Genomic DNA, 60,948 nt, shown 5'->3' with positions numbered 1-60,948 from the left:
CAGTGTTCATTGAGCTGGATCGACTAAAACTATCCCTGTTGTGCCCAAGCTGTATTTAAGCCAAACCCGTAAACTCTGGTTAGTTTAACACTGATACTAGTTTGACGTGCAAGTGTTTGTCAGTTTAACTGGTTAATATCAAGAGATTAACAATGTCACGCGCCATCCATGCGGTACATCGTGGGTCCGTGTAAAGTTTTTGCTTTCCTCTTTCCAGTGTATAGTACGCATGCGCGAAGCTACGCCGGGTGAAACATGTCAACTTCCGTCAGCAGCTACAAACCTGTGAGCCATGTCATTTTCGACATGGATGGATTATTGCTCGGTAATTCATCTGTTCATCTGTTGTTTTACTTTAAGCAGCGTCATCTGAGCCGAACTTCAGCTCGTTCACTCTGTCTGCAGCCGTGAAAACCATAACTAACGAACGCCATAGGAAAATATACCCAGTCGTGGCGTTTGCGCGCATAATTAACGTAACACATCATATTAAACACGAAGACAAGAATATTTTTGTCTTTTGAGAACGACAATTAATTCGGCTTATTTTTCATAAATCAATTGGCGCTATAAAGTATAAAAATCTCTGTTTGATGTTTAGGGAAGCTGGCCAACCTTTGAACAGCTCAATCTGAACTACACCTTAATAAATGAAAATCTAATTGAGCAATAATTTTAGTCCAGTCAATAAATTAATTCTTTGAAACCCGCTTATATTTAGTGATATGGTTAGTTTATTATGTCTTACAAACACTTGCGGAGGTGTACTGTACTAAGTTAGTGAGTGTTTGTCTATGACTCTAAGTATTGTAAGTATCTGGCATCAACACTTGGTCTGATTTCTTTTAGCATGAAAAATGCATCAGTGCAGCATGACATGGAGCTGATGATTGTTGGTTCCGGTGTCTATCATCTTAATCTTTACAACAAGCTCATAGATCCTCTTTGCTCGCGTTCTCACTAAAACCAGGAAGATAGAGCACATAACACCAGGTCTAAAGTTCCTCCACTGGCTCCCTGTAGCTCAAAGAATAGACTTTAAAATACTGTTGTTAGTTTACAAATCACTGAACGACTCAGCATCACAAGGCATTCAGGATCTGTTGTTGTATCAACCTTCCAGACCTCTCAGGTCTTCTGGTTCTGGTTCTGCTCTGCATCCTCAGAACCAGAACCAAACAAGGAGAAACAGCATTCAGCTTCTATGCACCACAAATCTGGAACAAACCTTCCTCCACTCAACTTTCATATTGAGTGATGCATATTACATCACTCTGCAAGCAACCGGCTTCTCTATCAATGACCTTTTTTGGCTTGTTTTGTTTGTGGAAGTAAACAATTTATTTTATTTTAGGAGAAATGTACTTTTGGGTTTTCATGAATTGCAAGCTGAAATCATCAAAATGACCTGAACTGAAATGCTTAAAAGATATCACAGTGATCATAGTGAGTCTATATATAAAATCTGTTTTACTTTCTAAACCAAGTTACTGAAATTTAATGAGGTGCAGCTCTTTGAACTGCCTTGTTGCTGAAAAAGTGCTATAGAAATAAAACTTCTTCTTCTCCTCCTATTTCTACGGTGGTCCAGAGGTCAAAAAATAAACAAGTTTATCTATTACTATAAATGTTTGAAAAACCTCCTTCAGCTTGACTGGTCTGTTCCAATCAAACAACAGTAAGCCAAATTCTGGAGGCAAAATTCTCTGTTGAAATAGTTTTGTTTCATACTTTGCATCATGTGCCTTGTAGCTTTATCACAGCATGACAGCCTGATTCCTAAGGAGCACTACAACATGGACTAAATTAATGCAGCTAGTTTCTCCAAAAGAAAGAAAAGGGGTCAGAAGAAGCAGTAAACTTTTTATGACACACATTTATGACATAGGAACAATTATTTAAGGCTAGGTATGGACTTTAATGCCTCAAGGTGAGGTTATGAAAAAATTAGCCATTTTTACTGTTAAGACTTTGTGTGGTGAAATCTCGTCAGACTCCTGTAATCAGTGTTGACCATTTCAGTCCAGGTTTGACCTGCTCTAAATCTTAAGGCACCACAGATCTGATTTAGTCCTTGTACTACAAAAGCAGTGAAATAGCCCTTTACTGATGTACCAAATTGGAAGCTGACAGTCAGATGCTAATCTTCACCTTGTGTGAAGCTTTCCCCTGCTAGCTACCAACAAAGACTAACTGAGTGGTTTTAATCAGGTGCCAGATAAAGCTCTGAAGTGATCCGGTTTTAGTCTGGCCGTATGGAGCTGATACCGAATTAGATCCGTCTTTGAAGATGGAGCTCAGAGCTGGGATGACATCATTCCCCAGCTGTTAAAAAGTAGTGGGGTGTTCATTTTGTTTCTCTGCAACTACAGGCTAGCACCAATTTTTCTATAACAAAAACTGGTTAAAAAAGACTTATTTTACAGCATAATATGCTTTGAGTTTAATGAAACAAAATTTTAAGAAGAGCAAATAAAAAGCTGATGCCTCCACTACATTCAAACTGGTCAGCAGCCAGTTTGGTTAAAAAACTTAGAACTCCTTAGCAAACTTTCCCAGTCTGAATTCAGACCTTAAAGCGCATTCTTGGTGTTTTTGTTATATAAAGATGACAATGCATATTAATCAACATGAATACATAATAGTTAAGTCAGAGAGGCTGATTTTCATCTGTAGACTGCATAAAAACAGACATGACTTAAGCTTTAAGACAGATTTATAGATAAAAAATAGTGTAATTTACAGTGAACATTTTAATAAAAATAAAACAAGTCACAACCATAAGAAAGAAAGAAAATATGAGAGCAGTTAATTTAAAAATTAATTGGTAAAGACCCCCCAAATATTAAGTAGTAAATATTGTAGATAAAATATTTAAAAATGTACATTTGTTGTGATCATCTGACTTCAGATTTTTTCTTAAAATTTAATTTTAAATGTTTAATTTAAACAGTTTTCTTACAATGTTTATATTGTAATATAAACATTACAAAATATAATATAAACAATATTTAAACATTAAAACTAGAATATAAATAATATTCTAGTTTTAATGTAGTAAATGTATGCTAGTTTAAATCATGAAAAATATTTGTTTTCTATTCTATTTTTCAGATTTGCCCATGTTTTAATTTTTTTTTTTTAGTTTATCTCAAAATTTCTGCAATTTTTAGAATGTTTATTTTATTTTATTTTTATTTTTTTCGGCTAAAATTTACTCCCCCACAGTAAATCTTTTACCTTCAAAAGCACTAATATTCTGTTGCAGTGTTGGATAGTCATGGCGTGGAAACTAAAATTACTCCATTACGTTAGCGCTTTTTGTCTTGAAGCATTAGCATGTCTTCAGAGCAGCTGATTTTCAGACCAGATGAAAGAGATTTTTCACGATGAGCAGAACTATTACATTATTGGGCATAATGAACATTTTAAAAGTGCAGCTAAATTTCACAGAATGTTCTTTTTTATTTTTACTATCAAAATCCAGTTTACAGCTAAATGCTGCTTTTCAGTACCAAGTATTTTTTTTTTAACAATGTCATTGCTTTAGTTGCAGCAGAAATAATTGTTGCCTTAAATCATATTGTCAATGTTATTGTTGATTTTTATGTGAATATTATGTTACATAGGGTTATGAGAATTTCCCACTGTCTTCAAATCATATATAGGTTTAACTTTAAGAAAATATTTGGTTTAATATCCATTTTGTTTCCCAAGTTAAAGTTTCTGGTTTGTTTCTTGTATATGAACACCTTTAGATCTGTTTGTATTATAGCCATTTCCCTGAAGCTAGTCTGTGGCATCAAACCAAATGTCTGTTTTATAGCAAACCCTAAGCAGCACTTTAGATGAGATCTTTTCTCTCTTTTTGTCTTCTTATTTTAGACACAGAACGACTTTACACGGTGTCTTTCCAGGAAATATGCGACCGCTTCGGGAAGCAGTACACCTGGGATGTGAAGTCGTCTGTGATGGGGAAAAAGGCTCTGAATGCTGCCCAGATTATCCGGGATTCCTTGGATCTTCCCATGACAGCTGAGGAGCTGCTGAAGGAAAGCAGGCAAATACAGGAGAGGATCTTTTCGTCGGCCAAACTTCTGCCAGGTTTGTCTTATTTACCATTCCCATTCTCCATGTTTTAAACATTTCAATAGATAATTGTAGGATCAACACACTTTTCCACCTATACGTCTACACAAAGCCTTTGCATGCTTACATTTTGGTACATTGGCATGTTTCCGTTAAACAAATTTATTTTCAAAATGTCAAATTGGGTAATTATATGGTCAATGGAAATGTATCTAAAGTTATTCTGTATTGGAAGCAAATTATGAAATGTATACTGCACTTACTCCCATGAAGAGTGGACAGAAACACCTGACCAGAACTGGAAACATTTAGAGAAGGTTTGTGTGCTTTTCTGTAACCAGCCCTATTTGACCTGATCTGTCATTTTGCTGCTCATGAACCAGGCGTGGAGAAACTTGTAAACCATCTGAAGAAGCACCACATCCCCATCGCTGTGGCAACCAGCTCAGCTGATGTGACCTTCAAGCTGAAGACCAGTGCACACACAAACTTTTTTGCTCTGTTTGATCACATTGTTCTGGGCGACGATCCCGACGTAAAGAACGGCAAACCTGAGCCCGACTCCTTCCTGGTGTGTGCCAGCAGATTCAGCCCCCCAGCCTCCCCAGAGAAGGTAGGAACTCCAGATTACAGATACAATCGGTGTCAGAGTTTCTTTTCATGCTCTACTGAGAAACAAACACAATTATTTCAGAGTGAAACAGATATCTGTGCGCCTAAAAAAGGTTGTTGAGAGCAGTGGGAAAAGTTTTAAAGCTACAGTCAGTCAGGGAATGTAAGCTGCTGATTCTGTGTGTTGAAGATAACTACTAATGTAGGCCAACCTTCTTCCTGTGTTGGTGTGGTGTGATATGCATTTCCATCAAATGCATTTTCTATAGAAGACTTCAGGTGTTTTATGAGTTTGTTTTTAAGAAACGCCTCATGTAAAGCTTTCCGCAAAAAGCTTTTCATTACTTTTGTGAACCGAGGTTACCAAATTCATAAGGGCTTTTTGCAAAGGGAGAATAAGATTTTTTGTGTGGGTGATGAACTTTGAAATTGCTGTTGGGCTTTTGTTTCCTGTTCTGTTATTAAAAGCAACAACCTGAGGGACGTCTGGGGTTCTGGTGTCAACACATCAGTGACATTTCTCTATGAGCCTTTCACCAAATTCAAGATGGGATTTTTTTTTTTTTTACATCAATCTTTACTGCTTCAGTTCCAGACATTCTCTGATTCCTGACTCACAATTTTTTTTTTAAATCCTAATATCGTCAGAATTTTTTCATTTTGTTACAATTTTTTAGCCAATCTTTGCATTTGATGATGACTTAAAGTTAGTGGTTCCTTAAAACAAGTGAGAAAATTGGAGGACAAAACAAATATCAGGGCTAAAAACCTGAAATCTTAAAAATGACTTTATTGGTGCTGGAATGTTATTTTATGCATGTCAAATAGTTTCCCCCGCCCTCCAAAGATCACATTTAAATTCAGCAAACTACAGTGGACCCCGTTTCTATTCATGGTTTAGTATTTGCAGATTTTTCTGTGGAACGCAGCTCCAAATTATTTGACAATTTTTCTTACAGCATATCTAAAATATATAAAAAAACACCTTGTAAAGCTGGAGTACCTCAGCGCAATGCTACTTCATATGCTATCGACTGGCCAATCCAGTAGTGCCATGCATTTTCCTTGCTGTTGTTTCTTCCTTTAAACATGTCAGAAAACTGAACATGATGAAAAATGATTCGATAACCAGCAGTAGCGCTACATCTATTTTTAGTGCATAGAAGATTCTGAGGTAAGTATCATCATTCTCTGCTCTGTGGACCTTCTGCGCACTCAGGTGGGAAACAGAGATTAAAAATACATATAAACAGATATACCTTCACCTAACCTGACTATCAGTGAATCGAATAGATCTGGAACTACATGTCAGTATGTGTCCAAAAATATCTGGTCTGTTTTAATTGAGTTTAGCAGCCCGTGCGTCACCCTGCACCTTTTTAGATTTGCATCTAATTTGTTCCATTTGCAGCATTGCAGGCAGGACGTTATGTCACTGACACACATCCACTTAACATCCAGCACTTTGATCAAAACTGTGAAGCTTTCTGGGTTCGGATGCTTTTTGAGACGCGTGTTCAGACTGTCAGCAACCTTTTGCTCTGTTGAGTCAGGCTAAAATAGCTGCCAAATATTTTCCTGGAAGAACCAAATAACTGTGAGGACGACCTAGTTTAGGGGGAAATGCTCACTGTAGACAGCAGTCAGAAATGACAGTCTGATGTTAATTTGAACAAATCGCTTTATTAAAAACCCAGAATATTGATTAAATATTCAATAAAAAGGCTGCTGGATTAGTGGTGGTGTCACTGGCGTTCAGTTCTAAAAGAAGAGCAGCATTTGTTGAATAGATAACAATATGAGAGTTTGCATATATAAATCCATGAGATATTCATTAAACAGTCCTGTATTTTAACTTTTTTCTTCATTTAAATATTTCACATTATCACACAACTTTAATAATCAGACAAAGCCTAACCTAAGGAAACACAAATCATTGTTTTTAAAAGATTATTATATACATATATTGAGGAAAAATTTAGCTGACCCTAATTTCATTAAATCTTAATTACCAGTCATTAATCATAAAACAAGTGATCAACAAACCAGAAACACTTGGCCTGATTACTGCCAGACCATTAAAGTCAAGAAACTAAAATAGAACCAGCATCTTGAAGGATATTACCCAAGATTCTTCTTAGAGTTATTGTAGATGCTGATGGTTGTGGGCAGAAAGGATCTCCTATAGAGGTCTGTACTACAGCAGGTCTGAAGAAGCTTCTGACTGAAGATATTCTTATGTAGAGGATGCTCAGTCCATAATGTTCTTGTATTTTATAAAGAATCATTCTTTGTACTATAATCAAATGTTCCACAGTAGCTCCCAGAACAAGATGATTGATCCCACCATCTGTCTGTACTAAGCTTCTCAGATACACCCGACCACTACAGTCATCAGAGTGAGTCTGGAGTCACTCTGTGTGACTTGTGCTGTATGCTATAGTGGTATAGAATGAAAAGGAATAGTGAGAGTACAGTTCCCTGTGGTGCTCCTGTGCTTCTGGTTAGTCTCACAAACTGTGGTATGTTTATCATTTAGTTATTAATCCAGGAGATTGTTGAGGCCTCCATCTGTGTTTTCTGGAGTTTTTGAGAAAGCAGATCAGGCTGAGTTATGTTAAATGCACTGGAGCAATCAAAGAATATGACCCTCAGAGTCCAAATGGCAATGGGTTTGTTGAGCCATCAACTCCAACTCCATGTCAATAAGCAACAGTTCATAGTCGTTGATGATTGAAGGATGAGTTTTTTTTGGTACTGGACCAAAGCAGGATATCTTCCACAACTGAGCCTTCTCTTGGGTCAAGCTAAGTTTGATGAGGTGCCAAAGAATTTCACTTAGCTGTTCTGCAGAGGGCTTCAGGACTCTAGGGATAACACCAACCTGCTCCAGTTCAGCCTCTCTAACTTCTTTTGAGAAGAGCAGCAGCATTTTCTGATTTGGTTGGTGACAAACTTGTTGAACAGAGGAACCCAGAGCAATACATAAAGCTCTGCAGGTCGGTGCCTCGTTAAGGTTAGAGTTCATGATTCAACACAGAGAAAGAGAGACCAGGCAAAATGACCTCCATGGGAGAGTTCTGAGGCCAGAACCACTGCTGACTCAAAGGTAAACAAAGACCCTCTTCATATTTTATGGTGGTCAAGACCTCCATCACTTTTTGAACTTAACCTCAAGGTTTCCTGGGGTGAAGAAGAGTTTAAAGAGGCAAACCCCCCAAAACTTGTGAAGGCCTGGAAAGGCATCACAAAAAAAGCAAAAGTTTGGAAGTGTCATTGTTTCACAGATTTGATGTAGTTGTTGCAGCTACATAATAATCAGTGTTCACTTGAATCTGTGAGTCTATATGTTCCAACTCTTTATCCAACCTAAAAGTTTGTCTGAGTTGCGTTTTAGATTTACGTGTCTCTGGTCTGAGAACACCTTGGGTTTCTCTGAAGGAACTGGCCCAGGTGGCTGACTATAATATTTACATTTTGGAAAAAAAAACTCCACAGTTTTCATTAGATCAGTCCAACTATGGAACCAAATATCTCGTATGAAATGAACATGTATAAACATTAGATGAGAAAACAATTAAACAAGTGCAGTTGAACTAAAGGTTTAGTAATGTATTGTAATAATGATCGCTGCAGAACACATCCATTTATCACCAAACACGGACAGTAAACCTAGGGGACCTACTGTATGCATCTGTTTTAGAAAAATAGATCAAAGCTGATAACAGCTCTTGATAACTGAGAATAAATACACATAGGAAGGCAGCAATGATTTAAACAGACTGGTTGTACTTTAAAACCTTGGGATGGTGTGTGAAGGGAGAAAAAGATGATTAGTTTATCCTTTTATCCTAAGCAGTAAAAGCTACAAGCTACAGGGTATATTAATAATTTTCTTTACGGACTGCCAACATCATTAAGGCGTCTTTTAAGTTTTTCTCAGATCTACACTGACACTCTGATTTTGTTGTAATTTCTTACTTTTTTACACTGTATCGTCAATGGTTGAGTGAATATGTCAAGATTCCTTCAAATGTACAGTTGAATGCAGGTATTTACTTGCTCTAGATTAAAAGACTCAACCTTTGCTTCTCGTTTTATGATATTAAATGCGACTGACTTTTTACTGTTTTAGGTCAGTTAGGATGATCAGCTCTGATTATATATGCTGAATATGAGAGATTTCTGCTAGAGGATTTCCAGATGTCTGAAGGCTTTTTCATCCATCTGTTCAGTTACAATCAAATATAACAAGCATAGGAACGTCTAGCCATCCTGACATTAACAAAGAAGATTGATTCTGTGACCCGGAAGTGAATGGGTTTTGTTGTAAAATGTGAACATTTACATCAGAACAAAAGTTAAAGACTGTATTAAGCAACTGGTGGAACTGCGAGAGAGGAGAGAAATGTCATAAGTCCTGTAGCAACATGGACTCAGAGATGAAGAAGCCATTAATTACTCCAACAGAAATAGAAAAGGGAAATTTGCTTTTTGACCTCACTTTTAGAGACGTTCTCTGGTCAGATGTAACTGAAATGAAGTGCTTGGTCATAATGACCATCAGTACATTATGATCAGCATTTGAACACCATCCTGAACACCATGCAAAGTAAGTCATGTTGTGGGGTTGTTTTACTGACAGAGTGACTAAATAGATCACGTGTTAGACAGAACGTGTAAATATTGAAGCAAGATTTCAGACATTAGACATTCAGTCATTTTTAATGTAGCTTTTCAACATATTTTTGTTATTTTTCATCTTATCTCAGTCCCAGAGAACATTAGAGGGAAGAAATGCAAAAGTGTGTGAGCAAAGAGGCCTACAAAGTTCTACCAGGTCTGTCTGGAAGAATTGACCAAATTACCAGCATTTAACTCTAAATCAAACCATTTAAATGTAACTCTACCAAACAGAAAAAAAGATGCATGAAAATGTCTGACTTTGAAGAAAATGAAAAGTTCTGTCCCTCTTTATTTTGTCATGTAACAAATGTAAATGATGTTGATAATCCTGAGTTTTAACAAGATAACTTTAGTCTGATTTTATGACAGTGAAATTTCCCTTGATGATGACATAAAGGAGTATATTTGTGACTTACAAACATAGTCATATTGCAGTTATTTAATCTTTCAGGTTTTGAGCATTTATACAAAGAGACCCTTGGCTTCTGGCTGATATATTCATGCTAAGACCTCTTGCATGAAACGCTTTTGCTGCAAACGGGTCCAGCTTGTGGCATGATGCACCTGATTTTTTTTCTTCAATCTGCAGCCAACCATAGTAAGAACTGGCATTTTTCTTGATGAGATATGAAACTGCAGCTCAGAGGGGGGATTGACGCAGCGTTTAGTGGAATAACAGATGAAGCGTCACCCTCTGACTTCCACTTTGTGGCAAAGGAGAGAATAAAGCACGAGCGACAAGAGATGGGGAGGAGGTGGAGGGAAAGAAAAGGAGAGCAAGCAGTGGAAAAACTGCTAGCAGAAGAATGGATAGAAGGATATTAAAAGAAAAAGCAGTCATGAAGTGGTAACATACAGCATAAAGAATAATCAGGTTCTCTGATTCAACTCTGATGAAAAGTCAATTATCACTGGAAGCCACAGGAGATATGATGAGGTAGAGAAAACTGAACAACAGTCATGTTTACAAATGGAGACATTCTGGAAAATTCATTTAATTTTAGGTAAACACAAAATACTAACCTTGTTTTAGTGATTAAAATCAATGTTAGGAAACCCTACAATGTTAGGAAACCCTACTACGTCCTCGCTGGCAGTCCTTCCTTCTTTGGAAGATGTTTCTTGTCTCCATCTACCAGCTCTAATAGTTTGCCCCACTCCTCTCTTAACTTGGAGATGTTTGAAGGGTATCTTGTATGTTCAGATTACTTCAACTTCACACAGCATTTTCAGTGAGAACATGTGGGCTTTGACTAGCACTACAGCTTTCCATTTCTTAATTCTTGGCCAGTGTTTAGTGAATTTACTGGTGTACTTTAGGTTGTTGCCATGTTGAAAGGTCCAGTTCGGATTTAGTTCAGCTGTTTTTACAATTGGCCTCATAATTTCCTGAAACACCTTATGATACACAGTAGAATTAATGTTGGATTCAGTAACAGTGAGCTGATCAGGTCTTGCTGCAGCAAAACATTCCCAAATCATAACACTTCCACTTCTATACTTCACAGATGGCATGGGCTACTTTTGCTGGAAAGCTTTACTTGGTCTAGGCCCAGTGTGTCCTCTGCTCTGCTGTCCTAATAATTTAGTTTTAGACTCATCTGTACAGTCAAGTGTTGAAATGGTCCAGTCAAAGGACAGTCCTAAGTCCAATTCACAGTCTGTGGCAATAGGTGAAAGTTGCTTTTCTTCTGTATGCATTTATCTTGTCAGTTTCAACTAAAAGGAAAGGTGATGAATAATGATTGTAATTATACATCATAATGTAGTTATATTGCCAAGCATATTAATGGAAGTCCAGGTCCTTTAGCTTCTGATGTCTAGGTTGATTGAAAAGTAAATGTCTTTCAAATTGTTCCAAAGCCGTTAGTGAGACAAATTATTTTTCTATAGCTTTGCTCTGAGGCTGGACTAAGATTAATGAAAAATGAAAGTGAACTAGTTTGTGCTCAGACTGATGAAGAGAGCGAAAAGGAACCAGTTGGTTGTCTGTCATTAATCATACAGAGCATTGCACCTGGGGATGTCTTGATGATCCAGATATTTAAATCAGGTGTAATTAGGAAATGGACTTTACAGTTTCAGCACTGAATTGACTATTTCTTGTTTTGATAAACCTTCCCAGTAGTTATCCCTCAGCAGGCTGCGGACATTCGATGAATTCCTTTCACAATGCTCACAATAGTAATCACTCATTCTGACAACACATTATTACAAATTCTAGGCTCAATTATTAAATTACTGAGCAAAAAAAGAATGACTTAGTTGTTTAGGTAACATCTACCATACATTAGTTGCTGTATTAGCTTTGACTCATCATTACCAGTGTAAGTTTAAATGTCTAAAGGAAGTTAGATGTTGCTGTCTATCAACTTCAGTTCTTTAGCACACATTTTACTAGCTAGCTAAAACAGCTGGCAGCACGTACTGTACATCTTTTTCTCTATTCCTTGCAGTTAAGGATCGATTCTGAGACGGTTGTTTCTGACTGCACTAGAAATGTTTCTAAACTTTTTCAATATTGTGTAGTATTTTTTATTCAATCCAGATTTGGGCATAGCTTTTTGCTGAACAACAACACGTCTCCACCACTGTTGGCTCATTTGCTAGCGTTATAAGATGTGGGGTCACAAGTCATTACTGCTCCAGTCCAAGTCAAGTCTAAAGTTCTCATTTGAGTCCTGAACTTTTAGTGGCTAATCCATTGTTGGGTTAAGTTCTAGTTTTTTGTTAAAATTCTTTTCCCTTTTTTTCCAAAAGCACTAGATAATATAAGCTAGTTTCAGGGAAGCTAATACTGAGACACTTAACTGAGAACCAAAAAGTGTCAAATTAATGTTGTTTTGATGCTTTATTTTATGTGAATGTTCAGCATAAAAAAATTATTTGCCTGAAATGTATGGAATATATTTGTTGTGTTAGGCAACTTTTTGAATTAGTTGTTCAATCTTCATCGTATAAAGTCTGAAGCATCAACTGAATGCTCTTAATAGAGCAACTCTTTTTCACTATACTTTGAAATTCCACATCCTTTACTCTGCCATATAGTTTCTTAGGCCTAATTATGATTTATGATTTAATTATGATATGTTTTGTAGTTCTGGAATTTGCCTTGTTAACCCTTTCACAGGTGAGTTCTAAGGAAGTTGGTATTTCCTCCCCAAATTTCTCTCTTGTGCTTTCAGACACTAGCTCTTCCAAGCACTCAGAACTTCAGATATTCATACTGATTTCTACTTAGATTTAAGTACAATTGACCTCTCTGAAACTAATTAAGTGTTCCTGGGGCTGTGTGTTATAATCATATTATGATTCTTTTACAGAGTGTCGTACAATTTTTCTGGTTATTCTTTTGACTCTACAACTTATTTTGTTAAAGTATCATAAGATACAATACAGTATGAAAAGTTATTCCACATAAGAGTAAAAATGTGACCAATATCTCCAAAAAGTGGTCCATGTGGTTTCAAGTTCACCTTAATAGAAAGAGTCACAGCTGTAGGTGATCAGACTCTTGTCATCAAGGAGTTTAAATTAATATTGATTATTGTTTACTGTCTATAGTGATGGATGTATTTACATCTCAAACCTTATCTGTTCATATAGTTTCCAAATGTAAAAAATATTTAGTGAATTTCCAGGCAAGCAGTTCACCTCTGACTGTAAATGACAGGTAAGAAAGTCATAATTATCACACTGACTCTTAATCACAGCATAATGATTTTCAAATTAACGTACATCTTACCGGTCTGTGTGAAAGTAATGTCATACAACTTCCATTAAAAGGCAATTTCCCCAGGCGCGACCTCATGAAGGAGAAGTGATTTACAAATCGCTTACACTGAATGATAGTAAAGCAGGAGAAGGTTTTCACACAGAGTGGAAAGAGACGGAGAATTCCCATCTGGCCATAAGAGCTTGAGATGTACAGATAGTGATGCTGCAACAATGCAGCAACTATTATTCTGGGCCCGCCCTAACCTTGTGCGTATGTATGCTTTCATCCTCCTTTAACCATCAGGGGTTGAGAAGGTTTCATGTAATAAAGGATTGACAACTGTAATCTGCAAAGAAGGAAGAAACGTTTATGATTTTCAGGAGACTCTCTGGATCCCAGACACTTGCTTATGACTGCATTCGTTTTATTGAAATTCGTCAAAATAAAATGGGAAAGGTGTTGTCGTAAAGTTTTAATTGTATGGAATCACAGTTCCTAGATTAATGTTTGCTAATTTTCTCCATTCCAGGCAGCAGTCTGTACATTATCACCAGATGGAGGAGATATCTGTATATCGATTTTATTTAAAATCAATTAAAATACTACTACTAAATACTGACTTGAGGTTGGATTTACTAAAATAAAATGTATTAAGAATCAGTGATTTTCTATTCCCTACCAACTAACTAAACTAAAAGAAGCCGAACAAACATAAGGACTAATTCTAATCCATTCACTCTGTGAAGTAGAAATGTCACCTGGACAGAAACTAGAAACAGTTTATTGAATTCTCAGAGGCTACAAAGGATTTTTGTGGCATTTTGTAAATGCTAACAGCAAAATGTAATTTAAAGGGTCATTATTATCTATTTTCAAGTTGGCATTATATAGCACAACCAGTTAACTATGAAACTTTTGCTTGTTATAAAAATGCTGTATCTATCAAATATGACTTAAAAGATATTTTGCTTTGTAATTTAATGCCTTGAAATTGGACCCCCGCCTCTTTAAAATGTCCTGCTCTTTTTGAAAATCCACCTTCAGGAAGTCATCACAACATGGCTCCATTAACCCTTTAACAACGTTTTTGCACTTTTTCACTGAGAAGTAGCTTGTGAAACGAGCTCAGCAGATCCGCAGTACCACCAGGTGTTTTGGCTAGTCTGAAGGAGCTGAGTGGGGGAGTCATCAGTTTTTTGGAAGCTGCAAGAGGAGCTGCTTCTCAAAGGCGGCGTTAGGTCCACACAGATGTTTTGCAGAGCTGAATGGTTGCCATTCAGCTACCATGAATTCTCAAATATGCATGAAATAATCAAAGTAACACTCCGGCATGTTTTTGATGGAATAACTTACAACATGATGTAAAGCTCAAAAACGTTGATTTCACATAATACTGCCCCTTTAAGAGATGTAAACCAGACAGCAGCGGAAAGAAAAAAGCACCTTGCTTGAAGGTCCAGATCATGTTTGACCATCCCAGCTGATCACTGATTTATCACAAGCACTTTTCCATATGTTGGAAGGCAGTGCAGTTATTTCTGGCTTCAGTTGTTGTTGGACATGTTGATGGTCACAATTATAATTATGGAACCAGTCTTCAATGAACAAACATCAGATTAGTAATTCTAAACACATACTTTCTCCTTTAGTTGCATATTTATTTCCTCATAAACAGTTTGACAATAGCAATTATTTTTGTCTGTGGTTGTACAAAGCTGACTGAATGATACTAATGAATGAATTACAGTACATACCAGACAGATAATAATTATTAAGAAGTTGTGAAACTCAAGGACAGGCTCCCCATAACACTAAAACTGATTAGGATGGAAGTTTTCAGTTATGACATTTAGTGAGTCGTTAATAACTTCCATGCCTTTGACTTTACTTACTTTTACTTGAAAAAAAAAACGTCACCCTGTCCTTGCATTTTGTGTATCACTCAGACTTTAAATGAGTGGGTAAATCCGGCTGCAGGGTCAGACATGATCATGAGCCCAGCAGAGGAAGCTGGGTGGCGCTGAGATTTCCCAGACACTCATTTTAGCTCAATTATGATATTTGATGAATACCCAGGGCTGTCTGAGGGATTTACTCCCAACCATATGCTTTCTGTTTAAACTCGGCTCACTGGCACATTATCTTCTAATTAAAATATGTTTGCTGTTTATTGCAGTTACTTAGTGAATTCAGATGAAGCTCAAACTGGGGCTGAAATTTAAATATCCAGCAATTTTCCATAATGAATTCAATGTTGCTTTACTTTGCATGGAAACCTTAGAACCAAATCCCATTTCCTAGAGTTACAACTATATTATCCCATCTGATATGAACTGTGATTTTTATTGTGATATCTTTTCATACTGTTGTAATAACAATAAAAAGATAAAAAATATGTATTACTTTTATAGTAGCAGCAATCATAGTCCCACAAACACAAATACTGTTCTTGAAAAACATTCCCATTTGAAACTGGCTTAAAGAAGTGTGATTTATATAAACTACACATAGTTACTGTATTTAATCATATTTTTGATTTTACTGATATTTATTCATACTTTCATAGAACAAATAATGGGGAAAATAATAACAATAAAATTTAAATATTTATCTTAATAGAACCAATAAAGGTTATATTTTTATCACAGTTATGCAATGCATCAAAATTACGTAAAAGAGTAATAACAAAAACCCTCCCAGCTGCACATCATTCAAAACCAGAGGCAATACTAATATGGTCAATGCAATATTATTTAACATGAATCCAAGGAGCAAGAGATGCTTTTTAAGTTGTCAACAACTTGCAATCTTTAAAGATCTTTCCTGATAAACTGTTTGTTTCTTCTTTCAATACATGTGATGCTCTGTAATGATCACTTTCTCTGAGCTGAGAACTCAACAAGCTTCAGAAATCATCCATAATTAATTTGTGATAGGTTTCAAGCTTTATAGGCAGAATTTTTGAAATGATCCCAAATACATTCCTGGCTGTCTGACCTTGAGTTAGATTGCTGCTTCCAGCCAGGCAGACGTCTCCTCTGGTTCTGATTAGGAACTGTCTCCTTAATACGGTGGCCCTGAGGTGCAAACCACTTCAACAAAATCAAAACACAACATTAACGAAGCACTACTACATTAGCAAAACGGAAAGGGTATGTCCCCGTTGGAGACCTGAGAAATCGCTGATTGGACAATAGGTATGAATAGGACCACATAATGTGGCCAATAGGACCACATTATCCGTGAAAAGCAGAGACGTGATCTTAAGGCCACCAAATCGGATCCCCTCAACACCTTGGCTGCGCCTAGAAATTCTGTCCATGAAAGTAATGAACAGAATCGGTGACAAAGGGCAACTCTGGTGGAGTCCAACTCTCACCGGAAACGAGCCCGACTTACTGCCGGCAATGCGGACCAGACTCTGACACCAGTCATACAGGGACCTGACAGCTCGTATCAAAGGGCCCGGTACCCCATACTCCTGGAGAACCCCCCACAGGGCTCCCCAAGGGACACGGTCGAACGCCTTCTCCAAGTCCACAAAACACATGTAGACCGGTTGGGTGAACTCCCATGCACCCTCCAGGACCCTGCAGAGGGTGTAGAGCTGGTCCAGTGTTCCACGACCAGGACGAAAACCATACTGCTCTTCCTGAATCCAAGGTTCGACTGTCGGACGGACCCTCCTCTCCAGGACCCCTGAATAGACCTTGCCAGGGAGGCTTAAGAGTGTGACCCCCCTGTAATTGGAACACACCCTCTGGTCCCCGTTTTTGAACAGGTGGACCACCACCCAGTCTGCCAATCCAGGGGAACTGCCCCCGATGTTCATGCGATATTGCAGAGTCGCGTCAGCCAACACAACCCTGAAACATCCAGAGCTTTAAAGAACTCCGGGCGAATCTCATCCACCCCAGGGGCCCTGCCAACGAGGAGCTTTTTAACTACCTTGGCGACCTCGTCCCCAGAGATTGGAGAGCCCAACCCAGAGTCCCCAGGCTCAGCTTCCTCAATGGTTGGCATGTTGGTGGGATTGAGGAGGCCTTCGAAGTATTCTGCCCACCGGCCCTCAACGTCCCGAGTTGAGGTCAGCAGCACACCATCCCCACTATAAACAGTGTTGGTGCTGTACTGCTTCCCCCTCCTGAGATGCCGGATGGTGGACCAGAATCGCCTCGAAGCAGTGTGGAAGTCTTTCTCCATGGCCTCTCCAAACTCCTCCCACACCCGAATTTTTGCCTCAGCAACCACCTGAGCCGAATGCTGCTTCGCCCACCGGAAACTATCAGCTGCTTCCTGAGTCCCACAGGCCAAAAAGGCCCGATAGGACTCCTTCTTCAGCCTGACAGCATTCCTCACCGAAGGTGTCCACCAACAGGTTCGAGGGTTGCTGCCTCGAGAGGCACTGACAACCTTGCGGCCACAGCTCCGATAAGCCGCCTCGACAATGTAGGCACGGAACATGGTCCACTCAGACTCCATGTCCCCCACCTCCCCCGGAACATGTTCAAAGTTCTGCCGGAGATGGGAGTTAAAGCTCCATCTCACAGGGTATTCTGCCAGACGTTCCCAGCAGATCCTCACAACAGGTTTGGGCCTGCCAGGTCTGACCGGCATCCTCCCCCACCACTGGAGCCAGCTCACCACCAGGTAGTGGTCAGTGGACAGCTCTGCACTTCTCTTCACCCGAATGTCCAAGACATACAGCTGCAGATCCGATGAAACAATGACAAAGTCGATCATCGAGCTGCGGCCTAGGGTCTCCTGATGCCAAATGCACATATGGACACCCTTATGCCTGAACATGGTGTTCGTTATGGACAATTACGTTATGACGAGCACAGAAGTCCAACAACAGAACACCACTCGAGTTCAGATCGACCACACATTCCTCCCAACCACACCCCTCCAGGTCTCACTGTCATTGCCCACGTGAGCGTTGAAGTCCCCCAGCAGAACAAGGGAGTCCCCAGGAGGGGCACTCTCCACTACCCCCTCTAAGGACTCCAAGAAGGGTGGGTAATCTGAACTGTTGTTTGGCCCGTAATCACAAACAGTGATATGCTCCACTCATGGTTCTGCGATGCTGTATTGATTCTTTTAAAGCTCACAGTGTGGAATGTTACTGGTTCAATTTGTGGTTCAGGGATGATCAGAGGAATCTCGGAAAATTGATCATCTTTATGGTTTTATGATGGAAATGTTTTTTTGAAAGAGCAGAAAAAGCTCTAACACTTAATGTAATGGATTTAACCATAAGGATAGAAAATTGCTACATCTTAGTGTTTTTCCAATGTAAAAAAATTACTTCATGAAATATTATCAACTTGTAATAGTCTTTTGACTTTTAACCCTCTAAAAGCCTGTATGTTTGCTTAACTTCTAAAATAATTTCCATCAAAAACTATGAGTATTTGATTTTATACATTTTAATCCTTAGGCCAACATTATTTATTTATTCTTTTATTTTTACAGTGCAACATTTTTAAACCTTCCCTTTCTCAAAATCTGCTGTAAAAATGTTATACTTGTTCTGAGGCAGTATTAGATTCAATGTGGTTCAAAGAAAAAAAAACACAATGTGGCCACAGAGGAGAACATTTTTGCCAAAAAAGCACAGAAATATCCAGATTATTTTCAAATATTGACAATAAAAAAATCTGAGTTTAATCTTTACATTTTTGGTGGAAATTCACTCCTTTTTTCTACAATGTCCTTTAAACCCAGTCATAATATTCTGACACTGTAAAGTCAGAATAGTTTTTCAAGACAGTATAGATGATTGATGTGTGTCGTCTAATAATCAGTGAAGTTTGTAAATATCAGTCATGTCATTTCCTGCTTCTATTTGGCTATATTTTCTTTTTTTTCTTGGCTATCTATATTTTTCAATCTAGTTTATGTTGTCAGACTGACTTAGTCTGAATTAACAGCAATCATTGTACTATGTCACATCTATATTTGCTGCAGCAAACATTAAAACTGGGCTGGATGAGGGCAAAACCTTCTGACTCCACCTGGATGCTCCTGTCCATCATCCATACTCAGTTTTTTTGTGTTCTTTACAACATCATTAAAGGAATGTTACACATTCTTCACTCACTCTACCCCAGGCTCTGGGATCATTTAAAAAATGTAATAAGCAATCTGTCACTGTCATTTATTTACTGCTGCTGCTTGCAGATCATAAACACGTAAACACACCTTGTCATCTATAATTATAGAGTGTTCTGTGTGAGACGAATGTATACGGGTTCGTTTTACATCATGTATCAGTCATGCATTTCGGCTGTAGTGACAATGGTGATTATGGCTGCTGTCTTTCTTTAGCATCTATCAGTAGAAACAATATATTTGATTTGTATTCCATGCATGTGTGTCTTCATGATGCAGCTACTGCACTCCCTGAACTTTATCTTGTTTAGTCACAAATCAAGCACAGACTCCAGTGTATTTAGTTTCTGACAGACGAACACAATGTTGTGGATAATTGGAAACTGGAAGAAAAAGATGGATGGTTTTCATGTTCCCTTTTTTCCAAAAATGTGTTGTTTGTTTGTATCCAACCCCTGAATCAAAACTTTGTAAGATCTACCTTGACTGCAGTTCCAGCTGTAGGTCTTTGGATAATGACTGGAGCAGCTTAGTACAAGTTTCTGCTCTTTCAGATTCAATCATATTGTATGGAAACATCAGTTTTCTAGTGTTGCCACAGATGCTGAACACGGAAAGGATGATTTTATTTTTAATTCAAGAAAAATCCTTTTTGAAGTGTATTTTTTTTCTCTCAAATTATATTGAGAAAAAAAGACAATTTGATTTGTCTGTTTATGGGGCCCTAGCTGCTATGGGTGGCAGTATCATGGTCAGAGCATGGCTTGACCCATAGGTTTATGGGTTTATGGAGACCTAGGTTATAAGTCCCCATAAAACTATATTATAGGTTTATGGGGACCTGTACGCTAAATCTAGAGGTAACCAACCCAAATCCATTTGAAATGGCCAGAAAATGAGCTGCTGCAATCCACTTTAATCAAAAAGTTGCTTTGCATCGTATGCACAAAGTGCGCAGACACGGTAATATTAAGGACATAACCTGTAGAACAAGGATTCTCTGTAGTTTTTGCTTGATAGCTAACAGCGTGTCAAGTATCACGGCACCAGGTATCTCATCTTCTCACTCCGGATTCTTTTGAACTGAAAAAAATCCATCAGTAGGCACATTTTAAAGTTGGAGTTACATTCCACAGAAACATCTGCTAAAAGTGAACCACAAACAAAAGAGGGTCAACTGTATTACTGTATCAGCCTCATCCATCTTTCCATTAGCTTTGACCATAATACTGCCACCACCATGTTTCACAGTGGGATGGAGCTTTGAGGGTGTTTGTCTTCAATCTCAAGTAATATTTTCCACATTAGACTGAAAAATGTACATTTCGGTCTCATCTGGCCAGAGCCCCTTCTTCCATATGTTTGCTGTTTCCCGTACATGACTTGTAGAGCTTTCTTTCTCAATGCTGGTGTAAGGATTTGTTTTTTTTCTGTGTATTCATTTAGGTTTCTGTGTCTATTGAGTCTATTGACAGTGTTGTCTTGTCTACCCCTTGATTGTTCCCAGCTGTGTCTCGTTTCCCTGATTACCCTCTGTGTATTTAATCCCACCTGTGTTCCTTGCTTCCTGTCAGGTTCTTGTCTAGTCGTTTTGTCTTGGCCTGTCTCCTGTCAAGTCTGCTTTCAGTTATTTGATTGTGACCAGTTGCTACCAGTTTTGAGCCTTAACCTTCTGCTCATTCTGTGCTGCCTGGACTTGGATTATTGTTTTTTTCATTATTAAATTCATCACTTCATTCTCAACAATCTGGGTCCACAGCGTCTCCCTTACTACCTCTCACTGCATATCATGACAGCTGGTTGATTTTCAGTCGTGAAAATGCTAAACTGATTGTGTGGATCTGGCTATAACACCCCAATAAAATGGGATTTGGGTTAATAAATGTTTGTTGTTTGAGTGTGACAGAATGTGAAAACGTTTTGGTGGTATTAATACTTTTCTAAGGCACTCTGTTGTGTCCAGTATTGTGAGGATTATAAGGTCTTCCCTGTAGAATCAGATCAGTTACATGTAAATACCTTATAATTGTGCATGCTCATTAGCAAAGCGCTTGGTGAAGGGGAGGAAAAGTGATTAGTGAGGGGAGGTCATTTCCATGGCATTGTGACATGACCATGACACCTCAGAAGGGTTCCTAGTGATGCTATATAGCAGTGGTTCCCAAAGTGTGGGGCACGCCCCCTAGAGGGGGCACAGTGCCGTTGCAGAGGTGGCGCGGGAAGCAATATGGATGAATGAAAAAAAAAAAACAGTGTTTCTCTGTAAAGAGGGTTTGCAGTGTCTTTTGTTGCAACCTGAAGTGTGAAATAAACTTCAGTGAAGTTTGAAAACAAAGTATGTATATAGGTTTATGTCTGGTTGAACGATGTGTGTGTCTAGTTGATTTTATTTTCTTTTTTGGGGGGCATTTTATTGTAATCCATATGGGGGCCCAGAAAATCTTTGTCAACCACTGCTATATAGCGTTCTGATTAATTCATAGGTCTAAATTGAGGAATAATGCATGTATACTGAGATCAGTGAGGTGCTATTTATTGATCTACTGCATCATGACTGTTTGCATTGTACATCAGTAATATCAATGTTAACTGTTTTTATTGCTAGGGATTAAGAAATGCTATTTTTGTATGAAAGTAACAAATTTATATGATCTAAAATTCTGTCATAAAGAGAAATCAGCAGTCACAAAGACAGAACAAAAATTTAAGCAGGAATAAAAAGATGAAAGAACAAATAGTCTGCTATTATAGTAGTATCTTATTTTCTATTAATAGTATGTTATTTTAATTAATAGTATGTTAATTAAATTGATGTGATCAATGCTGTCAGAGACTGCTGAAAGGTCCAACTGCACTAACTAGACAAAAACAGGAAATTCTCCACTGCCTGCTGCATTACAGAATAAATACCAACACAGATTGGTATTTATCAAAAGTTTGAATTCAAAGGTCATTTACAAACTGGTCTGTAATTATCCAAGCTGAGTTTGTTGAGATCAGGTTCTGCAACACTTTGTTTAAAAGCGGAAGAGGACAGATTAACAGTGTCCACTAAGAAATTTGGGTGAAAAACGTACAGAAATATCTGCAAGATTTAAAGAGTATTTCATGTTTTTTAGTATGATGACGATGTGATCAAGCATGAGACGAAGATTGATAATCTGTAGAACAAGAGTGCTTAGACAACTTATCTTATTTTTTGCGTCAAACTGCTTTTCACTCTTCACATTTAAAACTAATGTATAAAAATCATTTGCTAAACAATCACAGTACGGTTTGATTGTGTTTTCTTTTACGAGTGGAGAAATGTTTTAGAATAATATACAGGAAAGATTCTGCCGCTTTGATTTGGATGACACTTCATGAATAAGAAAGTGAAGGTAGAATACGTTTTTTTTCAACCAACACTTTGTGTTGACAGGAGATTAAATATTGTTTGTTTTTGTACTAGTTTTGTCTTATTTTGTTTGCAGCATTGTTTTTTCTTTTTTGTCTAAAAATGACCAAAAATAGATTAATATGTAGTATGTAAACTAAACATTTGATTGGTTATGTGAATATAATCAATTTCCACAGTTTTTGTATCATCTTTTTTAATGATATTAGAAATTTGTTGGGTGCAACTCATGACCTTTGAGCTTAGCTACTGTACTTAGACTGACTGGACCAGGACGTTGATCAAATATAATACAGTAAAATACAATTTACAAATTCCACCAGGATCTGACAGGCGTGGTGTGGAAAACACAGAGCAATTTGGTGGATATATTTTATTAAAATGTACAACATTCCTCTGCTTCTGCCTCGTTTTAGAGTCAAAAACTGTCAAAAAGTTCATTTAAGGTGAAGGTTTAGAAACACAACAGAATCATCATCATCATCTTTATCCATCAGTTCCAATACGTCTAAATTGAAACAATGCAGTTTTTCATAAATACATAGACTGTTGTGTGTGTGTGTGTGTGTCTGCTTGTGTGTGTGAGACATTTTACGAGGCTCTCCAGTCTCTTAACTGTCCTGCAGTCTAAACAAAGACAATGTAGTGAGTTAACAGGGAGCAGACCTTAAAATCTCCATTAAATGGATGTTCCACCCAGCAGAGGTAAACATTAAGTCTCAGAGGAATGCTGAGGTAAACTAACTGAGATGGAAATAGTGCTCCCTATTATTGTTTCATCTGCAGTCCGGGAAGACTTAATGAGCTCTGTCGCTTCTCTTTCTCTCAGTGCCTGGTGTTTGAAGATGCCCCCAACGGCGTAAAGGCTGCGCTAGCTGCAGGGATGCAGGTGGTGATGATTCCCGACGACAACCTGCCCCCCAACCTCACCCAGGGGGCCACGCTGCGCCTGAGGAGCATGGAGGAGTTTGACCCGCAGCTCTTTGGCCTGCCTACGTACAGCTAAACTCAGGGCTGCTCCTGCCTCTGTGTTTCAGTTCATTGACATCCTTTCAAAGAAACAATTATGTATATTAATTTGCTGAGGAAAAATTGTACTGATTGTTTTCAGAGTCAGCCTCAGCCTTTGGGCAATAAAGGATTACGTGTTTTATTTTACATTTTACTGCCATCTTAATATTAACCTCAGGGCTTTATGGAAGCTCTGCAGTTAATGGGACGATGAGTTGACTTCTGAAATGTATATCAAACTGTTTCTGTGGAAATCAAACATTCTTTGGCAGCTTTTGTAAACTTGTCCTACTTATGATTTTTAAAGATGATTAAAGTAAATTTAAATTGATTTTACTGTACACCACAGTTTCAGTTTTTTACAATTGTGTTATAACAATGTTTGTGATTATTGTGATTTTGGAGGACAGGTGGCCAAGTGGGACAAAAAGGTGGCATCTTGTGCCACATAGAACCGCCGGCTGCTTTAGTGTGAGATTTATTACAGGCCATCATGAATATTTAAATCAATTGCCATATGTAGTCTGATGCAGATGTTTAATTATGTTATCTAACAATCAGATTACCAACAGCAAAACAGAATATGACAATTTTTGGGGGGAAAATTAACATTTTTTAATTTTTTTATTTTATTTTAGTGGCTGAAATCCTATCCAGAAATTCAGCCACTGTTAAAAAGAATAGAAAAAGATTTTAGAAGGGCATTTTTTCAATTCAGAAAAAAGTGCAGGCACCTTAGCACCTCCTAGTGTTAATCTGTGGACATCCCGGCCTTCAGAGACACTTAAAGCTCATTTCTTCTCCATCCTGTTACTCAAGTTGAACTTCAGAAAGTTGTCTTAACATTTAGATATGTAAACGCATTAATAAGAATGTGCCTAATTTGCTGTTTATGTGAAGAACCAATTGATCTGATGCTTGTAAAACAGACCATAATGTATTCATACATTTTAGCATCTGTACATATTTTGACCTTGTGTTGATTATAGAAACTCCCCAATTTAAAGTGCCGCCTCTAATTCTGCTTTGAGGTGATGAGTCCATTAAAGCTTTGTGTTTCATAAAGAACAGCTCAGGTTCCTGAGTAGATGAAAACTCTGATGTATGATGTAGATGAATTCTTGGATTTCACTCCAGGGTTTCCTGCTTTTCAGTGCAGCTTCCTGGAAAGTATAAATATGTTTGCCAATCCCTTGTCATCTGTTTGAAGAGATAAACGCCACACTGACCAAAGATGTAAGTGATGGATAACATGAGTCAGATTGTACCATAGATTTCTTCTTGGATAAGTTCTAAGATATGATCAGCTTAATCTGTTGTCAGAAGTCTCTCAGGTCTAACACACAGGCAGAACCTATTGAGATGTTCGACTAGGCATCGTTTGAAAATCCAAAGTTGGGTCTCTCGGGGAATTAGATTAATTTAAAGTGGAGGAGGAAGCTGCTGCATGCACAAATGGTTCAGGTAACATCTGGAACAATCTTCAAAGACACCACTCCTCTGCTTGCTGTTTAATCTGCTTTAAGTTGTCCACACACTTTAATCTCTGCTCATATCTGCTCTATCGCTTGCCATAGTTTGTATGCATTGCACTGTTACAGAAACGACGGGGGGGCCGAGCTGACTGAGTATGATACCGTGGCTTTGCAAGGCCTCTCAGATCCGATTCTGATGTACTCTTATCCATTTCCTCGAGGAACCGACAATCTGCAGCAGATTTTTGCTTTTCCTCTTGCATAAAATGTGCATTTTCCTGCTTTTACTTAGCATTCTTTGGATTGATTGTTTGCCATATCTTACAGAATTAAAGTTTATATTTTTTTCTTGTGATTAAAACACAGATATCAGTTTGATGAGACATAAAGCATCATCATGAGTGACACACAGAACAGACGACCACGCACAAACACTCATACCTAAAGGTAAATTAGACAAACCAATTAACATGCATGTTTTGAACTGTGGGTGTGAAGGAGATGCAGAAACAGCTCATCTCCAAACAAAGACACTTCTTCAGTTTATTCTTACATGTGAGAAAAGAGACAATTCAAAAATGTCAGCTAACCCACACTACTTCCCACTGAACCCAAAACAGGTGTGATCTGATCTACTAATGTAACTAATTACATTTACTCACGTTACTGTAATTAAGTATAATTTGTATCTATTTTGTACTTTTTTGAGCACTTAAAAAACCTGAAGTTTTACTTTTGCTTGAGTTTGTTTTGAGTATTTCATCACTTACAATTAAAATCAAATTCAAACCTACAGTTGAATTTTACATAAGCATTTTTCCATACTGTGGCGTGGAATCAGAATAAATGTTTCCCATTTTAGATCAACTAAGATTTCCAAAATGTTTTCTATTTGCTAAAATCCAGAAAAATGAGAGAATTTTTTACAGCAATTTTTATTACTTTCCTCAGAGTCAAACATTTAAAGACACTAATATTACTTTTCCTTTACACAATTTGGAAAAGAACTTCCAATTTGATGCCATGTCTTTGGAAGCTTCTGATTGGTTTATTGATAACACGTGTGGATGCAACTGAAGGTACTTTTCATGTAGTGTATGTAAACTTCTGGTTTCAACTGTACTTAGAAACATTTTCCTCCATAGGCTAGAAGCTGGAGAGAACCCAAACATCGGTGTATGAATGTTGTCTCTGTAAAAAAGTCTGCAGCTCTAAGTCAAACCCAACATTACAGAAGTTGAGCAATATCCATTAGCATTAGTTCATTTTCTTCTTGACCTTCATTTCAGGTTTGATTAGTTTGTGAATTATTTTCACACATGCTGCATATTGAAAGTGATCTGTGCATGTGTATTGAGTGTGCCTATTCATTTTTAATTTATGTGATCATTTAATATAATTTATACAGCTCAGGTGAACCTGTCACATTCAGTTCACTGCCTGTATAATCAGATGAGGAGGGAATCCAGAAAGTTGTAAAAGCATTCACACTTCAGCGTTTCACCCTCTAACTTTCCAAACAGGTTTAAAGGAAAACAAACGTCAATCTGAGCCTATTTTATAAGACGGTTATGTGACAGACCAGCACAAAGTAAAACACAATGTGAAATAATAAAAAAAAATATATATTTTTGTATAAATAAAATTCAGACAGGTATTGCAAATACATCACTCCTTTCCCCTCTAATACTTCTAAACAAAATTTAAGAATAAACATCAACATCAAGAAGAAGAAACTGGCAAGAAGAAATCAATTATTGTTTAAAAGAGCACATTGTTTTTAGCCTGCAATGTCCATTAAATTGAGTCTGAAATTATTTCAGAAACTGAATATTTAACAGATGAGCATCATTAATCCTAAATCATGCAGACATATGATGGTTGGGATCTTTTTTGTTGTGGCCCCCTGACAAAAACAACATGCAGTAGTTATTAATGAAGTTCTTTTAAAAAGTAATATTTTATCAGGGCATCACCTAGAATGTAATAACTAACAATGATACCATCAGTCTCATATGCCTGTTGGGCTGTGTGAACCGACCGTAGATATGACATCTAGCAGATAAATATCTGCTCCGTCTAAATTTTCCATTGAAGCAACAAGACAAAAGTAAAAAATGTAAGGAGGAATGAATAGTTTCAAAAGGCTTCTCTTTAGGTTATAAAATGCTCCAGAGTTTTGTAGTCATGTGTTATATTCCACTTTACACCCATTTGCATTCCTTTTCCACTCTGCAAATCACCTTGTCTTTTATCCTTGCCATAAACCGTTTCAGCATTAATTCTGCCTTTGAGTGGGATAGAAAGCGGCAGTGATGATGGCTCACTGACATGTTTCACAAGCCCATGTTCTCCAACTGTGCTCACGACTGATAGAAGAGAGCGGCCGTGGGATACATTCATCTTCCATGTCAGTTTTTTTATTTCTGGACCTTATCAGAGCTCAGACACGCAGCTCCTTCTACAGGCAAAGTCAGAGTGCCGGATGGCAAGCGGAAAAATGTTATGGATGACCTCATTTCATACACTGAACCTTTTCTTCTGAAGAGACTCACAAACAAGCTTGTAATTCACTGTAGAAGGAGAGGAACAAGAAGGGCCAATCTCCAATCTCTGCTCCTAAAGTCCACTATGATACTGAAGAACTCAATAAGTCCCATCCTATCAAAGCTTTGGAGAATATCTCCTGATTCCCTGGACATGCGTTTGTTTTAGATAGTCACCTTTTGCACAGTTTGGTTTTGTTCATTTAAATTAAGAGAAATTTGTTCAGTTTGTACATTGTTTTGTTATATTTTTTCTTCAGGTCTTTAATATCCCCTTTTCAACATTTCTTCCATTCAAAATTAATATTTTGAATACACTTAAGTTGATTTATGTTTTTATTTTTTTCCCCTTTCTGTAGAATTAGTATTTAAATATATATATTTAATTTTTTTTCTACAGGTGAAAATATCTTTCATGTATTTTTAAATTTAACAGCTCATTCCTAAAACATGATATTTATCTGGGAAGCATTTTGTCCAGGCAGAACGGAAATAATTTATTTACAAATAATTTTGCACACACACAAAATAAATGAGAAAACACTATTTAAAAATAAGGGAGGAAAAATATACAGACATTGTATAGAAAGGGAATAATTTACTTCCTACAAATTATTCCCTTTATTTAACATTGAACCTGTCACTTACTGGGTTAAAATTCAGAAATATTTTGATTTATTTAGTAGCTTGAAGTTCATAAATAAGTTCATTAAAAATAGGTAATATTTCTTTTGCAATCTTTAAAAAAAATATCAAGGTTGCTGCTGGTTCAACTTTGATATTTTATCTCCAAAGTTATTGTCCGTCCACCTTGGGGACAGACGAAGAGTTCAAAAATCTAAAAATTCATGAAAATCTGTTACTTGAGATCAAAATGACATTTGAGAAAATATATTTAAAAAAAAAAAGATTCTTAATATGGATTTTTTGCACCTTATGAACCCCAGATAGTTCATGAAACACCAGAGTCTAAATCAGAAAACGACCATTTCACTTGTTTCATTTAATTTGTCTGAAAGTTTTCAACAGTTTCCAAACTTCTCCTGGTGTCAACAGACTGAACACAATCCGTCCCCTTCAAGACAAAAACAAATAGCTCCATAGTGCGCAGGGCTTTTGGAGCTTTAGATGGATTTCTCTTTTCTCGACACAAAGCAAATGCATATCTTAAGTCTGCATATCTCTAAAGTGCAGGCTGCTGCTGAATTGCCAAGAAGGCTTGAGCAAAGAGGAATCCAAAAATCAGATGAAAGTAGTTTGTATTTTGTATTCCTCTGCCAAAGTGTGAAACCTCAACTTGAACCATACAGGGTTTTATTGAGATGAAGATATTAACGGCCTTTGACCGTAAGAAGCACTTTGTCTTTTATATGAGATAGGATGCAGGCTGCTCTCCATGCTGCTCAGTGATGCAAATAGAGCTCATGTTTTATTCAGCTCCAAGTAATGAGAGAATAAATTTGATTAAAGAAACAGGTGATGGAAAGGACAGTGTTGGGAAATGCTTCCATTGTAAGATCAGGAGGAATCAGATGAAGATATTTTGCAGTCATGCTTTGGGGAATTAAATAGTTGTTTTGTTCTTATGTGTAGAAAAAACCAGATTGATGCTCTTTATTCAAGACTTTCACTGAGCAAGAAAAAAACACTACTGATCTACTGAGATTAAATCCAATGGAAACAACATGAGAACCTCAATTAAAATAGGAGGTTTTAACTGTGGTTTTGATGTGACTGCTTCAGGAATGTTGTCCTTTTTGTCCCGTTTTATGCTGAGTAAACATGGCAACAGGAGTGTATTCATCAGGAGTAGCTGATCGACCCTAACCCTGATCAAGAGAAGACCTTTTGGACCTAAAGGGGGTCAAAGACCTTCGTTTGTTGGGCTAAGTTAAGTCCTGGGAAAGAGGTTGCTGAGATAAATTGGATCAAAACTTCTCAGCAGTGTGTAACAGATGGAGCGAAATCCGGGACAATCCTGGGATAAAACCTGCTACATGAGATTGGGTGGAGGTCCTCCACCTTCCAGTAGGACAGTGACCCTAAACATGCAGTCAGAGTAACAATGGAACCAACAATGGAACCAACAATGGAACAGGCTCTCCAGTCTGACTGAGCTTCATCTACTTTTAAAGAATGATTGACAGTTGCTGGGAAGCTCAGTATTTTAGTTTAATATTGAACTCCAGTTCAAGAAAAACAGAAATAAGGAAGCATCAGTGCTGGGCCCATTTATAACACACCCAACAGAACTTTCATTGGTCTTTGACGTTCCATCCTCCTCCCTCCTGAGAGTTGATAGACAGGATGTAAAAGACCCCAGGAGGAAGGTTAAGTGATAGATTAATTAATCTGTCATGCTGATCGTGACAAAGTACCAGGTCATGACTCCAGAAGGGCTGCAGCCGTAATTCTGTTAGTGCCAGATCAGGATAAGAAAATATCTGTAAAGATTTATCCACTTAGCTCAATAGTAGAGGATAATATTGAACCCCACTGACGCAACTTGAATTTACAGTTCCAGTCAGATTTTTACAAACATGTCAAAGGTACAAATATATTAATGAAAGCAGTTAACAGCCAGTGGAAGTGACTACAAAGTTCAGGTTCTGTTGACTGGTAATATGAATGACCAGATCATGTCAGTCTTTGAGTTAGAGTGGACCCAAAGTATATTGAGATTTTTGTCTGTAAAACCCAGAAGTTCAAACATTTTCAAATACGTTTATATACGTCATGGTAGTTTAGTTTATGTGGATAAATTTGAAGTTGTGGGTTAGAGAAAATCTGTCTTCCTAATTCTCATTTTCAAATTTTTGTAGATTAGTTCTAATTTTAATGCAGGCAACATGGTGTATGTATCCCACCAATATGTGTTATATTCAAACTAACTATCATTTTATTAATAACATAGAAACAAATTATTATTTTTTTCTGTATAATTATTTTGAAAAATAATCGTTACCTGCTTTACATCACTGTAAACCAGCAGTGATGCGATGCAATCATCCCCCAAAAACAGTTTAAATGAATAATAAAAGCCCAAAATGAGTCCAACACCTCAGGTATGATGCAACCGTTGTTCACTTTGTTTGTCCGCTTGTAATATTTATGCTTCTGCTCTGATTAAATGTTTTAAAGATAAGCCCGGATACAAACTTTCATCAGAAATAAAGTCCAGGCATATTTGCCATTTTTTAAAACCTCTTCCAGCTTTTCCATTCATTGTCTTTCACCTCCTATCTTTCTACTAAAGAACAGCTGCTGTGCAGCAGGACCACAACTAATCACACATTTTGACATTTTCATGAGATTCATTGTTGGTAGTTGGTTATGAATATATTATAATATGAGCTTTTGATCTTGGGTTTGGTCTTGCAACAAAATACATATGAGGAAAATGTTTATTTTCTTTGACGTTTTCCAGTCCAGGTTAAAAGCTACTCATGCAGACTGAAGAATAAACACATGACATAACCTGAAAGGTCAATAAATGTCATGTAAATGTACAGGATGCTTTATGTTGAGTAATTGTTGAGTCACAGGTACAAGAGAGGAGTCCAGTTAGAAGGCGCAGTGGGTGACAGGTCTGCAGAGCCGTGGCTTATTGATGGTGAAATGATGTTATGAACTGCAGCAGAGCACAGATCATATCCAGCTGCAAGGCTTCCTGTACTAGATACTGTACTTCCTGTACTTTCACTTCTAGATACAGAGCAAAGCAGCCCAAGCAGTCAGGTAGGACAGAGAGTTTATTTGTCTTCACGCCTTGACAGTTATTCAGATTTAGGTCTGGACAGTAGCTGAGCTTCCATTGCAGTTTTGTGAAATGAATCAAATTTGATTCAGCTGAAAAACCACTTCCTCCTAACACCAAACTTTCTTGTAAGTTAGCATGTTTCCATGAAGTAAATTTGCACAATTTGTCACTGGAAACACAGCTACATTGTGCCAGATGAATTTGTTTTGACGTGTCAACTCTGTTGTAGCTCTGGCTCTGTCCCCTGCAGCCTCTAGCAGGTTTTCTTCCCTGCTGAAGTAAACCACACCCATAGCCTGATGTTCTGTTTCAATATGTGGATATGCAGTGTCAGTTTTCTACCACACAACATTTTGAATGTTGGCCAAAAAGATTTAGTTTTGCTTTCATCTTATGGTTTTCTTCTTCCCTCTTTTCCACAGATTTGAAACATTCATAATTAAAGGATAATACCAGCAGGAGGCTAAAGATTGTTCTTCTAAATTAATGTATAAATGACACACACTGAGTGTTGTACTGAAGTATACAGACACAGGCAGTTTAGAGAACCCCATCATTGGATCATGTGACTAACATGCAAATCAATGAGCTTCAAAAATTTTGGACAAGTTTGTAAATGGTGAGTATCTGCAGAAATGGTGCAAATTGGTGGGATTTAAGTAAAAAGTGTTGTGGAAAAGTAACACTGCACAGCATCCAGAACACACACTTCCCACTGTGGAACATGGTGGTGGCAGCCTCATGCTGATGGGATCATAGCATGTCATAGCAGACAGGGCATCTGGTGAGAAGTGATGGGAAGATGGATGGAGCTGGAACAGATGTTCTTCTTGCAGGATTTCCTCAATATGCTCAGGCTGTACCATATCTCTGAAGAACAAGCTTCAAAGGTTGTCCTGGCAAAATGGAAAACACAAAGTAAAAATGAGATTGTTGGTATTTCCTGGAGTTCTGCTGTAGAAAAATGGCGTCAAATGCACATCAGCATTTTTTTTGTCTGTTCTTGCGTGATTCCAAGGCCTTCCTTTTACCCCATTATATGTTTTCACTCTTCATCTCCTCTTTTAAAGGGCTACACACTGAGTTTCACAGTCACACTGCAGCTGCTGGAATGTGTGAGAAGATCTGTTCTACAAAATGTCTTCTCCATCCCTCTAGAGGACCGCCAGGCTTTGTGCTGCTGCCTTCTACTTTACAAAGCAGTATCGCTGTTATAGCTGCAATAAAAGAGAATAAAATATACATGTATACAATTGAGGGAGTAGTGCAGTAAAAAAGAAATCAAATGATGCAGTAAAGAGATAGTTTGAGTTCAATAAAAAGTGCCTGAGGCTTTGCAGTGAACACATTAGGAGAGCTGGTCGCCTGTGATTTCCTAAAATATGCATGTGGACGCTGCTAAGGTGCTGGGAGCAGAGTTCTCTCAACAAACCAAAATACATCATCCTGTTTTCCTCTTCTCTACCCCACTTCAGTTAAGACAGCAGGGATTTGAATTTTAAAGGGGCTTCTTCCTGCAGGGATAGCAATGTCATCTGTGATTTATGTCATCTGATATAAATCAGTTCACATCTGATTGTAAACAATGCTGTTATAGTTCCTCTGTGACACACAGGTATGGTTCAGTGAGATTTTAATGTAAATATGCATCTTCAAACACAATATTCTTATTAAGACATAACTTTACACCAGAAAATGCAACAAAACCTAATTAATAGAGATGTGTGATACTGGTAACAATATGATACCAAGTTAATACAAGGCTCATATTGCTGATACTCCTTATTTAATGAAAGAATGAAGAATGAATAAATATACAGTAGTCCAAAGATAAGTGTAATTCATATTGTCTAACTTCTGGTCTTTTGGTATTTCTGTGGCAGGACAAAGTTTAGACCAAGTTCTTAGGTGTCTACAGTAACATATGAACATGATTTGTGTAAATTTTTCTAAAATAAATAAAATGCAAAAAACTATCATGTGAGATCAAACAAAACAGGCGTCAGTGAAACTTATGTTGTCTGTTGACTGAGGAGACTGTGGCATCTGTTCCCCTCTGTTTTCACACACGCTGATGTTGTGACCTTGTAGCCTCTCACTTGATTAGCCACACGGCTGCCATGCAGCCAATCACAAAGCTCTGCTGTAAACAGGGCAGAGTCACTGAGACTGAGAGCTGAACAGTGGAAAGAAATAAACGTGGGGAGCTGATGCTTTTGGGTTTGACTCATTACTAATTCACAGACAACTGTGATCTCCAAACAGTGTGAATACCTGAGGCCACTGCATTGTGAAGTTTCTAAAATCATCTTTTAATACCAAAGGATTCTTAGATTCACTCATCAATCTTTATTTAGCCAGCCTTAAGATTTGCAATCTCTTCTTACAAGATTGTTCTGGGAAGTGGCAACACTTGAGTCTAAATTTAAATTGTTGAAATCAAACCACCAAAGGTCTGTCAATTGGCACATGCTGGTTGTTTTACAAAAATGAGCCCCATTAGAGCCAGTTCTGACATATTTTGAGTCTTCAGCTCATATGCGATGACAAACAGCATGGGGCCTGGCCTAAAGGAGGAGAAGAAGGGAGGCAGAGCGGGAGGATGGGAAGAATGAGAAGGTGAGGAAAAGAGAAGGCGAAAAATGACAAACTTTCCTTTTTCCTTACCTTGTTTTTCTTCTAGTCTTCATCCACATCACATTCACCTAATTCTTTCCCTCAAATCCTAAATGATTTGAGGTGAAAATCAGAAAACGGACAAAAACACCCACTAAACAGAAAATGAGCTCAATTTTCAGGTGAGAAGCTGCAGTTGGGTGGAGGGAGCCTCAGGTTTGTGTTTTTATGTCCAGGATGTACCCATTCTCTCACAGAATGACCCCTGTGACCTTTCAAAGCTAACCAGACTCAAACAACTGATGGACGGTTTACTTTGACTAAAATCCGCTAAAGGAGACGAGTATTTAGTATTTTCCCAGGTTTGTGTCCGACTAAATATCATAGATTACATTTAAATTATATAGTATCTGCAAATAAAAGGGTTGCACATATAATTTTCTTGAATTTGCTTTGCACAGGAGTCTCAGTGATATGGCACTCATGCTCACAGCAGGGAACATGTGTGTACCCAGTGATTAGATTTAATGCTAATAAACCTGTTTGGTACAGAACACATTAAGCCACATGGGCCTAAATCTCTGGCAGCATGAGAACATGAACATATTTATTAATTTATAGACAAGGAGGAGAGAGTTTCAGCAATGATAGTGCATACTCTAAATTATGCAACACTTCATCTGCTTTGTAGAAAACTCAAAGATCTAAATGGAATTACATCCCAAGGTTCCAACTTATTAAAAAAAAACAACAAAAAGTTACTTGATTCACCTGACAGAAAATCTAATGATCAAATTAGACAATAATAATAATAATACATACTTTGATTTCCAGCACAGGTTTATACCACAGCATGTAGAGAAACATAAAGTTCCAAAGATGAAAATGTTTTGTTTTTTCACAACTCCAAGGACAGAGAGGTTTTTACTGAGCCATTATCACTTCCTACTCTCCATTTAACGTTTTTATATATGGTTTTCATTACAGTGGACAGCTTTTCAAATACTGTTTTCTTTACATGTGGGTGTTGATGGTGAGAAAAGTGGAGATGAAACAAGAAAAAAGTGTTAATGTCTTTTTATACATTATACATAAATATTGCATTGAACTAATCCCTCTGTAATCTATCATAGAACACTACTGCTTCAAAAAGTCAAAAAGCAGAAACAAGCAGAAAACTAGGCAAACACACTGAGTTCTCCATAACCTTCACAGTACAAATAAAGCCTGTTTGAGTCATGCAGAACAAGACGTGATTCAGAAAACATCAGTGACAAATCCAGGACTAATGACTAAATGTAGGAGCTTTGTTTACATCAGTGTTGCAGCGCTGCTTAAATAACTGAAAGGAAGAATTTTTATGTTCCTCTCAGTGGTACAAAGAAATTCATTATAGGTAGCGAAATGGAGAGATGTCACATCAGTGTTCCCATCTGAACATCTGATGATGACATGAGGTCACACATTTTCAGCAATGAGGATGCGCTCAGATGATCTATTAGAGAGGAAAGTGGGGCAACGGTGCCTAGTATTAGCGCTATGGGAAACAATAGTGCTAATGCTATAGACTTGTTCTGTACTTTTAGCATTTCCTTATTTGATCAAATCTGAATGATAGGCAAACACAATTTTAATCTGATAGTTTAACATTTCTTTACTCATGTCACATGACTCAGCTAGCTAAAAGATGACCTTGTATTGCAAACAATTTTATATTTGACCTCCCTTTCCTCTTCTACCTCTAAGTCAATGGTTTCAAACTCTGGTTGTCGTCCAGCTTTTAGATGTCACTCTGATTCAGCACACCTGACTCCAGTATTAGCTCATTACCAGAGCTTAGTAGTGCAACGCCAACGTACAGTACATAGAAGAGAAGAAAGGAAGAGTAAAGTTCCACCAAAAAACTAAATTTTAACATTCATCTCAGACATTTTAAAGAAAAATACAGAAAGTTATTTGAATTTGAAAAGTTGAAAATTTGCTTTAAAAAATCAGAGATTTTAAGATTAATCTCAGGATTTTTCAAGAAAAAATAAGAAAATTTCTGAGTTAGAAAAGCAAACTTTTGATGGAACAAAAAAATAAATTTTGAGATTAAGCTAAAATATTTTCATGGGAAAACAAAAGATTTTCCAGGTTTCAAGGTGTTTTTTTTTTTTTGCTGGTAATTTACTTCATTTTTTACAAATTTTCTGTCTACACCAGCCCTAATATGGCGTCTTATTGTAGAGCGTGACCACATAGTGAGGGAGTTTCATCATTTAATTCAAGTGCAGGACACATGTTGCTGCTGGACTCTGGCCCTCGTGGACGGAGTTTGAGGCCACAGCTCCAAATAAAATCCAGAGAAATCACAAGATGCACATCTGATCTCAGTGGACTTAATGGACAAAACATTTCTGGACATACAAATTTGTGAAAAGCATGTATCAGTTTCTGTTCAATTCGAAGCACAACCTTTTGTTTGTCAATCAAAAATATATTGAAGTTTGTGGTTAAAATTTAGAAAGTTTCAAGGCTGTGAAAACTTTTTCAGTGTAGAATGTTGATGCTATATTTTTAGATATTTCCTCTTCAAAAGACGCAGTCATCTTTTTCTCTGCTGCAGACCTTTCTTCACCTCCGAATTTTGTCTTTGAAGGTTTCTCTTGTTTTCCGTGTTGACTTTCTCCAAATTTGAGGCAGATTTCCTGAGTGATTTGGGCATGAAGGCTGTAGCAACTCTCTTGCTCTGCTCTCCAGCTCCTCTTTCATCTTGTTTATGCTGTCCTCTTTATGAAGACGTTTCTCTCAGGTTTCCCCACGAGGGTGAGTCTGGCTTCTTTATCCATCTGTTTTTTTAGCCCATCTTTTTTTCTTTGCAAGATTCAAAGTTCTGTTTGCTTCAAAATCTTTTTCTTGCTGTCTGCTGCTTCTAACGAGTCTGTGGAACTTAGAACTTCCCAGAATTGGAAATATTAATGATACCATGAGTAATTTCTAAACCTAAACCCTTATTTGTAATTTAATTGAATAATTTAAAGTCACCTTAAATTACTTCTGAACGTCCAAATGCATTTTCTTTGGGGGTCTCAGGAATAATTGGGGCTGGATTTAACTGCCATGATTTTATTTGGAAAACATTTTGAAAACAATGTCTCCATCATATGGGGTTCCTAAATGAGGCATAAAAGTTTTAGTTGTGAAAACATTGAAAGTTTGTGCAGATTTATGCAAAACATGTCATATTATTTTAGACAATTGCAGCATTCATACGTTAATGTTGGTCAGCAGTTTCTTAACCTACCCAGTCAGGATGTGTGATGGACGTCCACATGCCAAATTGAGTCAGATTCAACCAGACTTGCTGCTTCGTTGGGCGGTTACTCTGTTTCAATGACCATCAACAATCTTCTCAAGCTGAGACAGACTGACCTCAGGAGAGATTTCCATTCTGTCTTTTCCTAACCTGAAGTCCTTCAGATTGGAGGCCAGGAGCAACATAACTGAGAAACCATTCATGAACCTACAAACTAAAGCCATAAGTTGTGCTCTCCAAATACAGTCAGAAACAGATATTTCCTTTACATAACGTATTGTTATGTTCTGTGTTTTTCTGTGTGTTTATTTGGAGTTTTCTGTGTCCTGTGAGTCTCTGTGCTGTCCTGTTTCCCCTTGATTAGTTCCCAGGTGTGTCTCATTTCCATTATTACCCTCTGTGTATTTAACCTTACCTGTGTCCTTTGTTCTTCATCGGGTCCTAGTCTGTGGTTGAATATGTTTCCCAGTCCGTTGTCTACTGTCCTTTGTTTACCCTGTGCTACCAGTGCTGAGCCTTGTTTCCGCTCTGCTGTGCTGACAGGTTTTTTTTTGGTCAGTTTGGATTGTTGTACCGTTTTTCATCATTAAATCTATCATTTTCACCTCTACCTGGTTCCTCAGCGTTTGCCTCACCAACACTCATCGCACTTCTTGACATGTATGACAATAAATCTGAATAATCTTTCCTGTTTTAGGTTAGTTAAAATCCTACTCCTTGTTACATGACAGAATAACACAAATATTGTTTTTACTGTCTTCAAATTCAGAAGTTGATATAGAGCACCATTCAACAACTTGGTGGTGGTGATGTGGCTTTTTAAGCTTCTTATAGGTTATTTCACAACAGTTGAGTTACTGAGGAGACAATCAAATACTGAGAAAATATGTGGAAACTTCTCATTTTAAAACTCCCAAAAATTTCTCCTTCATTTTTCTGACATCTAGTAAATAGAAATGATTTTGGTATTCCTAAGTGACCAGAATGCAGAAAGGTTTACACTGATTCAAGGTCAGACAGTGAGGAAACGTGTCATGTTTTTACACAGATTTTAAGACATTTTTGATTCTTATGATCAAATCTTCTGCAACTGAAGTGGTTAAAATGAACTGAGCCACGTGGCTGGTGTGTGTCTGAGAGGCCGACTGCTCTGGGAATGCAGATGGGTGAAAAACAAGTGTTTGCTGAGGAAGCAGGAGAAACCTCAGGCTAATGCAGTCTTCTAAAATCATTGGAAGTTTGGGTCAAACGCAGAGCTATCGATTTCCTAATCACTCTGTCCTTCACTGTGTGTCCTCTACAGTACTGAGGCCACACCCTAATGTCTCCAGTGGCAACATTGGGATTTAACATCTTTGTTTTGCGTGTGTGCTCCTGGCTCAGCTGCAGCTACCAGCCTCCTCCTCTTCCATACAAGACCTTTATTTACCCGAGTAGGCATGCTGCATTTTGATAACGGCCTATGTCTGCTCGAATTAATTCAATACCAGGGAGAGGGCTTTCAATTAGGGAGCAGGACAAGTTCAAATAGGATGAATTCAACCAAAAATGCATTGGTACTTCATCCCCATACATGAGACGAATCTACAATTCAGCACACCTCTGAAAGTCCTTTTTAATTTCTGCCAGGGTGTGAACCAGGGGCATTGGCAGCATCATTTTTATGCAGAACATCTTTCCTCTTTAACTCGACGGACTGTCAGCGTGAACAGAATGTTGCTCGTTTGCAAGTATTATCCACTTGGTTTTATGTAAGAGGTTTGGAAGTTTCAAAGTGAAGTTAAATGAAAGAAAAAAAATCCAGTTAGACAAACACACAGATGATGATTCCTTAGAAGTTCGTTCTTTTAGGACTTATTTTGGGTTGACTCTATTATGGACTTCATTCTGATTCAAATTATTTGAATTTTCAGGCATTTTTGCTGACAAACTGAATTATTTAAGCTGATATTATTTTGAGAAATTTCTACTACTGCTCAGTTGTTCTTTATTCACCATCATTTATTCTTTTATTATTATGGATCTAATAAATGTATTGTTGATAACATCAGCATATACAGTACAGACCAAAAGTTTGGACACACCTTCTAATTCAATGGGTTGTTTTACACTTTTTTGTTTAGTGCATATTTCCACATGTGTTATTCATAGTTTTGATGCCTTCAGTGTGAATTTACAATGTCAATAGTCATGAAAATAAAGGAAACTCATTGAATTAAAAGGTGTGTATATATATATATACTGTATATATATATATACAGTATACACACAAAGTGCATAGATTATTTGAATATTTTATTTTGTCAACAAATTAAGGGTGCTTATCAAATTTTGCCTGATACTTGGGTCAGCACCCTCTTGTTATGTTGCATGTTCCTCTTTAAATCGACCTCCAGACTTTTATAGGATTTTGTTTTCTGCTTGGTGTTGCAAAATGTTAAAATAACCAACTTGTTTGTGACACCAACAGCCTCATGGGAAATCTTTAGGTTTTTCAAACTCTTTACAAGATATGGGTCATGTAAAAATAATATTTGTTTTTTGTATTTTTGTATTAAAAGTATCTGCAAGAGTTACCTTCATTGACATTTCACTTCCTGTCCTCCATCTATCATGGCACATTCGTGTGTCATTAAAATCATGTGACTGAAATTCTCCCACACCTCTGGAGAATTTAGAGAGACCAATTAACCTGACAGTCATGTTTCTGGACTGTGGGAAGAAGCCGGAGAACCCGGAGAGAACCCACCACAGGGAGAACATGCAAACTCCATGCAGAAAGACCCCGGGCCGGGAATCAAACCCAGAACCTTCATGCTGCAAGGCAACAGTGCTACCAACTGCACCACTGTGCAGCACTGGATGAGCGTCTTGCCACACAAAAAAAATATCTGAAAGCCAAAAACTGCGCATTAGAACTGATCTGTGTCTTTGCTGCATTTACAGTCACTCAGAACTCACCTCCAGGGAAAATGTTGTAGCTTATGCTGCATTACATTTTCTAAGGTTTCTAAGTTTCTAAGGAAAGGCTTTTGATTGTTCTGATTTAATTATTTTAGCTGTCATGCTTTGTTTTCTGTATGTGAAAATCATCATAATTAACAAAATTAAATGCTTTCAAATATCCATCTCTGTGTAATTAATCTATTTAATGTGCCTCACTTAGCAATAACATTCCTAAAAAAATAGTGGCCTTCTCAATAATGTTGTAATTTATTGAACATTAACTCATGCAACGCAAACAGGAGGGTTGGTAGTAAAAGTGGAGGTGGGGATCATTGTTTAATGATAAAAATGTCTCACTGATTGCCACTGGGTGTCAACATTAATTGGCTTCTACTTCAAGGTGCTGCTGAGCTGCTGCTGTGGCTCTGAACTGTTCTTGACCTCAATGCACAAAAAGATGTTCTTAAAATTTCCTGGACATAAATATGAGGGCAGAGTCATAACATGTTCGGAGCACCATAAAAGATTATTTCTGGATGACCATCTGCAGTGGTCCTAACAGCTGGATCTGACCAAAACACTGTGTCTTATTTTAATGGATGGTAAATGACCAGCCATTAACAGGAAAGAGGCAAAATTTAGTTCCATTTCAAGGTCAATACAGCATGGATATTAACCTCTGCAGACATTATGTCTGTTAAAACCTCATGTGAGGGATGTGAGGGATGACACTTGGTGTGGTAACCAGGCTGAAAGCGTTCAGCAATATTTGTATCAAAATCTAATGTGGAGATTTCTTCAAAGTGGAGGAGAATGACCGTCTAAAATCCACTGGGACTTCCAGATCCTGGCTAATAAACTGTTGGCAGCAGTAATGACTGATGTAGTGATCAAAAAGAAAACAGCAGCATTAATAGCAAGAAACATAAAAGGCAAGAAAAACACCAGAGGCTTAAAGTAGAAAAAGAAAAGCAGCTGGCAGTCAGGACCTCTTTGGAGCTGATGCAGCTTCTAAACTGGAAGAGTTCTTCCACAGTATTTCAGGATGATTCTGAAACATTCCTTTGTTTTGTCCAGGTGTAACTTTCTGCCACTGGATTGTTAATATATAGACTTGGTTAACCCGTCATATATGCTCTCAGTTTGTTTCACTATTGTTCATCAGTTATTCTCCATCAGCTACTCAGTCACACCAGCTGTGCATTTTGCTGATCTCTGACTCTTTCACTCCATGTCTGTACATGTAAGTACTGAGATTCTTCTGTTTCCTCATCCTGGTCTCAGTAGCTGCATTTCCATTGATCACATAGTCGCACAATTTGACATTTTACTAAATAAATTTGCTTAATGGAAACGGCAAAACTCTTGGCTTTTGATAAAAAGTTTTGGTGCTGGGATGAGGTTGTTTTTTTGGCCATATCAAAATTGGTTTATTTTGCATCATTATCGACAACTGAATGTTGCCTTTGGAGCAAACCATGAAGAAAAGGCAAGAAGTAGTTGGAGGATCATGTCATTTTAGTGACTTATTCTGTGAACAAACTTATTCATGTGTGATTAAAATTGGTTTTCTTATTTAATGGAAACAACGCAGTAGTGAAATTGTGTTTTTTTTTCTACATTAGTTTTGTACACTTTTGTAATGGAAACTCAGCTACTTTTCTCTTGTTTCTTGGTTTGTTTCTATTTTTCACGTATTTGTCCTTGTAAGTTCCTCGTGTTTCTATTTATCTATCCACTATTGTTCTACCATCATTTGATCTCTATTTAGAGTTATGTCAAGTAACAAGACTTGACTTCTTCACAGAATTTAATATGAACTTTCATTAATGGACCAACCAGAAAAGCAACCGAATAATAACCATGGTAACGATACTGATACAGAAATAATCGGGATGCAAGTGTACTTGATAATAGAGAGAGAAATGAATACTTGAGAAACAGATGAAATACGTAATTTGTCTTCAAATGTTTCACAAATATTTCTGAGGAACTTCTTGAAAAACAAACAGGATTAATGTTGATCAGTGAGAAATTTTAGCAAAGCTGTTTTCTCATCAGTGTTGCTTCCTTCATTTTCTGCTCATCTGAAGCATCAAACGAACAGTTACTCATCCAAAGTCCTTGAATTGAACATGTTTCAAATGCAGCTTGTTGGCAAATAAAGAAAATGAATGACACTTTTACATGGAGGCTAATGGAAGTAAAGATCTAGTTCAACTCCACCAGTCAGGCAGAACTTATTTGTCTCAGTAACAAAGAGGGCAAAACAGTAGAATTATATTTTTGCTGCTTTATCTTTTCAAACTTTCTAGGCTTGATAGTGTGCTTTTGGTTATCAACATTTCTGACTAAATTAATGCTAATACCCATTTTAAATAAAATGTGATAAATAGCCAATTAGGCTATTAGGCTATTTATTCCACCTTTTCAACATTTTCTTTCGATCTATTGGGATTTATTTCAAGCAACACAGTAAAATTTAAAGTACATGGAAAATATTTTTTGAGAAGAAAAAGACAAAGTAATAGAAGGAAGAACATTTCTACAACATTAATCACACTGCCACCACCATGTTTCATAGCTTTGCATGCATAACAAAAACAGTCAATACATGTTGACCTGTTTATTATCCTTGTCTGTTTGTCCTTTGTTTTTTCTGTTATTCAGTCTGAAAAAAGCAGATTCAAAACGTAACCTGTAGAAATATTTACCATTATTAATGTTGAAATTCTGTATTTATCTCCAAAACTTGAACTTTGTGGACATTATAAACTGCAGAACAAAATCTTGTAGTTGTTCATCAACATAACTTTTTATTATTCTACAGACTGTGTGCCTGAGACGGTCAGAACAACCAGTTTTTATTTTATTCATTTATGTGTCCTGTCCTGCAGTGTACTACTTACAAATGTTGACTTAAAGCCAGAGAGAAACTCAACAGATTTACTTCCACAAGCGGCAATCGCTATGATGCTCCACTTGATATTAATAAAAACTTTATTAGCAATTGTTTTGAGTTTATTTAAAATGCAATGTATACAGAGATAGAGAGAGATGGGACAGTAGATAAATAATATTCTAAGTTGTAAGAAGTTTTTGGTAAGGATTAAAAACTCTTCTTTTCACTACAAGAGCTGCAAACATTTATACTTTGGATTTTCTCTAAATCTCTAAAGGATTATAATTTCATGATGTTCTAATAAATGAAAAGCAGATTTAAAGTTCCATCTGTTAGTTTCTGAATACAGACACAGCATTGTAACTGGAAAAAGGAAATGGCTGCCATTATATTTCCTCTATTGGTAGAAAAGGTAATGTCACTAAAATACTTCTCTTTCTGATTTTATTCAGTTCATCAACAATAAGGGCAGTGATAACTGATATGCTATTCATATGTGTTAATAAGCTCCAAAAAAATCCAAGTTATAATATCCTTTTCCTGTGTTTATGGTTTATTATCTTGGGTATTATTAGAGTAATTATGAATGAGCTATTATTTAACATTGTTGGCTTGTTACTATCTGAATGTTTTCATAGGAATAGACATTTAGATGCAGCTGCTCCCTTTTTTTTTTTACCATACCATGTTTTTGGAATGACAGAAAAATAGACATGAACCTTTAAAAAGCTTTCCCCACGTATATTATAATAAATGTTCTTTAGCGCGCAAGAGAAAATTTAATTTACTTTAAGCAAAAATGTAAAAAATTTAAAGCAGGAACATTCTGAATTCAGAATATATACACCATTTAACTAAAGCGTTCTTAAAGGATCTTTTTTATTATACATCTCACTGCATCTCAGAACTTGACTTGGTCATGCATGTCTAGTTTATCTTCTACAAGTTCTCCAGGTCTACATGGAGAATTAGTCTCTTGACCTCATCCCTCTTCAGGTGATTCTACAGATGTTCAGTTAAATTATGTTCTAGTGGAAAACTTTCACTTTCCTCTCATGAAACAATTTTTTCTTTTAGATTTCTCCTTGGACTCACTCTCATGGTGAGAATAATAATAATAATAATAATAATATTATTATTATTATTATTATACAATAATAATAATAATTATTATTATCTTAGTCTTTCTCTCTACTGAAGGGTTTAGGTCAGATATTTGGACATTGTGACTCTCATTCACCTCTCATCAAACCAGCAGAAAAGCAATGCTGAGCGTTTTAAAAGATGATTCTTTTAACACTGTTTATATTCACAGGTGGGATGGCACGGTCCAGCTGCCTAAAGTCACTCTGATTGGTTAACTTTGTTTTACAAGGCATCACTTGGACTCCTCCTGGTCTGTATCTGTTCTGCCTGAGAAATGTAGAATCATATTTTTCCTCTCACAGCTTCCTGCTTCTTTCCTTCCCTTCTGCTCAGACAGAATTGGGTAAGAGGGATTTTCTTCACACTGCTTCCTTAAACTGGAATTTTCAAATTGTGACAGAATTTATTTCATTTAGTGCTATTACATACAAACTAAAAGTTCTTGAGGCCGATTCAGTGACGCGAACCTGTTTTTCATAGCTTGTAATGTTCTTGGAAGTGGGTAACGTTGTGTTCCGTTTGCTGCTGCCTCTTGGCCACGACTACTTTGAAGAAAAGCTTTTTAGTCTCATTGGGATTTTATCCTAGTAAAATAAAGGTAGAATAATTTTAAAAATGCATGTATTTTCTTCAGTTATTAATGTCTATTTTTACTGTACTGTGGATTATACACAGTACAGTAAAAAATAGACAACCTTGTCTAGGGGTGGAGGAAGGTTGAATAATACAGATTCTTTAAGAGCCTTCTCCTTACTGATACTATTATGATTAAAGTATTTCATGACTTTTATGGCTTTAAGGGATGTAAGTGTGAATCATGAGGTAAATGCAACAGAGTTTAACTTTATTTCAGGTCAGTTAGATTCATTATTTTTGATGGTAGGTGTGAATCAGTAAGTGCCAGGATGTGCAGACTTATGAAGCCACCTTCTTATTCTGTACATTCCTCCCACACTAACAGCTTTGTTTGCTTCTCACTAACATTGTACATAGATGGATGAAAGTAAAAAAAGTTTGGAAAGTGATCTATGTATTGTATCTCTACAACAAACTCAGCCTTTCAGCAGGATGTGCAGGCCTGTTGGTGTGGCAGTGGAGTTCATCAACATCTCAATCAAACCTTAACTTTTCGTAGCAACAGCAACACAAAGTATTTACAGATGAAAAAATATCTCAATAAATAATATATCCATCCATCCATTTTCTTACACCCTTGTCCCTACTGGGGTCGGGAGGTGCCTTTGTCCAGTTAACGTTCCGGGCGAGAGGCCAGTCTGTCACAGGGCAACACAGAAACAGACAGGACAAACAACCATGCACACACACTCACACCTAGGGAGAATTTAGAGAGGCCAATTAACCTGACAGTCATGTTATTGGACTGTGAAGCCAGAGAACCCGGAGAGAACCCACCGTGCACAGGGAGAACATGCAAACTCCATGCAGAAAGACCCTGGGCCGGGAATTGAACCCAGGACCTTCTTGCTGCAATGCAACAGTTCTACCAACTGCGCCACTAAATAATATATATTTATTATTTATACTTCATATTTAAGTCACCGGTATCTGAGATGAAAACCAAACAAACACATAATATCATTGAAAAGCCTTCTTATTAAAAAACAGCATGAAAGGAGCAAGCGGTAAAGTTTTTAAAGTAATATAAATAAATAATGTGTACAGAAACATCAGCAATGTGGTATTTTTATGACAATCCATAAAACATCAGGATCTGATTCGTTTAGAAAAAAAGTGTTTCCAAAGTAAGAAATAATTTACTAATTTAAATGGAAAAGGTTATTTTACCTTTAGGTAACACAAACTATCAAGCTGAAGCTCATGTGTTTAACCCAGGATGTCATAAATGCTGTCAGATTCCAGAAATATTATAATTGTGCTGATTTTTAAACAGGAAATTGTGATCTGAAAATGTAAACAAGCTATATCAAGTTTAAAAAATATCAAAAATATTTGTTACATTAAGAGAACGTATTAAAAATGCAGGTGAAATGTTGCATTATCAAGGTTTAATATAGATGAGTAAATGAATATAAAATAAAATGCTATAAAATAAAGAACAGTTCAACCTGGAAGGACTCATACACAGAGAGAGGATGGTATTAGATAGAAAGTTTAATTGACAAATGAAAGTCTTTGGCGCTCGGATCCAGGAGGAAGACGTTGTGCTGGAAACCGCTGTCAGAGAGAATGAGTCGCTGTGTATGAAGATTAGAGACGTCTTCCGCCCTTGGGCCCGAACACTGGTGGTTTAGAGGATGCCGAAGACTGAATGGATATTGAAGAAGTCTTGAGCTGAAGGAGGAGGTTGAAGGTTGAAGCTTAGCAACAAGCAGAAGACGATGAACAGCTGAACCTTATCAAGGGAGCCACGCTTGATGATTGGAGGAGGAGATCATCACCGATAGGCTGGAATCGAGGCGCATGATGACATCTTGGTTGGGCAGGTGAGATGAATAGAGTGAATTTACGCCTAGGCTTTATTTTAGTGACAAAAGTAGACATGAAAATTACTATTAAAGATTAATATTTTTAATATTCAATTTATCTATTTATTCATCATATGAATAAATTGATAGAATCATCTAAAAGATTTCCTCACATAAACTCTGGATGCAGACTCACAAAAATCTGCATTGACCAAACCTTTCTCTGAAACAACGGAGAAAATGTCGATTTCTCTTGAATCTGATCGATCAGTAAAGCTCAGCAGCAACAGCTGCACAGACCGAAGCAGCGGCGGGCAGGCCTGTGATTTCCATTATTCATGCTTGTGGGTGAGGAGCTTTCTGCGATGCTTCTCTGCATCTGCTTTCTCAGAAGCGTACCTGTCCCAGCTTGCTGTGCTGTTACACAAAACTATTATTCATAAGGCGGCTAGGATGTAGGTTAGAGCAGACCTGCCGCACTCTGAGGCTTCAAACCACAAAACTTGTAGTTTCACTGAGAGGACAAGAACATGTTAGCTGGAATAATACAAAAATCTTTTTATGGACTGGGACCTGATGATGTGTCATGTAATCATATCACAATTAAATAACAATAAAGACTCACAAAAAAGGTTCACCGTTAAAAGCAGCAAATGATAATTTTACTTGATTATATGAAACATCAATTGATTTCCTTCATCAAAGAGCAACCTTACTATGATAGAGACTGATGGACAACTAAATATGTTTATCATTAAAGTATATTATCAAAATCTTGTCATTTCTATTGAAGTTAATTTTTTTTTTTAGAACTTATCAATAAAGAACCTGTGTGTGTTCATGCTCACTCTCTGTTCATGGCTCAGTATTTGCACATTCACCAATTTGTGTGTAAAACCTGCCTTTTCTTCTCATAGAGCATATCTAACGTATTAAAAAGAAAGCTTGAAAAGTTGAAATGTATATGCAGAATGTATCACTATATTAGTGATTAGAAATAATCAAGCCAAACAACCAGTTAAAGAAAATCCTTAAGAGAACTAAGGATTTTACTCATTACTTTACAACATAATGAGCTCCACAGAGACCAAACCATCAAAGTCTCTTTCTGAAACTTCAAATTAAATGTTTTAACACAACAGGTTCAAATAAATGTGTGTTTCCTTTAAGGAAATGTCTGCAGTGGAGAATGGATAAATCAAATTGAGGAAGAACTTTAAGGTCCAGCAGATTCCGACATCAAATTCCATAAGATGTCTTATTTTCTGGGTCTTGTGTCAGCTCTCAATCACACAGAGTTCCTGGATCTGTGGTTCTGAACACATCGGTTCTAAGCTCAGCGGACAGGACAAATTACAGTACACATGTTTGACCCGGCTTGGAGGTTGTGTTTCCAGGGAGGAGCTGACTGTTCTCATCTGGCACAGGTTGTTAGGTGTCAGAGAAGATTGTTTGTGTTTCCCAAATACAGACAGGCAGTCAGTCCAACAGGTTTAAAATTCCAAACTCAGTTGTAAACAACACACAAGCTGGGTTCTGTCTCAATCACAGGTAGTGGAAACCTAAATATAGTGAAGCTAGTTGGAAATGTAAAATTAGGCTGCTTTCTGACTGATTTGGCACTATGCTGAGCGACATCGTCCATTTGGAAAACTCATTTGTGTCCAGGTTTTAACTTCCAGTTTCATGTCTTGAGATGCTGCTTCAGTATTTCCTCTGTTCTTCCCAGTTGGGATCATTTTCTCAGATTTCTTCTTTCTCCTCCAAATGTCCCAATAAGTTCTATTTCAATCAGACTACGAGACATGTGCCCTGTTCCTGATGCTTCTGGTGTAATGGCATCTTCACCATTTTACAGTAGATAATGATGCTGTTGGTACATTTCACACTGAAATCAATGATCTCTGGGACACAGAACCTGTCTTCTTCCACACAGTTCACAGCTGGACGTTGTGCTAAAGTGTTTGAACAGATAAACTTGGCATCTTCAGGCAGCGATGAGAATATCTAACAGAGAAGATTCTTCTTAGATCTGTTGTAAAAATAAGTTTAAGAATAAGATCAATGTAAAAATTTAGACTTCCTCCAAGTCCAAGCATTTCATCACAATGGCAAAAACCATTAAGTTCAAAGTGTCTGTGGGCCGTAATGTTGTTTCGATTTATAAAAAAAAAAGTTACAATATTTTTCAAATGCTTAAAAGTAGAGTAAACATTAAAAAATGTAAGAAAGTAGACAAGGTAGTAATTCTTGTTTTGGTTTTTATAAAGTTTGCCTTATGATTTATTGATGTTTCGTTATATTCTGTGTTCCTTAGTCTGTTACTTTGATTAGATCAGCTTTGTTAGTGTTTTACTTTAGTTCAGTTCTTCTGAGTGATTCTAGTTTGTTTATGTCTTGTGTCTAGTTATTCTTTGTTATAGTTTAATTCTGTTTTTTTTTGTCTAGTTATTATATAATGTTACTCAGTTCCTAGTTCCCAGTATTCTCTCCCTCACCCTGTGTGTCACTTTCTCTCTCCCCCCTTATACCTGCAACCCGTTAGCCAATCAGCTCAGGTTGTTTGTTCTAGACTCTAGCGTTTACTTCCCCAGTACTTCTGCTCCTCTCCTCTCTGGTTCCTCCTGTTACTTCCCCTCTGACTCCCTGCTGGCTTTTGTTCCTGATTCCTGTGTTTTTTTGCTCCGCTTGGCTCTGTGTGTTCTCCATGGTTTTTGTTCTTCAATGTTTTTTTTATATTTACTAAAATCTACTCAACACCTCTGTCACTTTCAAAATGTTCTCTGGGATTGGGTTATTTAAAACACAGGCTTTTTTTTGCAGTTTTTAAGAACATTTTTCTGTATCTTGCAAAATTTAAAAAGTCAAAATGCAGTTTTTGCTGCCTCATGTCTGTCCTTGTATAAACATTGATGGATTTTTGTGATTCCATTCACTATAAAGTGAAAATGTTACATGGTTTCGCACCATGTAACATTTTCCATTTTTATAGACGTCAAGTTATCACAAAAAAATGTATCCCTAAAAAAAGTTCAGTTTTAGAAAATGGGTTGCAAATGTGTCTCAGGCCACAGATTCAGACTCATGATTTGTTGTAGGTTCAGATCCAGAAGCAGAGAGGTGAGGCAGCAACTTAGTTTGATGATTTAATGAATATAATGAGTAAGTACAAAGCTCAGGCAGCACAGGTGAACATTGTAACAAGAACTCAAACACTGGTAGCATTTGGTAAAACGACAAAACGTCAGACAGCAAAGACAATGACAACTTAGACAAGGATCCAAGGAGGAAGCACAGACACAGGTGGGATTAAATACACAAGAAAGGTAATCAGGGGAAACGAGGGACAGCTGGGGTCAATCAAGGGGTCTACAACCGGACAACATGAAGACTCAACTGAACACAGAAACCTAAAATAATACACAGAAAAACCAAATCCTCACACAGACACACCTGATCTATTTCCGTTCTAAAATAGAACAGCATGACCAACAGATCCAGGAGAACTAAAACTGGTGCAACTGAACACATCTCATAATTTTTAGTTAGAAATCTAAGTTCATATTATCAGTGTTTTGTTATTTTATTCTTGGATCTATACACAACATATGTGGAACCTTTTTGTGTTTTTAATACTGTCCAATGTAATAAAAATGAGAATAACATGAGTTTTGTGCCAAAGTGGTGTTCTGTCTTTTTGTTTTTCTCACTGAAACAGGCGACCTGCTTTCCACGACCCAATTTAATGGTCTCGATCATTTGTATCCGCTCAGCTGATTGTTTATCACCTGTCACATGGATGCCACTCTTAGCTTCAGAATGTCGCAGCACGTCTTCAGCCTGTCCATAATGAAGATGATAAGGTTGTCTTCCTCCGCAGGTAGAAAAATGAGTTGTTCAGCTGCTGTAAAGACAGGTGATATTTTTCCAGCTGGAAGTGGAAAAAACTGGATTGTTAGAGGTTTTACATAAAAAGAACGACACTACATCATTCTCAAATGAAGCAAAGGGATTTAAATGATAGTAGTTGGTCTGCGTCCGGCTCACCACTAAAACTGACTCCAGAGTTTAGCTTACAGTTGGATTATGTAGAAACTGCTGGGTTGGAAAGATTTACCCCGAGAATGCAGACAGGCATGACAATCAATAGTAATTAGGTTCTTAATGTGTTTCACTTTACACAAGTGTTTTACAATGGGCAAGTTTGCTTGTGAACTTCCCAAGGTGAAAGTGTAAAGAGGAAAGATCAGCCTGTGGATACATTTTTAACACCCTGCGCAGAGTGAAAACGGGGCCAAAGCGCTGCATGTAATTGATGAAATCATGACATGTCAGTCAGCATCTGCTCACAGGCATTAAGTCGAGGCTAAATTTGCCTCCATTTGCATTTAGAATTGCCCCCTGGAATTGTTTTGATTCATCGTCTCATTTGCTTTTATTCCTTTTCATTACAGTCATGAGGTAATGGGAGGTTTGCAAATGTGCTGTGACACGCCGGGTGTGATTACTACGCCGCCATGAACTGCCTGACAACTACGCTTCCTCCTCCACCCTGCCCTCCACACACAAGTCAAACGACTGCTGTCACTAAATGGCATTTAGATTCATAAAGATCCAGGTGAGGTTTTTTTTTTTTTAATTTAGCAGTCTGACAGATTGAGTTAATTTTGAAAAAAGTTGTAACTAGTTTTCATACGCAGGGTCCAAACATTTACTTTTATCTGTTGAGAAATATTGGGCTGTTACTAGATTTAAAGAGGGTAAAAGATGCATTTGTCTTATTATCACTATTGGTTAATGTTGTTAATGTGAGTGGATGTGTAACACATCTATTCTGGTTTTGCAAATAGTATCGTAGTCATAGATGGGTTTTCTGGCTGTAATGAGAATCTTCTACTAAATTCACTCAGTGGAAGAAAAACAAATCAAATATACCAATCAGTATATTGGTATATACTGATTTTCTTCACAAATCAAAAAACGGATTTATAGAAAAAGCATGTATCTGATAAACTATGGAAGACGATAAGGGACACTGAAAAAGAAGAAAACAAATTCTGACTTTATTAACAAAATTCTGACTTTTCCTCAGAATTCTGACTTTTTTGATCTCAGAAGATTAAATTTTTCTTTCAGTGACCCTCTTTAATAACAAACTACGGAAGAGGATTAGGGCCACCGAAAAAAGAAAAAAAAGAATTCTGATATTAAAGTCAGAATTCTGACTTTAATCTCAGAATTTTTGTGTGTGTGTGTTTTTTTGGTGGCCCTAATCCTCTTCCGTAACAAACAGTAGATTTAATGAGCTGAAGAACATTTAGTTCAGTTAAATCTTATTATGTCATTGTGCATTTTTTAGAATTTGTTGTTCAACAGTTTGAGTACCATTTCTGTCAGGTGGCTGCATCCCCCATAGGAGGAAAACAGATACTGCAGAATGACAGTAAGATGGAACCCGTGCATGGACAGAGAGAACATAAAAACTTCACAGAAGACTCAATTGGGCATTACAGGCCATAACCTTCTTGCTGCAAGGTAACTGTGATAACAGCAGCACCACTGTGCCGCCCCCAAACTCCATCTGAAGCTGATAATCACTTTCAGTCTGAGATCAATCGATTTCAACATGCTGTCAAGCTTTTTTTTCATTTCTCTGAGGAAATGTTTCATTTTGCAGCTTGGCATATTTCCCAGTTTTGCAACATTTGACCTTTTTACCAGAGGTTGAAGCAACAACCTGCAGAGACAGCTTTCTGTTTGTCCACAAATGGCAACCGCATCTAATAAAAAAGACTACTCTCTGATCGTTACTCCTTTGGGAAAACCCATCAACAAATGCAAAATATAATCACAGTGTGATATATCACAGATTCTCTACAGGTCAAGGCAGCCATTTTCTATCACTTATCCCCTCTCGAAGTTTTGTCTCCAAACTGAGTGTCAGTTCAACAAAGGCTTAGATTGAGCAGAATTGAGCTATTATTGCTCATTAAAGTTACAGCATAACTTTAATGAGTTATGCTGTAACTTGCATTGTGTTCAGTCACAGAAAGTCTAATCTAACAAAACTATATGTTACTGTCTGAAACACCACCCCATTGCAGAATGTAAAGAGTTCTTTATTGACCCAGTTCCTCAAAATCATAAAAAAAAAAAAAACATTACTGATGCTTTTTGGTAGCCTGACATTTGTGTGATAATCTTTACGTTCAACCTTATATTTGGAAGATATTTTAGACCACTTTGCAGGGAATCTCTTTGTGCTGCACAACCAGCCATGTGGGTCAGAAAACTTCCCCCAAACTTGGCAAAGACTTTATACCTGGATCAGCTGCATCCTCTAATTAATTCATGTGAGAAATTATCATTTAGTTTCATTTATAGAACATATTCCTACAGCTCGTGGAACATGCTCCACCGACTCACTCTGTCATGTGGATGAAGGTCCTGTGGCTCCCAACAGAAGTCCTGCTCATCATCTCAGTGACACAGTTCAGGTCAATTTCTTCTCATTGTCATCTTCATGACTGCCAAAGTGTTAAATTAGTTTCAGGGTCACATCTAGCGTGGAGTAATTGCGTGTTGCTAATTGGCCCCACAGCCGAATCCTGTCAATTATCCTGAGGGTGGCGGTATGGGGGAGGGGTGTAAGATGGAGGCTGGTGAAAATAAGAACACAACAGCAGGTGGCAGTTCACCCTCCAGGCTGCTCTGGATGCCAGCTACTTTCCCACTTACGTCACTTTACTCCTTGAGGTGTGGAGAGACTTTGATTTGGAACCTGAGAAATTCGCTCTACATACAGTGTTGGTCTCTTGAACTGTTTTTGTGCTTGTTGATGAGCTCTCAGCAGGGGCTGAATGGGCCACCTCTCTGAACTCCTGACGCCTCAGGCTGAAGACTGTCCTGAACACCGCGCCATTCAACTTCCAAGTTCAGCGACTAGTCCATCCATGAAATATATTTCCTGAAAATTCATTGAACATCTTAGAACTGGCATTTTTGTCAGTTCTAACTTTTGTAACTTTTGAATACAATCAGATTCTATTGTTGGTCAAATCTAGTAGGTTTTTGGTATCTAACAGCCCATTCCCAGAGGTTGATATTCATGTCAGAAGAAAAAGAAGAATGTATTGCTGTAGGTGGAGTGCTCACCTTGCTCCAACTTTCCTACATTAGTATAATCTTCATTTTTCTTTTTAACAACTTTTGCCTAGTGTAAAATATAAATTCTTCTTTGGACAGTATAGTTCAGATTTATTCTTTTATATATCTTCAGTGCATAGCCAAAATGATCTTCCAACCTATGAGGCACAGCTTTTATGAGCTATAAGCAATATATCAGTCATGTGGGACCAGCCTTAGTTCATCAGTCTTATTCAATAGATTGGAATATACTCAATTCCATGAAGCTTGTTTCTCAGAATAAAGCTACCAATTGTAAACTGAAAACATTTAAGCATTACATTTCCTTAACCACATATTTTTTTATTTTGTGTCTAATGTAATATTCTAATCTAAAGGTCTTGTTTTCATTAGCTGCCTGATGTTAGCGCAGTGATCACAGCATGTCTTTATAATCTGCACCATGATCCACCATTTTCCAAACCAAGACAAGAATTTTGCTGCTGATGTTACCAGACCAAAAAGTATTAAAAATTCTCATTATTTTGGCATTTAACAAATAGACATAATTAGGTTATTTAACAGACATAAAGTAGATAGAATTTAGTTTGATTTAATGAGTAAAACATATCTATTATCTGAGCTGTATGTTTCTATCTGGTACTTTCCTTTAGCTGTGATAACAGATAAGATGCTGAGCTCTAACATATGGGCTGTTAATTTGTAATAAAATATTTATATTCACATGTGCATCCATAAATCACTTTGTAATGTGTACAAATGGTGCTATAAAAAAATCTAAATTTATTTGCTTATGAGTTGCTGTAAACTGTTGTGATGGTGTGTACATGCTGCTCAAATGTTGTTACGTTGCTGATTTTCAAGCTGTCCAGTTGTAGCTTAGCAGACATGCTGCCTGCATCTCTGTTCCTTAGCTGGTTAAACAGACAAATTTTAAAAAAAGTCACTGAATGTTGTCATTTTTCCAGCTGATACTTAATTCTGTGAATGGATCCCATGCTTGTAAATGGCTGAAGACTAGCTTAGATGTCTATAGAGTGTTTATTCTGCTAATCTGCAGTCAACAGCAGAGCCCAGTATGACTGGAGTTATGTAACACTGGTCCTCAGTGGACTGCAGTGGCAACGTTCTGACTGAGGCTCAGGATGGGAGTAAACTGGACCATGGACTGAGACTGAGGATGTGCTGTTAGCTGAAGCTCAATGTTTTAGAGAGCTCTTGAAAATTAACCAAAAAAAACAACAACTTTCTCAATCAAAAATATTTGTATCCATTTAACGTCTTCAAGTTTTTCATGTCCATCCATCCATTCATCCATCCATCTTCTTCCGCTTATCCGAGGTCGGGTCGCGGGGGTAGCAGCTTCAGAAGGGAGGCCCAGACTTCCCTCTCCCCAGCCACTTCTTCCAGCTCCTCCGGGGGAATCCCGAGGCGTTCCCAGGTCAGCTGAGAGACATAGTCCCTCCAGCGTGTCCTGGGTCTTCCCCGGGGCCTCCTCCCGGTGGGACGTGCCCGGAACACCTCACCAGGTAGGCGTCCAGGAGGCATCCTGACCAGATGCCCGAGCCACCTCAACTGGCTCCTCTCAATGTGAAGGAGCAGCAGCTCTACTCTGAGTCCCTCCCGGATGACTGAGCTTCTCACCCTATCTCTAAGGGAGAGCCCAGACACCCTACGGAGAAAACCCATTTCGGCCGCTTGTATCCGCGATCTCGTTCTTTCGGTCACGACCCAAAGCTCATGACCATAGATGAGGGTGGGAACGTAGATCGACCGGTAAATCGAGAGCTTCGCTTTTTGGCTCAGCTCTCTCTTCACCACGACGGACCGGTACAGCGCCCGCTTGTCGGCAGACGCTGCGCCAATCCGCCTGTCGATCTCCCGCTCCCTTCTTCCCCCATTCGTGAACAAGATCCCGAGATACTTGAACTCCTCCACTTGGGGCAGGACACCCCCCCTGAACCAGAGAAGGCACTCTACCCTTTTCCGGCTCAAGACCATGGCCTCGGATTTGGAGGCACTGATCCTCATCCTGGCCGCTTCACACTCGGCTGCGAACCGCTGCAGAGAGAGCTGCAGATCACGACCTGATGAAGCCAGAAGGACCACATCGTCTGCAAAAAGCAGAGATGAGATCCCAAGGCCACCAAATCGGATCCCCTCAACACCTTGGCTGCGCCTAGAAATTCTGTCCATGAAAGTAATGAAGAGAATTGGTGACAAAGGGCAGCCCTGACGGAGTCCAACTCTCACCGGAAACGAGCCCGACTTACTGATGGCAATGCGGACCAGACTCTGACTCCGGTCATACAAGGACCTGACAGCCCGTATCAAAGGGCCTGGTACCCCATACTCCCGGAGAACCCTCCACAGGGCTCCCCAAGGGACACGGTCGAACGCCTTCTCCAAGTCCACAAAACACATGTAGACCGGTTGGGCGAACTCCCATGCACCCTCCAGGATCCTGCCGAGGGTGTAGAGCTGGTCCAGTGTTCCACGACCAGGACGAAAACCATACTGCTCTTCCTGAATCCAAGGTTCGACTGTCGGACGGACCCTCCTCTCCAGGACCCCTGAATAGACCTTGCCAGGGAGGCTTAAGAGTGTGACCCCTCTATAATTGGAGCACACCCTCCGGTCCCCGTTTTTGAACAGGTGGACCACCACCCCGTCTGCCAATCCAGGGGAACTGCCCCCGATGTCCATGCGATATTGCAGAGTCGCGTCAGCCAACACAACCCTACAACATCCAGAGCTTTAAAGAACTCCGGGCGAATCTCATCCACCCCCGGGGCCCTGCCAACGAGGAGCTTTTTAACTACCTTGGCGACCTCATCCCCAGAGATTGGAGAGCCCAACCCAGAGTCCCCAGGCTCAGCTTCCCCAATGGAAGGCATGTTGGTGGGATTGAGGAGGTCTTCGAAGTATTCTGCCCACCGACCCACAACGTCCCGAGTAGAGGTCAGCAGCACATCATCCCCACTATAATCAGTGTTGGTGCTGTACTGCTTCCCCCCCCCCGAGACGCCGGATGGTGGACCAGAATCGCCTCGAAGCCGTACGGAAGTCTTTCTCCATGGCCTCTCCAAACTCCTCCCACGCCCGAGTTTTTGCCTCAGCAACCACCCGAGCCGCATGCCGCTTCGCCCGCCGGTACCCATCAGCTGCTTCCAGAGTCCCACAGGCCAAAAAGGCCCGATAGGACTCCTTCTTCAGCCTGACGGCATCCCTCACCGAAGGTGTCCACCAACGGGTTCGAGGGTTGCCGCCGCGACAGGCACCGACAACCTTGCAGCCACAGCTCCGGTCAGCCGCCTCGGCAATGGAGGCATGGAACATGGTCCACTCAGACTCCATGTCCCCCACCTCCCCCGGGACGTGTTTGAAGTTTTGCCGGAGATGGGAGTTAAAGCTCCGTCTCACAGGGGATTCCACCAGACGTTCCCAGCAGACCCTCACAACACATTTGGGCCTGCCAGGTCTGACCGGCTTCCTCCCCACCACCGGAGCCAACTCACCACCAGGTAGTGGTCAGTAGACAGCTCCGCACTTCTCTTCACACGAGTGTCCAAGACATACTGCCGCAGATCCGATGAAACAATGACAAAGTCGATCATCGAACTGCGGCCTAGGGTGTCCTGGTGCCAAGTGCACATATGGTCACCCTTATGCCTGAACATGGTGTTCGTTATGGACAATCCATGACGAGCACAGAAGTCCAACAACAGAACACCGCTTGAGTTCAGATCGGGGGGGCCGTTCCTCCCAACCACGCCCCTCCAGGTCTCACTGTCATTGCCCACGTGAGCGTTGAAGTCCCCCAGCAGAACAAGGGAGTCCCCAGGAGGAGCACTCTCCAGTACCCCCTCTAAGAACTCCAAAAAGGGTGGGTAATCTGAACTGTCGTTCGGCCCGTAAGCACAAACGACAGTCAGGACCCGTCCCCCCACCCGTAGGCGGAGGGAGGCTACCCTCTCGTTCACCGGGGTAAACCCCAACGTACAGGCGCCGAGATGGGGAGCAACAAGTATGCCCGCTCCTGCCCGACGCCTCTCACCTTGGACAACTCCAGAGTGGAAGTATGTCCAGCCCCTCTCATGGAGACTGGTTCCAGAACCAGAGCCATGCGTCGAGGTGAGACCGACTATTTCTAGCCGGAACCTCTCGACCTCACACACTAGCTCCGGCTCCTTCCCCACCAGAGAGGTGACATTCCACGTCCAAAGACCCAGCTTCTGCAACTGAGGATCGGACCGCCAGGGTCCCCTCCCTTGGCCGCCACCCATCACACAATGCACCCGACCCCTTTGGCCCCTCTCACAGGTGGTGGGCCCATGGGAGGGGGGGGGCATGTTTCCTCTTAATGAGGAATTTAAAGGTGCCTAAACTCATAGAGTATATAAATAAAGGTTAAATAAGACTCGGAACTCCATCTGCTCATAGTCAAAACGAGAAGAGATTTTAATGCACATCTGCGGAACTAAACATCACATACACATCGTTACAGTAGTCCCAAAATCTCTTGACTTCTACTTCTGGTATTAGTTTTTTATAGGATCCGAGCTCTACTGGTGTGTATTGGAAAGCCTCGACCAATGGCGTTGCTTTCCTCCATTTACGTAGTTCATTTGGCTCCGTCTTACACTGGATGTGTATTGGAAGTTCCTTGGAAATATTAAGACCTATTGACCTCCAACATCTGCTCCATTTCAAAGGTGTAAAACAAGTCAATTATTATTCTATCCAAACAGTTTATTTCCGAGACATTCTTTCCGTCTCACTTCGGCTTCGCACGCCAGGGGAAGCTGGGAGCTAGGTCAAATTGACCTACTATGGCGCGTGATTTCCTCAGTGCAAAACAACTCCATAAAGAGTATTTCCGCTCTTACATAATCCCAATCCATTTGACACAATACAATTCTTTTAGGTTAAAACATATCTTAGTGCGAAACCAACCAACAAACATAATTTTAACTATTAATATAATTATATTCCTCTACACTCTTAGGGCTGAGCCCGGCCGGGCTCCATGGGTAAAAGCCCGGCCACCAGGCGCTCGCCATCGTGCCCCTCCTCCAGGCCTGGCTCCAGAGTGGGGCCCCGGTGACCCACATCCGGGCGAGGGAACACCAAGTCCAAGGTTTTCATTCATCATTGGGGTCTTCGGGCTGCGCTTTGTCTGGTCCCTCACCTAGGACCTGTCTGCCTAGTTTTTCATGTTACATCCCTAAATTTTAAAGTGTTTTATTGGTTGATTGATATTCTTCACAAAATAAACATATGACATTATTTGTATTTTGCCTCCAGAGGCAGTGTTTCATAGAGCATGCATTTCCTGTCATGTCAGGAGATTTCATTGGTTGTATGTCTGTTACAAACCAAACTAGAGAATATGTCATCTACTTTCACACAAATTCTCACCAGAAAAGAAAAGTTGACTATAGGGATTACATCCTTACATAAACATACTTTTTTCTGATAGCATTAGATGAGCTAAAGAAAGTATTAACATTGATCTTGTTGCTAAGAACCATGCAACTTGTCAACACAAACATGGATGTGAAGAACTTTATGCTTTCAGTTTCCCAGCCTGTCAGTTTAAATGGACGTCCATGTCTTGATAGGTCTGCAGTTGGTTCATCCCATGTTCAGATGATGGATTGAGCAGAGCACCTATGAGATGTTCAAAACTTGGAATGACAGATTATACAACATGAGGAAATGAAGATAAGCTAGTTTTCCTTCTACTTTGGAATGAAGGGGACTGTTGGAGTCATGCTACTAACACTATACCTCACCTAAATCAGCAAATATAAACCACATTTTAACTTTAAGATTTGAAATGTAGTATAGATTGCACATAGGAGCAGGACGTGATTTGATCTCTGAAGAAAACATGGTGATATTAAAAATGTTGCATTTTGTGCTTCTCTAACAGTTGACTGCCAGAACGTATTACAGACTTCAACACCTCTTAACCTGTTTTTCAGATTATAGGCAGAGATTGCAGACATACTGGCAGATCTAACGCTCAACAGAGTGCACTGCTTGTTAAGAAAAGATGATGTACTCCTTGGCTTCTGTCACTGAATATTGAACATTCACTGTGTTGAGGATCTGCCACTTATGGAGCAACACTGATGTGTCTAAAGACAGCTGGAAGTAAAACATTTAACTGAGGGGTGTGGCAGAATCACATGACATGAGAGCTCTACATATGTACAAGATTTTAAATTCATTTCAGTTCACTTCATTTTAGTTCATGTCTATTTCTGTGGCACCAATTCAAACAAATGTAATCTCAAGGCACTTTCCAAAAAACAAACAAAACCCCCCAAAGGTTTCAGTTTTACCTCATCCATTCCCTTTAGGCCTGCCCAGGGTGACCCCGCCTCTCGCCTGTTGACTGCTGGAGATAAGAACCAGCAGCCTTCACTGTTTATAGAGCCCAGCGAGGGCTCTATAAACCATCCATCAATCCATTATCATACATCTATCCATGTATGATAATGGATTGATGAACATTCCCATTAATTCTAGTTGTCAAAAACTATATTTATTTGAAAAGCTAAGGGTGCCAAACAACTGAAAACATAAACATTCAGCAGTCCCAGTTAAATACATTTGAACTTTTCTCACATTATGCATGCATCATATGAATTTTAGTCATCACCAGAGTATGACGTGTTTAAATATTGATCCAGGTTCCAAGAATAAAGAGGTCATTTGCTGAACATGTGCACCATTCATCTGTTTCCACCTAAAGAGGAATTTGTTTGGATGGTGCTCCAATCAATTGAGTCATTATTAAAAAACTGAATTTTAAAACAACATGATGAAAGATGCTTAAGTGGGTCATCTGAGTAATCACAGCTCAATAAATTCTCCTAAACACACATTAGGTTTCCATTGACTGAATCTTACAAACATACAGCTCTCTTTGCTGTGACACTGTTATTATAATATAAGCTCTATGAGCTGCAAGCAGCCAGTCTGCTATTAAGGAATCAACCATATGATTCATTCATTTGTATCATCT

The 60,948-nt window shown here is 38.5% G+C and overlaps 1 protein-coding gene across 2 annotated transcripts; it reads left to right on the top strand.

The window, feature by feature from the left end:
• The first annotated feature begins 227 nt into the window (after positions 1 to 227).
• Positions 228 to 24,633, top strand: pudp (pseudouridine 5'-phosphatase). Of its 2 annotated transcripts, none has more exons than XM_032557160.1 (4): positions 228 to 325; positions 3,886 to 4,104; positions 4,473 to 4,702; positions 23,446 to 24,633. In XM_032557160.1, exons 1-4 carry the CDS (start codon positions 256 to 258, stop codon positions 23,620 to 23,622), a joined length of 696 nt encoding a protein of 231 aa, XP_032413051.1. In that variant the 5' UTR covers positions 228 to 255; the 3' UTR covers positions 23,623 to 24,633. The 2 variants fall into 2 exon arrangements, with proteins under 2 accessions (XP_032413051.1, XP_032413052.1); XM_032557161.1 differs by having other exon boundaries at positions 230 to 325; positions 3,918 to 4,104.
• Positions 24,634 to 60,948: the final 36,315 nt, after the last annotated feature.

This window comes from Xiphophorus hellerii, chromosome 24, assembly GCF_003331165.1.
Source record: "Xiphophorus hellerii strain 12219 chromosome 24, Xiphophorus_hellerii-4.1, whole genome shotgun sequence".
NCBI classification, from domain to species: domain Eukaryota; kingdom Metazoa; phylum Chordata; class Actinopteri; order Cyprinodontiformes; family Poeciliidae; genus Xiphophorus; species Xiphophorus hellerii.
This window is presented reverse-complemented; position numbering and strand designations above follow the sequence as displayed.

Bases quoted from the DNA above. Each gene is read 5' to 3' on its own strand.
- pudp (XM_032557160.1), top strand. From the start codon at position 256: ATGTCAACTTCCGTCAGCAGCTACAAACCTGTGAGCCATGTCATTTTC. The intron at 4,105-4,472 runs GTTTGTCTTATT...CTCATGAACCAG, and splicing joins GTCGGCCAAACTTCTGCCAG to GCGTGGAGAAACTTGTAAAC. The intron at 4,703-23,445 runs GTAGGAACTCCA...TCTTTCTCTCAG, and splicing joins CCCCAGCCTCCCCAGAGAAG to TGCCTGGTGTTTGAAGATGC.